At 45.0% G+C, this 68,928-nt stretch overlaps 15 protein-coding genes across 15 annotated transcripts; 8 read left to right on the forward strand and 7 right to left on the reverse strand.

Moving 5' to 3' along the window:
• Positions 1-928: 928 nt before the first annotated feature.
• LOC124372240 (histone H2B.1/H2B.2-like) lies at positions 929-2,278 on the reverse strand. The gene is made up of 3 exons (XM_046830617.1): positions 2,178-2,278; positions 1,906-2,116; positions 929-958 (listed from the first exon to the last, which is right to left on the reverse strand). The coding sequence occupies exons 1-3, from the start codon at positions 2,276-2,278 to the stop codon at positions 929-931; spliced, it is 342 nt and encodes a 113-aa protein (XP_046686573.1).
• Positions 2,279-7,304: 5,026 nt separating this feature from the next.
• On the forward strand, positions 7,305-7,779 carry LOC124372235 (histone H2A). Its single transcript, XM_046830611.1, has one exon. The coding sequence runs from the start codon at positions 7,336-7,338 to the stop codon at positions 7,708-7,710; it is 375 nt and encodes a 124-aa protein (XP_046686567.1). The 5' UTR covers positions 7,305-7,335; the 3' UTR covers positions 7,711-7,779.
• A 2,779-nt stretch (positions 7,780-10,558) lies between these two features.
• Positions 10,559-11,042, reverse strand: LOC124372234 (histone H2B). Its single transcript, XM_046830610.1, has one exon. The coding sequence runs from the start codon at positions 11,000-11,002 to the stop codon at positions 10,631-10,633; it is 372 nt and encodes a 123-aa protein (XP_046686566.1). The 5' UTR covers positions 11,003-11,042; the 3' UTR covers positions 10,559-10,630.
• A 5,928-nt stretch (positions 11,043-16,970) lies between these two features.
• Positions 16,971-17,434, forward strand: LOC124372249 (histone H2A). Its single transcript, XM_046830626.1, has one exon. The coding sequence runs from the start codon at positions 16,991-16,993 to the stop codon at positions 17,363-17,365; it is 375 nt and encodes a 124-aa protein (XP_046686582.1). The 5' UTR covers positions 16,971-16,990; the 3' UTR covers positions 17,366-17,434.
• Positions 17,435-20,278: 2,844 nt separating this feature from the next.
• Positions 20,279-20,678, reverse strand: LOC124372250 (histone H2B). Its single transcript, XM_046830627.1, has one exon. The coding sequence runs from the start codon at positions 20,653-20,655 to the stop codon at positions 20,284-20,286; it is 372 nt and encodes a 123-aa protein (XP_046686583.1). The 5' UTR covers positions 20,656-20,678; the 3' UTR covers positions 20,279-20,283.
• Positions 20,679-25,747: 5,069 nt separating this feature from the next.
• On the forward strand, positions 25,748-26,211 carry LOC124372237 (histone H2A). Its single transcript, XM_046830613.1, has one exon. The coding sequence runs from the start codon at positions 25,768-25,770 to the stop codon at positions 26,140-26,142; it is 375 nt and encodes a 124-aa protein (XP_046686569.1). The 5' UTR covers positions 25,748-25,767; the 3' UTR covers positions 26,143-26,211.
• A 2,818-nt stretch (positions 26,212-29,029) lies between these two features.
• LOC124372242 (histone H2B) lies at positions 29,030-29,401 on the reverse strand. The gene has a single exon (XM_046830619.1). The coding sequence runs from the start codon at positions 29,399-29,401 to the stop codon at positions 29,030-29,032; it is 372 nt and encodes a 123-aa protein (XP_046686575.1).
• A 5,830-nt stretch (positions 29,402-35,231) lies between these two features.
• Positions 35,232-35,649, forward strand: LOC124372239 (histone H2A). Its single transcript, XM_046830616.1, has one exon. It carries the CDS (start codon positions 35,274-35,276, stop codon positions 35,646-35,648), a length of 375 nt encoding a protein of 124 aa, XP_046686572.1. The 5' UTR covers positions 35,232-35,273; the 3' UTR covers position 35,649.
• A 2,907-nt stretch (positions 35,650-38,556) lies between these two features.
• LOC124372243 (histone H2B) lies at positions 38,557-38,928 on the reverse strand. The gene has a single exon (XM_046830620.1). It carries the CDS (start codon positions 38,926-38,928, stop codon positions 38,557-38,559), a length of 372 nt encoding a protein of 123 aa, XP_046686576.1.
• Positions 38,929-39,132: 204 nt separating this feature from the next.
• LOC124372244 (histone H2A) lies at positions 39,133-39,507 on the forward strand. Its single transcript, XM_046830621.1, has one exon. The coding sequence runs from the start codon at positions 39,133-39,135 to the stop codon at positions 39,505-39,507; it is 375 nt and encodes a 124-aa protein (XP_046686577.1).
• A 2,939-nt stretch (positions 39,508-42,446) lies between these two features.
• LOC124372245 (histone H2B) lies at positions 42,447-42,818 on the reverse strand. Its single transcript, XM_046830622.1, has one exon. The coding sequence runs from the start codon at positions 42,816-42,818 to the stop codon at positions 42,447-42,449; it is 372 nt and encodes a 123-aa protein (XP_046686578.1).
• A 1,807-nt stretch (positions 42,819-44,625) lies between these two features.
• LOC124372246 (sterile alpha motif domain-containing protein 1-like) lies at positions 44,626-45,255 on the forward strand. The gene is made up of 2 exons (XM_046830623.1): positions 44,626-44,816; positions 45,003-45,255. The coding sequence occupies exons 1-2, from the start codon at positions 44,626-44,628 to the stop codon at positions 45,253-45,255; spliced, it is 444 nt and encodes a 147-aa protein (XP_046686579.1).
• A 3,300-nt stretch (positions 45,256-48,555) lies between these two features.
• On the forward strand, positions 48,556-49,042 carry LOC124372238 (histone H2A). Its single transcript, XM_046830615.1, has one exon. The coding sequence runs from the start codon at positions 48,599-48,601 to the stop codon at positions 48,971-48,973; it is 375 nt and encodes a 124-aa protein (XP_046686571.1). The 5' UTR covers positions 48,556-48,598; the 3' UTR covers positions 48,974-49,042.
• A 2,786-nt stretch (positions 49,043-51,828) lies between these two features.
• LOC124372248 (histone H2B-like) lies at positions 51,829-52,263 on the reverse strand. Its single transcript, XM_046830624.1, has one exon. It carries the CDS (start codon positions 52,261-52,263, stop codon positions 51,829-51,831), a length of 435 nt encoding a protein of 144 aa, XP_046686580.1.
• A 4,863-nt stretch (positions 52,264-57,126) lies between these two features.
• Positions 57,127-57,601, forward strand: LOC124372236 (histone H2A). The gene has a single exon (XM_046830612.1). The coding sequence runs from the start codon at positions 57,158-57,160 to the stop codon at positions 57,530-57,532; it is 375 nt and encodes a 124-aa protein (XP_046686568.1). The 5' UTR covers positions 57,127-57,157; the 3' UTR covers positions 57,533-57,601.
• Positions 57,602-68,928: the final 11,327 nt, after the last annotated feature.

Here is a 68,928-nt window from a genome sequence, read left to right on the forward strand (position 1 = left end):
TTGGCCTTGTAAAAGGCCTTTTGGGCAGGACCAGCGCCGGGGCCCGCTTGGCAAGCCGCGCGGGGACCCAGTAGTGTCGCCAGCGGGTTCGGTAAACCGGCTCCGGCCATCTGAGACCTAAGCCGAGGCAGATCCCTCTTATCCAAATCCATCTCATCCGTGAGCTCGCTCTAGTAGGAGTTGTTGACTCGACCACGTCTCGGAGCAGAATGAGAAAGCCGTGGCCTGAAAATTCGGGGTTACCTCGAATTTGGGCGTCGCGCGAGCGCGGCTCAATCGCGTTCGAGCTGCCACCTGTCCTATTTGGTCTTGCGCTCGGCGCGACGCCAGATTATCCAGCTTAGAGGCTTTTTTAGAATTTTGGCCGTATACTCCCGGTACAAACCAGCGGATCAGGATGCACCGAAAGCGCGCGGAAAAGCCGTCAGCAAGGCCCGGCAAGGCCAGAAGGACATCACCAAGGGCGAATAAGAAGAGGAAGGCCGCAGGAGGAAGGAGAGTTATGCCATTATACATCTACAAGGTACTGAAAAACCAGGTCACACCCCGACACCGGGCGTCTCCTGCAAGGCCCATGTCCATCATGAACAGCTTCGTGAAACGACATATTCGAGCGGCACATAGCCGCCGAAGCTTCCCGCGCTGGTCCCACTACAACAAGGGTCGACCATCCACACGTCGCGGGGAGAATCCCAGACCGCCGTCAGGCTCCTGTTGCCGGGAGATTGGCCAAGCACGCCGTGAGCGAGGGTACCAAGGCCGTTGACCAAAAGTACAACCAGCTCCAAGTAAGCCGGCCAGTCGCCGCAAAACGAGCGAGCCGGCTCCGCACTAAACGGTCCTTTTAAAAGGCCGACCAATAATCTTTCGTTTTCGCTTATTTTACCACCGCTTATAAGTTGTTAAAAACCGATGTTAAAATGGTTGTTTACAGCAAGTCGCTCTCGACTATATTTATCTATCAAAACAGTTCACAGTTAACAGTTCACTCTATATATTCTATCTCCACGCACATGCGCACTGTACACTAGATGACTTTATCACACGATTTCACCTGTTAAATACCGTGTTTTAAACATAAAAAAAAACGGTATTTAACGTGTATCTTGTTGTTAATCTAAATCGACCTGTACTTATACAACTAGTGGTATTTCGATAAAATATAAATTTTCAAGTGTAACTTTCGGCTCTAATATTTAGATTGGAGTATATAAAACATTACGAATACTATGTATAACGAACGATCAGATCAATTTGGGCGATTACCGTATTTGTAAATTTAATGTTTAAAGTTTAAAAAGATTGTATTTAAACATAACTTAAATAGGTAATTTCAATATAAAACAAGTCGAGAGTTGTTTGTTTTTAGCCAACATAATAACAGAATTCCAATGTTTACAACAACTAAAAGCGGTTTAAAATAAGCGAAAATTACAACAAGTTATGTTTAATCAGAATTTCAAACGCGGTTCTTGGTTAATATTAGAAGTCATGTGTATAAAACATGACCGGAAACTATGGTTTTTCGATCGAATTGCAATTGACGGTAATTTTTTTTTTTTTTTTTTTATATTGTAAACTCAGTGTTTGTTTAAAATAAATAAATAAACAGAAAATTATACAATTTTACAGTGAAATCGGACTATGTTTAAGAAAAAAAAAAGGAATTGAAAAATTCCTGGAAATAAAAATATTTATGACGAGCACAAAGTCATAAATTGGGTATTTTCGATAGAAAATATAGTCGAGAGGCGACTTGAAACAAACCAGGTTTACATCGGGTTTTTACAACTATAAGCGGTAAAATAAGCGAAAACGAAAGAGTTATTGGTGGCCTTTAGAAAGGCCGTTTTGTGCGGAGCGGGCTCGCTCGTTGCGGGGCCGCTGGCCTGCCGGCCGGCTTACTTGGAGCTGGTGTACTTGGTCACGGCCATTTGTACCCTCGCTCACGGCGTGCTTGGCCAACCTCGCCGGGCAAACAGGAGCCTGACGGCGGTCTGGATCTCCCGGCGACGTGATGGTCGACCGCTTGTTGTAGTGGGCCAGGCGGGAAGCTTCGGCGGCTATGCGCTCGAATATGTCGTTCACGAAGCTGTTCATGATGGACATGGCCTTGCTGGAGACGCCGGTGTCGGGGTGGACCTGTTTCAGCACCTTGTAGATGTAGATGGCATAACTCTCCTTCCTCCTGCGCTTCTTCTTCTTGTCCGCCCTTGGTGATGTTCTTCTGGGCCTTGCCGGCCTTCTTGACGGCTTTTCCGCTCGCTTTCGGTGGCATCCTGAGTCGCTGGTGTACGCCGGGAGTATAGGCCGAAATTCTAAAAAAGGCTCTAAGCTGGATATCTGGCGTCGCGCGAGCGCGACCAATAGGGTGGCAGCTCGAACGCGATTTGGCCGCGCTCGCGCGACGCCCGGATTCGAGGTAACCCCGAATTTCAGGCCCAAGGCTTCATTTCTGCTCCCGAGACCGTGGACCCGACAAGACCTTCCAGCGAGACGAGTCGACCACGGATCAAGATGGAAGAAGAGGGATCTGCCTCGGCGGTCCCAGTTGGCGGAGCCGGTTTACCGGAGCCGCTGGCGACACTACTGGGGTCCCGCGCGGCTTGCCAAGCGGGCCCCCAGCGCTGTCTGCCCAAAAGGCCTTTTACAAGGCCAAACAACCGCTGGACGTCCCAGCAACACCATTCCACCCGGGACGGGAGATCAGGGCCCGGGTGAAGTCCGGTTTTTATTTACCGGAGCCCTGTAACGCGATGTGCCAGGTGAGCCCGCCCCGGTCAGCCGACCGGGCCGCGGGATCCCAGCACCGCACTGCTGCTCAGGCCAGCACACTTATTCCACCCGGGACTTGTCAGGGCCCGGGTGAAGTCCGGTTTTTACCGGAGTCCTGTCACGCGATGTGCCAGGTGAGCCCCGCCCCAGTCAGCCGACCGGGCCGCGGGATCCCAGCACCGCACTGCTGCTCAGGCCAGCATTTCCACCCGAGACTTTTCAGGGCCCGGGTGAAGTCCGGACTACCCCGGAAAGCTGCCAGGGTGCAGCGACTAAGTGCCAGGGGAACCTGCGCCGGTCTGAGGCCCAAAAAGGCCTTTCTAAAGGCCACTCTACAACACCGGGGATCTCAACCCCAGTGGCCCAGACCATGGTGTCAGCTACCCCTGGGGCCAATTCCGGCTCATCAGGCCGTCCTGCCGCGGGTCTGCGGAAGCGGCAAGCGGCCCCAGCTCCGTCTCTTCCGCCGAAGAATCGACGGACGGACACCGCTGCCGGGAGAAGACATGGAGGTTGAGCGGGGCCCCCGCATTCCTCCCATCATCATGGACGTCCCCAAAGGATGGGGCTCCCACGCGGTGACCCTCAGACAGCTGCTGGGAGGAGACTTAGAGGCCGTCCTGCACGGCCAAAACTCTCCGCCTCAAGACCTCCACCGTGGCCCACTTCAGGTCCCTGCAACGTTACCTTCAGGATCAGGGGCTGAAGTTTCACACCTTCGCCATGGCCAACGAGAAGCTGATGAAAGTGGTCATCAGGGGTCTCCCGGCCACCCTTACTCCTGAAGAAGTCTCAGAGGCCTTCAAGTGCGAAAACTACGGCATCGTCGAGGCAAAACTTCTTAAGACCAGGAGAGGCCACCTCACCAGCCTCTGGATTGTGACCCTGAGTGGAGGAGACGGACTCCGGCCACCATCCGATGTCTACAGTGTCCGCACTCTGTTCCACTGTAGACTGGAAGTGCGAAAATACACTAGGCCCGGGGGACCGGGTCCAGTGTCATCGATGCCAGGGCTTCGGGCATGGCTCAAACCACTGCCACCGAGAGCTCCGCTGCGTCCGCTGTGGAGAGGGACATCCGTCCAGCCTCTGCCCAAAGGAGTCATCCGCCCCGGCCAGATGCTGCAACTGCCTGCGGTGAAGGACACACCGCCAACTACCGAGGCTGCCAGTGCTTCAAGAGAGAGAAGCAACTCTCTTATGCCGCCGCAGCCAAGGCACCGCGGAGGGCCGCACCCGCCAAGGCCGAGCCTCCAAATCAGCGAGACGTCCCACGCCCTACATCTGAGGAGGACACAGACGAGGATGGGTTTTCAGCGAGTGAGAAGTCGCCGCCGCCACCGCCTCCCTCGAAACCCGGCGAATCGTGGACCCCACACTCCACCACAGACCCCGGCTCCGGAGCGCCAGAAACCCTCCACCAGCCAGACTACCAGGAAGGAAAGCGCTCCTGCACCTGCCACCCCAACTAGGCCGAGGCCCACGCCACGAGTCAGGCTGGAGATGCCAAAAGCGACACACCCACCGCAGACACCTCAGCCCCACTGCCACCCACGACTGAACCCGCGGCTAAGCAGCCCGCTGTTACCCTGCCCTCAGGATCTCAAGGCAGGGATCACGGAGATCCTCTCCCAACTCACCACCATGGTTGGAATAATGTCGAGACTACTCGACTTACTCAACACCACCCATGGGTAGACTCAGAATTGTAAGCTGGAACGCCGACGACGGGCAGCGGGAAAGCGGCAGGAACTCAGCCAACTACTGACTGACATGGACGTGGACGTGGCACTTCTCCAGGAGACACACTTCAGGCCGACGGACAAATTCAGCATCCCCAACTACCAGGTGCTCCGCACCGACAGGCAGCTTCAGGGCATCAGGGCAAGCGGCGGCACAGCGATTCTTGTCCACCGGCGAGTGGCTCACCGGCTCCTAGTCACACCTCCTGCTCTGGGGGCAGAGCTCACCCGGATCGCTGTCCACCACAACGGGTCGGAGCTAGAGCTGACTTCTCTCTACAACCCACCTGGGAGGAAGCTTCAACCTCGCTGCCTGGACGCCCTGCTTCGTCCTGACTCCCCCGCGCTCGTCGCCGGGGACTTCAATGCCAAGCACCCGGACTGGGGATGCCGGAGGCCCAACAACTCCGGAAATGACCTCAAACGTCTCCTGGAGAACCGTCACCACGTCCAACTACTGGCCCCTACGGAACCGACTCACTACCACCACAACGGACATTTTCAACCCGACATTCTTGACTTCGGCCTAGCTGGATCACTGAGTGGACACATCGAGGTATTTGCCGTATCCGACCTCTCGTCAGACCACGTGCCAGTTGTCTTCGACCTGCCTGACGATGGAGCTCCAGCCTACCCTCCAGCTCGCTCCACCAAGGTCAACTGGCACAGGTACGCAAACTACCTCGCCGACAGACCTCGGCCTCCACCAACTCCAGCCGAGTCATCAGACCAGCTAGACCGTCAAGTACTGGAACTTACAAACACCCTCCAGGAAGCAGTGACCGTCTCCTCATCACCTCTCTCACGGGTAAACTTCACTCCACCTCTACCTGAGGACTTGAGAGAGGAGATACGTCTGCGCCGTAGACTGCGAAGAGAGTATCAGCAGTCCCGTTGTCCCCACGCCAAGCACACCTTCAACCGCCAAGCCAGGAGATGCACACGCCTCCTGGCAGAACACCGAGCGGCCGCGTGGGATGACTACGTGGAACACCAGGCTGACGGTGGTGTCGGCGGCATATGGAAGATCTCCAAGGCTCTCCGAGGGGAAAAGAAGACCATTCGACCTCTCCACGGACAACGTGGAATCGTCTACTCCCCCGAGGACAGAGCAGAAGCCTTTGCCGACACCATGGAAGATCAATTCTCTCCACACGCAGACATCTACGACGAGGACACCTGCGAGGCGGTCGAAAACTTCCTCGAGGACTACTCTCCTGACTCCACAGACCCACTGCCACTCGTGACCACACTCGAGGTGAATGAACACATCCGACGACTACGCCCGAAGAAAGCTCCCGGCCCTGACTCCCTGGGAACACCAGCCCTGCAGAACCTGCCGGCTTGGGTGATCGTCACGATCACCTGTATTTTCAACACCTGCCTGCGCCTGGCACACACTTCCCCACCATCTGGAAGGACGCCAAGGTGATCATGATCCCCAAGCCTGGCAAGGACCCCCTCTTTCCGGAGAACCACAGGCCAATCTCCCTGTTGCCCGGTGCTCTCCAAGATCCTGGAGAGGATCATCCTGTCAAGGTTCCCCAGAGGAGTTTTTCAACTCTATCAGGACCGAACAGTTCGGCTTCCGGAGTGGACACTCCACCACCCAACAACTTCGCCGAGTCATCAACCACCTCTCAGGGGCGATCGAGAGGAAGCACCACTCCACTTCGGTCCTGATAGACGTCAGCAAAGCCTTTGACAGAGTGTGGCACGAGGGCCTACTTTTCAAACTCACCGAGTCTCCGCTGCCAGGAAAGATGTTCATGCTACTCCGGAGCTACCTCCACCGTCGGACTTTCTCCGTCCATGTTGCACGATCAGCCTCCACATCACGGCCAGTCTCCTCCGGTGTGCCACAGGGGTCGGTACTTGGGCCGATACTGTACCTGTGGTACACAAACGACTTCCCAGTCGCCCCGAGGGTACAGCTGTCTCTCTACGCAGATGACGCGTTGCTGACGGCCACCTCTGCCAACCTGAGGATGGCCAGAATATACCTCCAACGACAGCTGGATCTTCTGGAGCCCTGGCTGACCAAGTGGAGGATAAAAGTCAACGTGGACAAGTGCGAAGCTATAAACTTCACCCGACGACCGAGGCAAGCCGATGGACGACATCTGACTCTAGGCGGAGACAACATTCCATGGAAGACGAAAGTCAAGTACCTGGGGGTACTCCTGGACAGTCGACTGACACTGACACCCCACGTCACGAGAACCTGCAGCCTAGCAAGGAAGGGCTTTGCAAGCATCAGCCCACTGCTCTACTCCACGAAGCTACCGACCAGGACAAAGGTCCTCCTCTACACGGCCCTCACGCGACCAGTGCTCACGTACGCGGCCCCTGCCTGGTACCACCTCACCTCCAAGACCGCCAGGAGACAATTGCTCGCGGTCCAGAGCGTGTGTCTCCGGAAGGCAACTGGGTCGCCCTGGTTCGTGAGGAACACCGTGATCAGAGAGTCCGCCAACATCCCGACCATCAGGTGCTTCGTGGACCGCTTGACATCCACCTTCGAAGAGGCTGCAGAATCCTCGCCGTGGGAACACCTACGGACACTACGTGCCCAGGAGGTCCCCCAACTTCGTCTTCCTACGGACGACTGACGGACTACTACCAACACTACACTACTAGACCACTGACAGGCAGCGAGAGCTGCTAGGGCTATGACCCGAATAGTCATTGGGTAAAAGCCAGACAACGGCAGAAAGCCCAACTAGACGTGGAGGACACCCCTCCACAATCGTACAGACTTGGACTTGGACTTGGACCAAGCTTCCATCTGTATCCCCGCAACCGAGTACAGCGCAACATGTCAGGACGAGGCAAAGGCGGTAAAGTGAAGGGAAAGGCAAAGTCCCGCTCGTCCAGGGCCGGTCTACAGTTCCCGGTCGGCAGGATCCACCGTCTGCTCCGCAAGGGCAACTACGCCGAGCGAGTGGGTGCCGGAGCTCCGGTCTACCTGGCCGCCGTCATGGAGTATCTCGCCGCCGAGGTTCTCGAGTTGGCCGGTAACGCGGCCCGTGACAACAAGAAGACCAGGATCATTCCCCGTCACCTTCAGCTGGCCATCAGGAATGACGAGGAGCTGAACAAGCTCCTGTCCGGTGTCACCATCGCCCAGGGAGGTGTACTGCCAAACATCCAGGCCGTGCTCCTGCCCAAGAAGACCGAGAAGAAGGCCTAAGTCGCCCGCCAGCGCGCGACACAAAGCCGCCCGCCCGGCTCCCACAAACGGCCTTTTTAAAGGCCACCACAATATCACTCGTTTTCACACGTTTTACGACTTTAATAATCCTATTTCTCACTCTTGTCGTATATTTCCGACATGTATCTAGTAATTACTATGCTAATTAATAGTAAAACTGTCATTATTACCATCACAAATTACATAAAAATTTAATAATGTACACGAATATATAACACTTTTTTGCCAATTGATGTTATCGAATAATAACAGTTTATTCAAATACTAAACAGTGTGCGTCAATTTATATCTATTTATAACTAATTACTGGTCTTCAAAATATATATATATTTATTTATATTAATAATTAACACATTTTACTGTACACTTTAGTTAGTTGTTTTCACTCTAATTAACCGTATAAAATATCACTTCTCTTTATTGTCTATTATACAATCTTAACTTAAATTCACCGTCTTTGTCATTTTAAATTAGTTTTAAACACGAAATCTAAACCTTTTCTCTCTAATTTAGTCGTTTTAACAGCATATTTCTGTGGCTAGAAAACCAATCACTTGTACATTGATTTATTATTAAACTTTTTCTTTTATTTTGTTACAGTAATCGTTTACATTATCATCAATTTTATTTGCAAATATCATTTATATTTATATATTAATCCTACTTACTACAGCGAATTCACTGTGTTTACAAATTACAACTGTTTGCTATTGTTCTTTCGGTATTATTATAAAGAGCAGATTGATTTTCTATTCTTTTCCTGTATTACGAACTTCTGTCAACCTCCGACCGCGCGATTTTCACTGGAACTATGTTAACAGTTCATTTAACAGTGTAGTATTGTTTATATATTATAGCAGAAACACAACAATGATTCAGTTTACAATAATTATTATTTTATATTCAAAGTGTGATATAAATTCCAAATGTCGCATAGAATAGTAATTTGATAGATAAATTTTGTTAATTACAAGCACTGTCAACCCCACATATTGCGATATTCACTGGAATATGTTAACAGTTTACATTTAGTTTGTAGTCATAGTGATTTTGCAATTGCAACAAATAAAAATCACTTATTCAGTTATAAATATACTTTATACGTGTATAGTTCAATAATTTTAAAGGTCGTTTAGTAAATTTGAAAAATAGAAGAATCAGCGAATATTCGGTGATTGTAACGAAGTAAATATGTAAATTTGCTGTTATCCACGCTAATTAAATTTAACGTAATTAGTTGTAAACGGATAAAAACGTGGATTAAATATCAGTGATAAACGCGCGCCGCTTGATCTGGGCTTGGAGTTTGCAAGCTCGAGTAAATTTTTTTTCTAAAAGAGCAAGCAGCGCGAAGCGCTGCGCAGCGGGCAAGCATCGCGTGATCTGACCCATTCTGAAAATTTTGTTAAATTCAGAATAGTAGGCTATATTGTTTTAAACATGTTTCATTACTAATTTGTTTTTTTTTTCGTACGGAAATTAATAAACTCGTAAACTTAATCTAATAAACGTAATCTAACTTGTATAAATTAAAATAGAGAATGCGGGGACATACTGGAAAATACCCATTTTAAACTTAAAATACACTGACTTGGATCACATTACAGTGGTATGAATCAAGCAATCGCAATCAGGTTCGCTAGACCGAGCAGATTTACACTTGTTAACAGACACCTCTCTGGCGCTACAGCTACAGGACTCGGATCTGCAGTATATCCACTAACCTCACATAAATGTCTGTTTTATATGTATTTTCTACGTTATTCCTTTATTATTTTCAAATTTACAACCTGTCCAGGTATCGACAATTGTAAGTAAACCGTCGGTGACAACTCTATTTCACCGTAGTAACTAGAAACCGGGAGAATTATCAATGTTAACGGATACGTACACTCTGATTGGTCGAATAGTGACCGACCAATCAAGTCAAGCCACCTCCTACCTATATAAGCGTGTGTTAACAGTTCACTCTATATATTCTATCTCCACGCACATGCGCACTGTACACTAGATGACTTTATCACACGATTTCACCTGTTTTAATGTGTTTTAAAACTAAAAAACGGTATTTAACGTGTATCTTGTTGTAATCTAAATCGACCTGTACTTACAACTAGTGGTATTTCGATAAAATATAAATTTTCAAGTGTAACTTTCGGCTCTTATATTGAATTGTATATAAAACATTACGAATACTATGAATAACGAACGATCAGATCAATTGGGCGATTACCGTATTTGTAAATTTAATGTTTAAAGTTTAAAGATTGTATTTAAACATAACTTAAATAGGTAATTTCAATATAAAACAAGTCGAGAGTTGCTTGTTTTAGCCAACATAATAACAGAATTCCAATGTTTACACAACTAAAAGCGGTAAAATAAGCGAAAATTACAAGTTATGTTTAATCAGAGTTCAACGGTTCTTGGTTAATATTAGAAGTCATGTGTATAAAACATGACAGAAACTATGGTTTTCGATCGAATTGCAATTGACGTATTTTTTTTTTTTTTTTTTTTTTTTTTTTTTTTTTTTTTTTTTTTTTTTTTATTGTAAACTCAATGTTTGTTTGAGAAAAAAAAAAAAAATAAATAAATAAACAGAAAATTATACAATTTTACAGTGAAATCGGACTATGTTTAAAAAGAAAAAAGGAATTGTAAAAAAAAAAAAAAAAAAATTCCTGGAATAAAATATTTATGACAAGCACAAAGTCATAAATTGGGTATTTTCGATAGAAAATATAGTCGAGAGCGACTTGAAACAACCAGGTTTACATCGGTTTTACAACTATAAGCGGTAAAATAAGCGAAAACGAAAGAGTTATTGGTGGCCTTTAGAAAGGCCGTTTGTGCGGAGCGGGCTCGCTCGTTGCGGGGCGCTGGCCTGCCGGCCGGCTTACTTGGAGCTGGTGTACTTGGTCACGGCCTTGGTACCCTCGCTCACGGCGTGCTTGGCCAACTCGCCGGGCAACAGGAGCCTGACGGCGGTCTGGATCTCCCGCGACGTGATGGTCGACCGCTTGTTGTAGTGGGCCAGGCGGGAAGCTTCGGCGGCTATGCGCTCGAATATGTCGTTCACGAAGCTGTTCATGATGGACATGGCCTTGCTGGAGACGCCGGTGTCGGGGTGGACCTGTTTCAGCACCTTGTAGATGTAGATGGCATAACTCTCCTTCCTCCTGCGCTTCTTCTTCTTGTCGCCCTTGGTGATGTTCTTCTGGGCCTTGCCGGCCTTCTTGACGGCTTTTCCGCTCGCTTTCGGTGGCATCCTGAGTCGCTGGTTTGTACCGGGAGTATAGGCCAAAATTCTAAAAAAGGCTCTAAGCTGGATATCTGGCGTCGCGCGAGCGCGACCAATAGGGTGGCAGCTCGAACGCGATTGGCCGCGCTCGCGCGACGCCCGGATTCGAGGTAACCCCGAATTTCAGGCCACGGCTTCCATCATCTCTCACTCTCGTCTCACCCGCCGTACTGCTCGGACGTGCCGCGCTTTCGCTCCGCTCAGTTTGTGCCTTGTTTGTGGTTTACTCACAGTGTTGTTTAAAATTGTGCCTATTTCCTAGTGACACCATGTGTTAGTGTGGCGCTGTGCTGTTTTTGGATTAACCATTCATCGCTGCCCTGCTATTTGTGAGTTCTAACATTAGTACTTTACAAACTAACAATTTTTCCCAACTATTATATTTATTTTAGACTTTTGTTCTGCCCTTAACTATTCCCTTTTATAAGGAGAAGTTTAGTGTTTGTCCCACATGGAACTCTGTCGGAACTAAATCCTATTTGCACACTATAAACAATTATCAAATAGTGTTACTAAACTTGTTATTTACGTAGTGTAATAACACCAGACTTGCCTTTTGGCGGAACGCAACGTGTTTATTTATCATTCTCATTAATTAACATATTTATTATTGTAGTCTTGTTATTAATACACATATGAATTGTTAACAATGTTAGCTAAGTTTTTTGTACAGTGTAGTAGTTTGTAAGATAACCAATACACCAACTGTAAGTGTGCAAAACATTCTTGGTCGCCACGTGGTCCGGAGCCAGCGGAAGCTAACGGTACTTGTAACGGTACTCCCGCCCGCCCGCCCAACAACCGATCAATACTCGGCGCCTACACGCGCCGCTGCCCTGCCTGTGTGTTAGTTTAGTAAACTTGTTTTACAAATATCTCAACACAGTGAAACAGTTTGCCTGCATCCGAGACATTAGCCGAAATTAATCATGGACTAAATAATTTCCTAAATGCAGCAAGAAACTCTATTATCATAACATAATTGTTAATATAGAATTGTAATTATTATTAATATTATATTATTATAGTGTAATAGCATAGGACTTGTCCTTTGGCGAAGCGCCTCGTGTTTACTTATTGATATTCTTTATTTATTTATTACTCTTAATACTCAACATATTATATTATAGTATTCTAGTAATTTTATTCCGCTTAAGAATTGTTAACAGTGATGTTAAGTTTTGTGTATATACAATAGTTTGTAAGATCAACCATTATAACTGTTAGGTATTATATCAATTGTTAGTGTGTAAGCATTCTTGGTCGCCACGTGGTCCGTAGCTAGCGGAAGCTAACGGTACTTGTGGCGGGGCTCCCGCCCGCCCACCCACCCACCGATCAATAATCAGCGCCTACCAACACCGCTGCCCTGCCTGGCGGGACTAACTACACTACTCCGAGATGGAAGTAGAACCCCACCCCAGTGAAGACGCGCCGGCCACCTCCGATCCGCACAACGGTGAAGACGAACAATGGCAGGCCGTGCACACCAGGAAGAGAGGGAGACGCGCCTCAAACGCCTCCAGCTCATCAAACGCCTGCACAATTCCACAGGCACGAGAACCTGCTGTCGGCGAGCGCCGCAAACAAAGGATCCCTCCTTTAGTTGTCCAAGGCGTAACCGCGTGGACGCCGCTATTTCGCCGGCTAAGGGACGCTGGCTGCCAATTTGAAGCTAAATATGTAGGCACCCGCCTACATATCCTGTGCTCCAGCGAGCTATGCTTCAGGACCGCGCAGAGGGAACTGCTGGACTCCAAGCTGTCCTTCCACACCTTCAGTCTACGAGAGGAGCAGGAACTGAAGACAGTTGTCAGGGGGCTGCCTGCCTGGACCGCCACTGAGGACATTGCAGATGAGCTCCGCGACCTAGGTTTCACTCCAACCCACGTCGCTCCACTCCAGCGCCGTGACCAGGCTGGTCGCCACCAAACGAATAGTTTCTACATTCGTTTCAAGAAGACTGGCAGCTGGACTCAGATCTGGCAGCTGACTCAACTGTTGGGCGTCAGAATCACTGTGAGCCAATTCGCGCCAAGGCAAGGACTGCCGCAGTGTTTCAACTGCCAACAATTTAACCACAGTTCCAGGAACTGTCACCTACCAGCACGCTGCGTCAGGTGTGGAGGAGGCCATGAGGTCAAGTCCTGCACGCTGCCTAAGGAGAACCGGTGCAAATGTGCCAACTGTGGAGGCGACCACCCTGCGAGCTACAGGGGCTGCGCGGCGCACAAACGCGCCCTGGGCGCGCTACACCGCCGAGAGGCACCACAACGCCAACAGAGAGGTCCAGCTCCACGCCCGACCGCAGGAAAACCGCAGATCCGCCCTACAAACCACATCGCAGGCCGTAGGTACGCGGATGTGCTAGCCAGCCCGCGGCTCCGCCCTGACACGCCGGCACCTCAAAACCGAGGCAATGCAGCACCCGAATCTCGGGCAGAGCCATCAATCCCCGCCGCACAGAGCTCAACTGCCGCCAATCCCCCCCAAGCTACTGCAGCTCCTGAAGCCCCAGCTGCACCTGCAGCCCCAGCTGCACCTACAGCACCCCTGGATATGGCCATCCCCCAAGCTCCCAAACCGCAGAGGAGGAGAAATAGAGGTCGTTCCGGCCGCCGTAAGCCATCAAGCAGCCGTGTAAACCGCGATGAAGAGGAGAAGGCCGAAGAGGCAGAAGAGCGGACAAGGGAAACCCAGCCTGCACCTGCAGATAGACACCACACTGCATACCAACCTACTCAACGGAGCAGCACTGCTGATGAGACACCTAATCAGCCGGGATACTTGTCCCACGCGGCAGTGTTCAAGTGGATATCGACATTAGTCACAATCGTGACCGACACCAGCAAAACACCCAATGAGCTGCTTGCAGCCATTCTTGTCTCATTCCAGGAACTCCTGGTCCATGGATAGACACTTAAGACTGGTTGTCTGGAATGCGAATGGAGTGATGTCCCGAAAAAATGAACTCCACTTGTTTGCCACCGACCACGACGTGGATGTGCTGCTCCTAACGGAAACACACCTTCAGCCCGGCTCTGTGTTCAACGTTCCAGGCTACCAAACATACCGGACGGACAGGCCACCGCGTGGAAGAAGAAACCCTGGCGGAGGCACTGCCATCCTGGTCCACCGGAGAGTTGTGCACAGACCCATCACCGTCGCCACTACTGACCTCGAGTCCACAGGAATAGCGGTGAATGCAAGTGGAGCCGAGATATACATCTTCTCTGCTTACTGCGCTCCGAACGCAGTGCTTCGCCCGGCTGAGCTAGACGCCCTGTTTGGCTATGGAGACTCTGTCATCATTGGCGGGGACTTAAATGCCAAGCACGCGTCGTGGCACAGCAGAAGGCCAAACACCAAGGGACGACGCCTTCGAGACTACGTGGATCAGCGGGAGGATACGCAGGTGGTAGCACCTGTAGACCCCACGTATTACCCACCGCGACTCAACGCCCTCCCTGACGTGCTGGACCTCTTCCTGTTCAAGGAACTCCAACATCAGGTGGACTTAAGCGTAGCCAACGACCTGTCATCTGACCACCTACCCGTACTGGCGACAATAGCCACATCCCCAGTCTCGAAAACTCCACCCACTGGCTTGTCAGTTAGGACGGACTGGGAACGCTACAGTGGCCTCCTGAGCGAACGACTCCAGCCCCCACCCCCAGCAGCGACGCCCAACGAGCTTGACGTCTATGTTTCAGAATTGCACACCGCAATCTCGGACAGCTTGGTGGAAGCGTCTCGACCTGGTCGCCCCCCGCACACCAGATCAGCACTGCCTGCCATCATCCGAGCCGCGGTGGACAAACGAAGACGCCTGCGACGCATCTGGCAACTAACCCGGCAGCCAGTTGCTAAACGAGCCTTCAACGCCCAGTGTAACATCGTCAAGCGGATGCTGTTCGACTACAGGACCGAGACGTGGAACTCCTATCTCTCTGGCCTGGAGTTGGAGGACGGCAGCGCTTGGAAAACGGCGAAGATCTTGCGCAGCGAGAAACCGACCAACCAGCCCCTCCACGGACAGCGAGGCCTGGCCTATTCCGCCATGGACAAAGCAGAGGCCTTTGCTGACACCATGGAGGAACAGTTCAGGCCAAACGCAGACATCTACAATGAGGACCACTGCGAGCACGTGGAGGAAACTCTTGAACACTTCTTCAGTATGGAGCCTGAGGAGGAGCTGGAGCAGTTCACCCTGGAGGAAGTAGAGGCGTTCATCAAAAAATCCAAACCGAGGAAAGCTCCCGGACTGGATAGAATTGGTAACAGAGCCCTACTCGCTGCCCCTGCATCACTGCTGAATTGCCTGGTTAGTATGTTCAACAGCGCCGTCCGATTGCATCACTTCCCGGCTAGCTGGAAGGTGGCCAAAGTCATTCTCATTCCCAAACCTGGAAAATCCCGCCTGTTCCCACAGAACTTCCGCCCCATATCACTCCTCCCCACTATCTCTAAGCTCTTCGAGAAGCTTCTCCTTTCCAGATTAGTTCCCTACCTAAATGACTTCATCCGGCCAGAACAGTTCGGATTCAGGAGAGATCATTCGACGACTCAACAACTAGTTCGCGTTGTGAACATGCTGGCTGACAACATGAACTACAACCTGTGCTCAGTTGCAGTATTTCTAGATGTCAGCAGAGCGTTTGACAGAGTCTGGCACGAGGGGCTCCTGTACAAACTTGCAGATTCACCAGTTCCCCCCACCATGGTACATCTCCTCCGCTCCTACCTCACAGGAAGGACCTTCCGCATCGCCGTGGACGGCGAACTATCTACAGAAAGGACGATCGAGGCGGGCGTGCCACAGGGCAGCGTACTAGGACCAGTGCTTTATCTCGTTTACACCAACGACATGCCACTGGTACCTAGGGTAACGTTGTCCTTGTACGCAGACGACGCCATGTTCCTCTGCAGGAGCTTTCAGCCGACACGAGCCGCTGACGTCATGCAGCAGCAGATGGACCTTCTCTCTCCGTGGCTGGAAAAGTGGCGCATTTCCATCAACACTGAGAAGAGTTCAGCTGTCTGCTTCAGAAAGCGAAGGAAAATGCCGAAGAGACTCCCGCCACCCGTGACTCTGGATGACGATCCAATTGCATGGAAACCCCATGCCAAATACCTAGGAGTTATTCTAGACTCAAAATTAAATTTCGGACCCCACGCTAAGAAAAAAGCCGAGGAGGCGAAGAAAATTGCTGGGTCAATAGGCCCACTAACAAACCGTCGCTCGCCCCTCCCTATGAGCGTCAAGACCACAATTTTTTTCGCTGTGGTTAGATCGGTTATGATGTATGCCTCCACAGCTTGGTGGACCAACTGCAGCCGATCTAACCGCAAGTCACTTCAGACCATACAAAACAAGGCCCTCCGATCTATCACCCGGCAACCATGGTTTGTGCGGAACGAAACCATAAGGAAATCCCTAGAAGTCCCGACGTTGGAGGTGTTTGCGAGAGCATCGGCTGAGAAGTTCTTCCAGACAGCTGCAGCGTCGAATCATCAACATATTGCTGCAATCACAGCGCCGTACGATGGTCCGGACGACTACAGGCGGCGCCCCATCACCATCCTGGACGACCCACCGTAGCAAATTCATCTACAGGAGAGAGCCTGCGATCCCAACTTGAGACGCAGTTGTTAAAATTCAATATTTTTCTTTTAAATTATTAATTTGTTTTCGTAACAGTGATTTCTAATTAGGCGACTCTATAAAAATTTTAAGTTTCAGCGCTTCATTCTACAGCCAGTGAACCTAGAGTTCAGGTGCTGTACGGCCACGAAGGACGTGGCAGCAGAGTGGTTTAGTGCGGTAAGAATCCCACATAACCGGGACGCCGGTACCTTTTGAAGGTTCCCTCTGCTTAACAAAAAAAAAAAAAAAAAAAAAAAAAAAAAAAAAACGGCTTCTATCTGTATCCCCGCAACCGAGTACAGCGCAACATGTCAGGACGAGGCAAAGGCGGTAAAGTGAAGGGAAAGGCAAAGTCCCGCTCGTCCAGGGCCGGTCTACAGTTCCCGGTCGGCAGGATCCACCGTCTGCTCCGCAAGGGCAACTACGCCGAGCGAGTGGGTGCCGGAGCTCCGGTCTACCTGGCCGCCGTCATGGAGTATCTCGCCGCCGAGGTTCTCGAGTTGGCCGGTAACGCGGCCCGTGACAACAAGAAGACCAGGATCATTCCCCGTCACCTTCAGCTGGCCATCAGGAATGACGAGGAGCTGAACAAGCTCCTGTCCGGTGTCACCATCGCCCAGGGAGGTGTACTGCCAAACATCCAGGCCGTGCTCCTGCCCAAGAAGACCGAGAAGAAGGCCTAAGTCGCCCGCCAGCGCGCGACACAAAGCCGCCCGCCCGGCTCCCACAAACGGCCTTTTTAAAGGCCACCACAATATCACTCGTTTTCACGTTTTACGACTTTAATAATCCTATTTCTCACTCTTGTCGTATATTTCCGACATGTATCTAGTAATTACTATGCTAATTAATAGTAAAACTGTCATTTTATATGTCATCACAAATTACATAAAAATTTAATAATGTACACGAATATATAACACTTTTTTGCCAAATTGATTGATGTTATCGAATAATAACAGTTTATTCAAATACTAAACAGTGTGCGTCAATTTATATCTATTTATAACTAATTACTGGTCTTCAAAATATATATATATATATATATATATATATATTTATTTATATTAATAATTAACACATTTTACTGTACACTTTAGTTAGTTGTTTTCACTCTAATTAACTGTATAAAATAAAATATCACTTCTCTTTATTGTCTATTATACAATCTTAACTTAAATTCACCGTCTTTGTCATTTTAAATTAGTTTTAAACACGAAATCTAAACCTTTTCTCTCTAATTTAGTCGTTTTACAGCATATTTCTGTGGCTAGAAAACCAATCACTTGTACATTGATTTATTATTAAACTTTTTTTTTTATTTTGTTACAGTAATCGTTTACATTATCATCAATTTTATTTGCAAATATCATTTATATTTATATATTAATCCTACTTACTACAGCGAATTCACTGTGTTTACAAATTACAACTGTTTGCTATTGTTCTTTCGGTATTATTATAAAGAGCAGATTGATTTTCTATTCTTTTCCTGTATTACGAACTTCTGTCAACCTCCGACCGCGCGATTTTCACTGGAACTATGTTAACAGTTCATTTAACAGTGTAGTATTGTTTATATATTATAGCAGAACACAACAATGATTCAGTTTACAATAATTATTATTTTATATTCAAAGTGTGATATAAATTCCAAATGTCGCATAGAATAGTAATTTGATAGATAAATTTTGTTAATTACAAGCACTGTCAACCCCACATATTGCGATATTCACTGGAATATGTTAACAGTTTACATTTAGTTTGTAGTCATAGTGATTTGCAATTGCAACAAATAAAAATCACTTATTCAGTTATAAATATACTTTATACGTGTATAGTTCAATAATTTTAAAGGTCGTTTAGTAAATTTGAAAAATAGAAGAATCAGCGAATATTCGGTGATTGTAACGAAGTAAATATGTAAATTTGCTGTTATCCACGCTAATTAAATTTAACGTAATTAGTTGTAAACGGATAAAAACGTGGATTAAATATCAGTGATAAACGCGCGCCGCTTGATCTGGGCTTGGAGTTTGCAAGCTCGAGTAAATTTTTTTTCTAAAAGAGCAAGCAGCGCGAAGCGCTGCGCAGCGGGCAAGCATCGCGTGATCTGACCCATTCTGAAAATTTTGTTAAATTCAGAATAGTAGGCTATATTGTTTTAAACATGTTTCATTACTAATTTGTGTGTGTTTTTTTCGTACGGAAATTAATAAACTCGTAAACTTAATCTAATAAACGTAATCTAACTTATATAAATTAAAATAGAGAATGCGGGGACACACTGGAAAATACCCATTTTAAACTTAAAATACACTGACTTGGATCACATTACAGTGGTATGAATCAAGCAATCGCAATCAGGTTCGCTAGACCGAGCAGATTTACACTTGTTAACAGACAACTCTCTGGCGCTACAGCTACAGGACTCGGATCTGCAGTATATCCACTCACCTGTCTGTTTTATATGTATTTTCTACGTTATTCCTTTTTATTTTCAAATTTACAACCTGTCCAGGTATCGACAATTGTAAGTAAACCGTCGGTGACAACTCTATTTCACCGTATTAACTAGAAACCGGGAGAATTATCAATGTTAACGGATACGTACACTCTGATTGGTCGAATAGTGACCGACCAATCAAGTCAAGCCACCTCCTACCTATATAAGCGTGTTAACAGTTCACTCTATATATTCTATCTCCACGCACATGCGCACTGTACACTAGATGACTTTATCACACGATTTCACCTGTTTAAATACCGTTTTAAAACTAAAAAACGGTATTTAACGTGTATCTTGTTGTAATCTAAATCGACCTGTACTTACAACTAGTGGTATTTCGATAAAATATAAATTTTCAAGTGTAACTTTCGGCTCTTATATTGAATTGTATATAAAACATTACGAATACTATGAATAACGAACGATCAGATCAATTGGGCGATTACCGTATTTGTAAATTTAATGTTTGTTTAAAGATTGTATTTAAACATAACTTAAATAGGTAATTTCAATATAAAACAAGTCGAGAGTTGCTTGTTTTAGCCAACATAATAACAGAATTCCAATGTTTACACAACTAAAAGCGGTAAAATAAGCGAAAATTACAAGTTATGTTTAATCAGAGTTCAACGGTTCTTGGTTAATATTAGAAGTCATGTGTATAAAACATGACAGAAACTATGGTTTTCGATCGAATTGCAATTGACGTATTTTTTTTTTTTTTTTTTTTTTTTTTTTTTTATATTGTAAACTCAATGTTTGTTTGAGAAAAAAAAAAAAATAAATAAATAAATAAATAAACAGAAAATTATACAATTTTACAGTGAAATCGGACTATGTTTAAAAAGAAAAAAGGAATTGTAAAATTCCTGGAATAAAATTTTTTTTTTTTTTTGACAAGCACAAAGTCATAAATTTGGTATTTTCGATAGAAAATATAGTCGAGAGCGACTTGAAACAACCAGGTTTACATCGGTTTTACAACTATAAGCGGTAAAATAAGCGAAAACGAAAGAGTTATTGGTGGCCTTTAGAAAGGCCGTTTGTGCGGAGCGGGCTCGCTCGTTGCGGGGCGCTGGCCTGCTGGCCGGCTTACTTGGAGCTGGTGTACTTGGTCACGGCCTTGGTACCCTCGCTCACGGCGTGCTTGGCCAACTCGCCGGGCAACAGGAGCCTGACGGCGGTCTGGATCTCCCGCGACGTGATGGTCGACCGCTTGTTGTAGTGGGCCAGGCGGGAAGCTTCGGCGGCTATGCGCTCGAATATGTCGTTCACGAAGCTGTTCATGATGGACATGGCCTTGCTGGAGACGCCGGTGTCGGGGTGGACCTGTTTCAGCACCTTGTAGATGTAGATGGCATAACTCTCCTTCCTCCTGCGCTTCTTCTTCTTGTCGCCCTTGGTGATGTTCTTCTGGGCCTTGCCGGCCTTCTTGACGGCTTTTCCGCTCGCTTTCGGTGGCATCCTGAGTCGCTGGTTTGTACCGGGAGTATAGGTCACCAAAATCCAAGTCCAAGTCCAAGTCTGTACGATTTGTGGAGGGGTGATCCTCCACGTCTATTTTGGGCTTCTGCCTTGTCGTGGTCTGTTTTACCCAATGACTATTCGGGTCATAGCCCTAGCAGCTCTCGCTGCCTGTCAGTGGTCTAGTAGTGTAGTGTTGGTAGTAGTCCGTCCAGTCGATCCGTAGGAAGACGAAGTTGGGGGACCTCCTGGGCACGTAGTGTCCGTAGGTGTTCCCACGGCGAGGATTCTGCAGCCTCTTCGAATGTGGATGTCAAGCGGTCCACGAAGCAACCCTGGATGGTCGGAATGTTGGCGGACTCTCTGATCACGGTGTTCCTCACGAACCAGGGCGAACCCCAGTTGCCTATCCGGAGGAGACCACACGCTCTGGACCGCGAGCAATTGTCTCCTATGGCAGGTCTTGGAGGTGAGGTGGTACCAGGCAAGGGGCCCGCGTACGTGAGCACTGGTCGCGTGAGGGCCGTGTAGAGGAGGACCTTTGTCCTGGTCGGTAGCTTCGTGGAGTAGAGCAGTGTGGCTGATGCTTGCAAAGCCCTTTCTTGCTAGGCTGTCAGGTTCTCGTGACGTGGGGTGTCAGTGTCAGGTCGGACTGTCCAGGAGTACCCCAGGTATCTTGACTTTCGTCTTCCATGGAATGTTGTCTCCGCCTAGAGTCCAGATGTCGTCCATCGGCATTGGCCTCGTCGTCCGGGTGAAGTTTATAGCTTCGCACTTGTCCACGTTTGACTCTTTTAATCCTCCCAACTTGGTCAGCCAAGGCTCCAGGAAGATCCAGCTGTCGTTGGAGGTATATTTATGGCCATCCTCAGGTTGGCAGAGGTGGCCGTCAGCAACGCGTCATCTGCGTAGAGAGACAGCTGTACCCTCGGGGCGACTGGGGAAAGTCGTTTTGTGTACCACAGGTACAGTATCGGCCCAAGTACCGACCCCTGTGGCACACCGGAGGAGACTGGCCGTGACGTGGAGGCTGATCGTGCAAACATGGACGGAGAAAGTCCGACGGTGGAGGCTTAGCATCCGGAGTATGCATGAACATCTTCCTGGCAGCGGAGACTCGGTGAGTTTTTGAAAAAGTAGGCCCTCGTGCCACACTCCTGTCAAAGGCCTTGCTGACGACTATCAGGACCGAAGTGGAGTGGTGCTTCCTCTCGATCGCCCCTAGAGAGGTGGTTGATGACTCGGCGAAGTTGTTGGGTGGTGGAGTGTCCACTCCCGGAAGCCGAACTGTTCGGTCCTGATAGAGTTGAAAAAAAACTCCTCTTGGAACCTTGACAGGATGATCCTCTCCAGGATCTTGGAGAGCACGGGCAACAGGGAGATTGGCCTGTGGTTCTCCGGAAAGAGGGGGGTCCTTGCCAGGCTTGGGGATCATGTATCACCCTTGGCGTCCTTCCAGATGGTGGGGAAGTGTGCCAGGCGCAGGCAGGTGTTGAAAATACAAGGTGATCGTGAACGATCACCCAAGCCGTGCAGGTTCTGCAGGGCTGGTGTTCACCAGGGAGTCAGGGCCGGGAGCTTTCTTCGGGCGTAGTCGTCGACGGATGTGTTCATTCACACCTCGAGTTGTGGTCACGAGTGGCAGTGGGTCTGTGGAGTCAGGGAGTAGTCCTCGAGGAAGTTTTCGACCGCCTCGCAGGTGTCCCTCGTCGTAGATGTCCTGCGTGTGGAGAGAATTGATCTTCCATGGTGTCGGCAAAGGCTTCTGCTGCTGTCCCCTCGGGGGAGTAGACGATTCCACGTTGTCCGTGGAGAGGTCGAATGGTCTTCTTTTCCCCTCGAGAGCCTTGGAGATCTTCCATATGCCGCCGAGACACCACCGTCAGCCTGGTGTTCCACGTAGTCATCCCACGCGGCCGCTCGATGTTCTGCCAGGAGGCGTGTGCATCTCCTGGCGTGGCGGTTTGAAGGTGTGCTTGGCGTGGGGACAACGGGACTGCTGATACTCTCTTCGCAGTCTACGGCGCAGACGTATCTCCTCTCTCAAGTCCTCAGGTAGAGGCGGAGTGAAGTTTTACCCGTGAGGAGAGGTGATGAGGGAGACGGTCACTAGGGCTTCCTGGAGGGTGTTTGTTAAGTTCCAGTACTTGAGACGGTCTAGCTGGTCTGATGACTCGGCTGGAGTTGGTGGAGGGCCGTGGTCTGTCGGCGAGGTAGTTTGCGTACCTGTGCCAGTTGACCTTGGTGGAGCGAGCTGGAGGGTAGGCTGGAGCTCCATCGTCAGGCAGGTCGAAGACAACTGGCACGTGGTCTGACGAGAGGTCGGATACGACAAATACCTCGATGTGTCCAACTCAGTGATCCAGCTAGGCCGAAGTCAAGAATGTCAGGTTGAAAAAAGTCCGTTGTGGTGGTAGTGAGTCGGTTCCGTAGGGGCCAAGTAGTTGGACGTGGTGTCGGTTCTCCAGGAAGCGTTTGAGGTCATTTCCGGAGTTGTTGGGCCTCCGGCATCCCCAGTCCGGGTGCTATTGGCATTGAAGTCCCGGCGACGAGCGCGGGGGAGTCAGGACGAAGCAGGGCTTCCCCAGGCAGCGTGGTTGAAGCTTCCTCCCAAGGTGGGTTTGTAGAGAGAAGTCCAGCTCTAGCTCCGACCCGTTGTGGTGGACAGCGGATCCGGGTGTAGCTCTGCCCCCAGAGCAGGCAGGTGTGACTAGGAGCCGGTGAGCCACTCGCCGGTGGACAAGAATCGCTGTGCCGCCGCTTGCCCTGACTGCCCTGAAGCTGCCTGTCGGTGCGGAGCACCTGGTAGAGATTAGGGGATGCTGAATTTGTCCGTATTGGCCTGAAGTGTGTCTCCTGGGAGAAGGTGCCACGTCCACGTCCATGTCAGTCCAGTAGTTGGCTGAGTTTTCCTGCCGCTTTCCCGCTGCCCCGTCGGCGTTCCAGCTTACAATTCTGAGCTCCTACCCATGTGTGGTGTTGAGTAAGTCGAGTAGTGCTTCGACATTATTCCAACCATGGTGGTGAGTTGGGAGAGGATCTCCGTGATCCCTCGCCCCTTGAGATCCTGAGGCAGGGGTAACAGCGGGCTGCTTAGCCGCGGGTTCCAGTCGTGGGGTGGACAGTGGGGCTGAGGTGTCTGCGGTGGAGTGTCGCATTTGGCATCTCCAGCCTGACTTCGTGGCGTGGGCCTCGGCCTAGTTGGGGTGGGCAGGTGCAGGAGCGTTTTCCTTCCTGGTAGTCTGGCTGGTGGACGGGTTTCTGGGCGCTCCGGAGCCTGGTCTGTGGTTGGAGTGTGTGGGTCCACGATTCGAGCCGGTTTCGAGGGAGTGCGGGTGGCGGCGGCGACTTCTCACTCGCTGAAACCCATCCTCGTCTGTGTCCCTCCTCAGATGTTAAGGGCGTGGGACGTCTCGCTGATTTGGAGGCTCGGCCTTTGGCGGGGTGCGGGCCCCTCCGCGGTGCCTTGGCTGCGGCGGCATAAGAGAGTTGCTTCTCTCTCTTGAAGCACAGGCAAGCCTTCGGTAGTTGGCGGTGTGTCCCTTCACCGCAGTTGCAAGCATCTGGCCGGGGCGGATGAACTCCTTTGGGCAGAGGCTGGACGGATGTCACCCTCTCCACAGCGGACGCAGCGGAGCTCTCGGTGGCAGTGGTTTGAGCCATGCCCGAAGCCCTGGCATCGATTGGACACTGGACCGGTCCCCCGGGCCTAGTGGTATTTTCGCACTTCCAGTCTACAGTGGAAACACGAGTGCGGACACTGTAGACATCGGATGGTTGGCCGGAGGTCCGTCTCCTCCACTCAGGGTCCACAATCCAGAGCTGGTGAGGTGGCCTCTCCTGGTCTTAAGAAGTTTTGCCTCGACGATGCCGTAGTTTTTTCGCACTTGAAAGGCCTCTGAGACTTCTTCAGGAGTAAGGGTGGCCGGGAGACCCCTGATGACCACACTTTCCAATCAGCTTTCTCGTTGCGCCATGGCGAAGGTGTGAAACTTCAGCCCCTGATCTTGAAGGTACGTTGCAGGGACCTGAAGTGGGCCACGGTGGAGTCATGAGGGCGGAGAGTTTTGGCCGTGCAGACGGCCTCTAAGTCTCCTCCCAGCAGCTGTCTGAGTGGGTCACCGCGTGGGATGCCCCACCCTTTGGGGACCGTCCATGATGATGGAGGAATGCGGGGGCCCCGCTCCAACCTCTCATGTCTTTCTCCGCAGCGGTGTCCGTCCGTCGATTCTTCGGCGGAAGAGACGGAGCGCGGGGCCGCATGCCGCATCCGCAGGCCCGCGGCACGGGACGGCCCTGATGAGCCGGAATTGGCCCCAGGGGTAGCTGACACCATGGGTCTGGGCCACTGGGGGTTGAGATCCCCGGTGTTGTAGAGTGCCCTTTAGAAAGGCCTTTTTGGGCCTCAGACCGGCGCAGGTTCCCCAGGCACTTAGTCGCTGCGACACAACCCTGGCAGCTTTTCCGGGGTAGTTCCGGACTTCACCCGGGCCCTGACAAGTCCCGTGGGTGGAATAAGTTTGCTGGCCCTGAGCAGCAGTGCGGTGCTGGGAGAATCCCGCGGCCCGGTCCGGCTGACCGGGGCGGGCTCACGCTTGGCACATCGGCGTTACAGGTCTCCGTGTGACTATACATAACCCGGACTTCACCCTGGCCCTGTTCTCCCGTCCCTGGTTGGGGGGAATGGAATGTTGCTGATGGACGTCCAGGCGGTTGGTTGGCCTTGTAAAAGCCATTTTGGGCAGGGGACAGCGCCGGGCCCGCTTGGCAAGCCGCGCGGGACCCCAAGTAGTGTACGCCAGCGGCTCCGGTAAAAAAAACCGGCTCCGCATTCTGAGACCGCCGAGGCAGATCCCTCTTCTTCCATCCTTGATCAGTGGTCGACATTCGTCCTCGCTGGAAGGTCTTGTCGGGTCCACGTCTCGGAGCAGAATGAGGCCAAAATTCTAAAAAAAAGGCTCTAAGCTGGATATCTGGCGTCGCGCGAGCGCGACCAATAGGGTGGCAGCTCGAACGCGATTGGCCGCGCTCGCGCGACGCCCAAATTCGAGGTAACCCCGAATTTCAGGCCACGGCTTCTATCTGTATCCCCGCAACCGAGTACAGCGCAACATGTCAGGACGAGGCAAAGGCGGTAAAGTGAAGGGAAAGGCAAAGTCCCGCTCGTCCAGGGCCGGTCTACAGTTCCCGGTCGGCAGGATCCACCGTCTGCTCCGCAAGGGCAACTACGCCGAGCGAGTGGGTGCCGGAGCTCCGGTCTACCTGGCCGCCGTCATGGAGTATCTCGCCGCCGAGGTTCTCGAGTTGGCCGGTAACGCGGCCCGTGACAACAAGAAGACCAGGATCATTCCCCGTCACCTTCAGCTGGCCATCAGGAATGACGAGGAGCTGAACAAGCTCCTGTCCGGTGTCACCATCGCCCAGGGAGGTGTACTGCCAAACATCCAGGCCGTGCTCCTGCCCAAGAAGACCGAGAAGAAGGCCTAAGTCGCCCGCCAGCGCGCGACACAAAGCCGCCCGCCCGGCTCCCACAAACGGCCTTTTTAAAGGCCACCACAATATCACTCGTTTTCACAGTTTACGACTTTAATAATCCTATTTCTCACTCTTGTCGTATATTTCCGACATGTATCTAGTAATTACTATGCTAATTAATAGTAAAACTGTCATTATATGTCATCACAAATTACATAAAAATTTAATAATGTACACGAATATATAACACTTTTTGCCAATTGATGTTATCGAATAATAACAGTTTATTCAAATACTAAACAGTGTGCGTCAATTTATATCTATTTATAACTAATTACTGGTCTTCAAAATATATATATATATATATATATATATTTATTTATATTAATAATTAACACATTTTACTGTACACTTTAGTTAGTTGTTTTCACTCTAATTAACCGTATAAAATAAAATATCACTTCTCTTTATTGTCTATTATACAATCTTAACTTAAATTCACCGTCTTTGTCATTTTAAATTAGTTTTAAACACGAAATCTAAACCTTTTCTCTCTAATTTAGTCGTTTTACAGCATATTTCTGTGGCTAGAAAACCAATCACTTGTACATTGATTTATTATTAAACTTTTTCTTTTATTTTGTTACAGTAATCGTTTACATTATCATCAATTTTATTTGCAAATATCATTTATATTTATATATTAATCCTACTTACTACAGCGAATTCACTGTGTTTACAAATTACAACTGTTTGCTATTGTTCTTTCGGTATTATTATAAAGAGCAGATTGATTTTCTATTCTTTTCCTGTATTACGAACTTCTGTCAACCTCCGACCGCTCGCGATTTTCACTGGAACTATGTTAACAGTTCATTTAACAGTGTAGTATTGTTTATATATTATAGCAGAACACAACAATGATTCAGTTTACAATAATTATTATTTTATATTCAAAGTGTGATATAAATTCCAAATGTCGCATAGAATAGTAATTTGATAGATAAATTTTGTTAATTACAAGCACTGTCAACCCCACATATTGCGATATTCACTGGAATATGTTAACAGTTTACATTTAGTTTGTAGTCATAGTGATTTGCAATTGCAACAAATAAAAATCACTTATTCAGTTATAAATATACTTTATACGTGTATAGTTCAATAATTTTAAAGGTCGTTTAGTAAATTTGAAAAATAGAAGAATCAGCGAATATTCGGTGATTGTAACGAAGTAAATATGTAAATTTGCTGTTATCCACGCTAATTAAATTTAACGTAATTAGTTGTAAACGGATAAAAACGTGGATTAAATATCAGTGATAAACGCGCGCCGCTTGATCTGGGCTTGGAGTTTGCAAGCTCGAGTAAATTTTTTTTCTAAAAGAGCAAGCAGCGCGAAGCGCTGCGCAGCGGGCAAGCATCGCGTGATCTGACCCATTCTGAAAATTTTGTTAAATTCAGAATAGTAGGCTATATTGTTTTAAACATGTTTCATTACTAATTTGTGTGTGTTTTTTCGTACGGAAATTAATAAACTCGTAAACTTAATCTAATAAACGTAATCTAACTTATATAAATTAAAATAGAGAATGCGGGGACACACTGGAAAATACCCATTTTAAACTTAAAATACACTGACTTGGATCACATTACAGTGGTATGAATCAAGCAATCGCAATCAGGTTCGCTAGACCGAGCAGATTTACACTTGTTAACAGACAACTCTCTGGCGCTACAGCTACAGGACTCGGATCTGCAGTATATCCACTCACCTGTCTGTTTTATATGTATTTTCTACGTTATTCCTTATTATTTTCAAATTTACAACCTGTCCAGGTATCGACAATTGTAAGTAAACCGTCGGTGACAACTCTATTTCACCGTATTAACTAGAAACCGGGAGAATTATCAATGTTAACGGATACGTACACTCTGATTGGTCGAATAGTGACCGACCAATCAAGTCAAGCCACCTCCTACCTATATAAGCGTGTTAACAGTTCACTCTATATATTCTATCTCCACGCACATGCGCACTGTACACTAGATGACTTTATCACACGATTTCACCTGTTTAAATACCGTTTTAAAACTAAAAAACGGTATTTAACGTGTATCTTGTTGTAATCTAAATCGACCTGTACTTACAACTAGTGGTATTTCGATAAAATATAAATTTTCAAGTGTAACTTTCGGCTCTTATATTGAATTGTATATAAAACATTACGAATACTATGAATAACGAACGATCAGATCAATTGGGCGATTACCGTATTTGTAAATTTAATGTTTGTTTAAAGATTGTATTTAAACATAACTTAAATAGGTAATTTCAATATAAAACAAGTCGAGAGTTGCTTGTTTTAGCCAACATAATAACAGAATTCCAATGTTTACACAACTAAAAGCGGTAAAATAAGCGAAAATTACAAGTTATGTTTAATCAGAGTTCAACGGTTCTTGGTTAATATTAGAAGTCATGTGTATAAAACATGACAGAAACTATGGTTTTCGATCGAATTGCAATTGACGTATTTTTTTTTTTTTTTTTTTTTTTTTTTTTTTTTTAATTGTAAACTCAGTGTTTGTTTGAAAAATAAATAAATAAATAAACAGAAAATTATACAATTTTACAGTGAAATCGGACTATGTTTAAAAAGAAAAAAGGAATTGTAAAATTCCTGGAATAAAATATTTATGACAAGCACAAAGTCATAAATTGGGTATTTTCGATAGAAAATATAGTCGAGAGCGACTTGAAACAACCAGGTTTACATCGGTTTTACAACTATAAGCGGTAAAATAAGCGAAAACGAAAGAGTTATTGGTGGCCTTTAGAAAGGCCGTTTGTGCGGAGCGGGCTCGCTCGTTGCGGGGCGCTGGCCTGCCGGCCGGCTTACTTGGAGCTGGTGTACTTGGTCACGGCCTTGGTACCCTCGCTCACGGCGTGCTTGGCCAACTCGCCGGGCAACAGGAGCCTGACGGCGGTCTGGATCTCCCGCGACGTGATGGTCGACCGCTTGTTGTAGTGGGCCAGGCGGGAAGCTTCGGCGGCTATGCGCTCGAATATGTCGTTCACGAAGCTGTTCATGATGGACATGGCCTTGCTGGAGACGCCGGTGTCGGGGTGGACCTGTTTCAGCACCTTGTAGATGTAGATGGCATAACTCTCCTTCCTCCTGCGCTTCTTCTTCTTGTCGCCCTTGGTGATGTTCTTCTGGGCCTTGCCGGCCTTCTTGACGGCTTTTCCGCTCGCTTTCGGTGGCATCCTGAGTCGCTGGTTTGTACCGGGAGTATAGGCCAAAATTTTTTTTTTTTTTTTTTTTTTTTTTTTTTTTTTTTTTTTTGTTAAGCAGAGGGAACCTTCAAAAGGTACTGGCGTCCCAGTTATGTGGGATTTTTACCCACTAAACCACTCTGCTGCCACGTCCTGTCGTGGCCGTACAGCACCTGGACCCTAGGTCCACTGACTGTAGAGGAAGCTCTGAAACATAACTATTAATTTGGCCTAATTAGGATTGTTGTGTTCTGAAACAAAAATTTGGTTAGTGTGATTTGCTGGTTACGTCCCAGGATTGGGATCGCGGCTTCATCCTTGGGATGAGTATTCTTTACGGAGGGTCGTCCAGAATTGTGGCCGGTCGTCGTCTGTAGTCGTCTGGTCCGGCGTACGGCTCTGCGATGGCTGCGATGTGGGGATGTTCCGATGCTGCAACTGCCTCGAAGAATTTTTCTGAAGTTATCCTCGCGAAGACGTCTAGAGTTGGGATCTGTAACGAATTCCTTATTGTTTCGTTGCGGACGAACCATGGTTGGCGAGTGATGGAGCGGAGGGCCTTGGATTGGATGGTTTCCAGGGCTTTTCGGTTTGAGCGGCTGCAGTTTGACCACCAAGCTGTGCAAGCATACATCATTAGTGATCTGACAACAGCTAGAAAGATGGAGACTTTTGCACCCATTGGTAGGGGTGATCTACGGTTAATTAGAGGACCTATTGATCCTGCGATCCGCTTGGCCTCTACTGCTTTCCTTTTCGCGTGAGGACCGAAGTTTAATCTGGAATCAAGCGTAACACCAAGATATTTAGCTTGTTCCTTCCAAGCAATCGGCTCGTCATCAAGTGTCACAGGCGGCGGGAGTCTTCGCGGCATCCTACGGCGCTTTCTGAAACAAACAGCTGTGCTCTTGTCAGTGTTTATGCGGATACGCCATTTCTCTAGCCAGGGGGAGAGAAGATCCATTTGCTGTTGCATGACGTCAGCGGCACGCATCGGTTGAAAGCTCCTGCACAGAAACATGGCATCATCGGCATACAGAGATAGCGTTACTCTGGGGACCAGTGGCATGTCATTAGTGTAAACGAGGTACAGCACTGGTCCCAGGACGCTGCCCTGGGGGACGCCTGCTTCGATCGCTCTCTCTGAGGACAGCTCTCCATCTACACAAATGCGGAATGAGCGGCCAGTCAGATAGGACCGGATGAGGTGTGTTATGCAGGGGGGCACCGGTGAGTTTGCCAGCTTGTAGAGCAGGCCCTCATGCCAGACCTTGTCAAATGCTTTGCTGACGTCCAGGAACACTGCAACAGAGCACAGATTAAAATTGGCGTTGTCCACCAGCATGTTGACAACACGTACCAGCTGTTGGGTTGTCGAGTGGTCGCGCCTGAAGCCAAACTGTTCAGGTCGGATAAAGCCGTCCAGGAAAGGAGCAATGCGGGATAGGAGGAGTCTCTCAAAAATTTTTGAGATGGACGAAAGGAGTGAGATGGGGCGGAAGTTTTGTGGGAATAGTCTGGATTTCCCGGGCTTGGGAATAAGGATGACTTTAGCGACCTTCCAGCTGGTGGGAAAGTGTTGTAGTCGAATAGCGTCGTTGAACACTGTAACCAAGCACATTAACAGGGCTATAGGAGCTGCAAGGAGTGCCCTGGATCCAACTCCATCTAGTCCGGGGGCTTTGCGCGGTTTCGATTTCTTGATGGTGGCTTGTAGCTCATCAAGAGTAATCGGCTCTATCTCGATGTCGGGAGCTGTAACAAAAAAATTGTTTAGTGTGCTCTCGACGTGTTCGCAGTGGTCGTCGTCATATATATCCGCATTCGGGCTGAATTGCTCCTCCATCGTATCTGCAAAAGCTTCGGCCTTGTCAGTAGCAGAGTAAACAAGTCCTTGTTGACCGTGCAGGGGCTGGTGCGTGGATTTCTCGCTCCTCAGGATTTTTGCAGTCTTCCAGGCACTGCCATCCTCTAGCTCAAGACTAGAAAGGTATGAGTTCCAGGTCTCTGTCCTGTAATCATACAACATCTGTTTGACAATGCTGCACTGCACGTTGAAGGCCCGTTTGGTAGCCGGATGTCGCGTTCTCTGCCATATTCGACGAAGACGCCTCCTTTTGTCTACAGCCATCCTAATGATGGCAGGCAAGGCCGACCTGGTGTTTTTTGGACGTCCAGGTCGTGAGGCCGCCGCCAGAGCATCCGTGACTGCTGAGTTCAAGTCTGAAACATATGAGTCTAGGGCATTTGGATTAGTGGCTGTCGCTGGGGGCTGCAGTTGCTCGCTCAGGATACGGCTGTACACCTCCCAGTTAGTTCTGATTGAGGTGCCCATTGAAGGAATCCTTGAAGCTGGAGTCGTCGCTAGAACTGCTATGACGGGTACGTGGTCAGACGATAAGTCATCTGCCACTCGCACTTCCACATGATGCTGTAGTTCCTTAAACAGAAACACATCTATGACATCAGGAAGTGCGTTGAGCCTCGTCGGATAGTGCGTAGGGTCCACAGGCGCGGCTACAATCGTGTCACCTCTATCTAAAACATAGTTGTGAAGTCTTCGGCCCTTGGTGTTCATCCGCCTGCTATGCCATGACTGGTGCTTGGCATTGAGGTCACCACCTATTATTACAGTGTTCCCGCTGCCGAGCAAGATGTCAAGCTCGTCAGGGCGGAGGACAGCAGACGGCGCGGAGTAAGCTGCGAACACACATACCTCGGAGCCACCAGCATTGACGGCAATGCCGGTGGACTCGAGGTCATTAGTAGCGGCGTGGACTTGGCGGTGCACAACTCTCCTGTGAACCAAGATAGCTGTTCCTCCCCCGGGATTCCTTTGGCCACGTGGCGGTCTATCGGTCCGGTAGGTTTGGTAACCTGGAACATTGAATACAGTGGCGGGTTGCAGGTGTGTTTCCGTTAGAAGTAATAAGTCGACGTCGTGATCAGCTGCAAATAGATGGAGTTCGTTCCTCCGCGTCGCTACGCCGTTCGCGTTCCAGGTGACAATTTTTAGGCGTCTATCCATTGGAGAGGAGTTCCTGGAATGACATTAATATGGCAGCAAGCAACTCGCTAGGAGTTTTTTTGCTGTCGGATACTATTGAAATTAGGGAGGTTATCCACTTAAGGACAGCGTCGTGGGACAGGAAGCCCTTTGGCTGTGAGGTAGGCTCGCAGTTGGGATTCCTGTCCTTTGATTCCGCCGAGGTGTTGGTTGTGGTTGCCGCTGGGGTTTGTTCCTCCATTGGTTCCACCACTTTCTCTTTCTCCTGCGAGTGAACTGTAACAGAGACTTGCTTGTTAGTTATGCTACGGCGGTTTGAGCGGGCCCTCGGCCTTCTCTGCTGAGTAGCGGTGGTTGAGGCTGAGGCAGCTGAGGCAGGTGGGGCTGCGGCTTCCGGCTCTGTGGCTGCTGCCTTTGCGGCTCTCTGCTTTCTGGGAGCAGGAGCAGGAGCAATTGTAGTGTTTGTGTGGGCCGGAGCTACGGGTGCTGCAGCTGGTGTCTGTTGTGGAATGGGTTGGTCCGGACGGAGCCTGGGGGCGGCTAGTACATCGGCATATCTGCGGGCAGAAACATTAACAGGTGGTGGGGCACGTGCTTGCCCAGTGACCGGTCGCGCAGTGGCGGTGCCCGAGCGCCGCTGTGGCGCCTCGCGGCGGTGCAGCGCGCCCAGGGCCCGTTTATGCGCTCCGCAGCCCCTGTAGCTCGCGGGGTGCTCTCCACCACAATTAGTGCATTTGCACCTGCTGTCTTTTGGCAAGGTGCAATTTGTTACGTTGTGGTCTCCTCCACATCTTACACAGCGAGCTGGGAGGTGGCAGTTCCTCGAGCTGTGATTGAACTGCTGGCAGTTGTAGCACTGCGGCAGTCCTCTCCTCGGCGTGAACTGGTCCACCGATACTCTTACTCCCAGTAGTGCTGTGAGCTGCCATATTTTCGCCCAGCTACCTGTTTTCCTGAAACGCACATAGAAGCTGTTGGTTTGATGGCGACCAGCCTGGTCGCGGCGTTGGAGGGGTGCGACATGTGTAGGAGTGTACCCCTGGTCGCGGAGATCCTCCGCTATGTCCTCAGGTGACGTCCATGCCGGAAGTCCCCTGATAACTGTCTTCAGCTCTTGTTCTTCCTTCAGACTGAAGGTGTGGAAGGCGAGCTTGGCGTCCAGAAGCTCGCGTTGTGCCGTTCTAAAACAGAACTCGCTTTTACATAAAATGTGCAGTCGGGTGCCCACATATTTCGCCTCAAAATTGCAGCCAGCACTTTTAAGGCGGCGTAAGAGGGATGTCCAGGCAGTCACTCCTTGAATGATGATCGGCGGTATGCGCGGCTGGCGGCGCTCTCCAACAGTATTTCCAGGAATGTTTTGCGCTGGGGCAAAATTTCTTGTTGAAGATTCAGATGACGTGGAGGCCCGTCTCCCTCGTTTTCTTGGTTGGACGGACTGCCACGATTCATCTCCGTTGGACGGGTCGGCGGTAGTTAGCTCGGTGGCGGCATGTGGCTCGGATTCCACTTCCATCCTGCAACAATACAACAAAGGGGCCCGACTGGCTGGGGAAGTCCCGCCAGGCAGGGCGGCGGCGTTACAAAGGCTCTATTGAGAGCGCGGGTCGCAGGCGCGCTGGTTATTGATCGGTGTCGGGCGGGCCGGGAGTACCGTTAGGCCCTGTACCGTTAGTTTCCGGCCACGCCGGAGCACGTGGTCGTCTGAGCACGTGGTCACCTAATCTATTTTGGTTAACAAGTACCTAGGAACTTATCTAATATGATAGTTTATGTATGACAGGTACACAGTTAAATAACAAACATTATCAGTACATTGCAAACAAAGTTACAGTGCTTTGAGAAATAAAATAAGTCAAAGAGGGCTCTACATTAAAATTGACTTGTACAGCGACCAAATCAAAAAGCTGTTGAAAACTAGTTTGTTATATAAATTCAGTAACTCTAGTGGAAACTGTATAAAGTTTCCTAAAAGGGATTAATAAATTTACTGAGGTGCAAAACAATAATATTCTATTAAAACTATTAAAAACTAATTTGTATGAAATTCAGATTATTGTTACGTATCAAAAATGCAAATAATGCACTAAGATTTATTACAAATGTATTGATTATTTTACTATTAATTTGCTAAAACAGCAGAATGCAAAGACACAAATTCCTAGTTAATACACCTGAAATTGTAGAGAACAAAGTCAAAACAATACAAACATTCAAAAGTGTAAAATGTAATTATTCTGCACTAGAAAATATTACAAATGAAGCTGTTTATTTTACTATGATTTTTGGTTTAACTGCGGAAGTTGATTCCTGCATAGACACAAGTTTTCAAATAATTGGGATTGACTTGTGTAGAACAAATCAACACCTTAATGGTCAGTACAGGTGATGTGTTAATTAAAAGTAACTAATACTATTAGATCTCACCACCCGAAGAACGGCAAAATGAGGTATCCAATATCAAATAGGCACTTCACTAACACAGTTAATTAGTGTCACTAGAGAAAACTAGGCACGCACAAAACAACACAAAACAAATTGAGCGAAGCGACTAACGCACTAACACATGGTGTCACTAAGAAATAGGCACAACACTGTGAGTAAATCACAAACAAAGCACAGACTGAGCGGAGCGACAGCGCGGCACGTCCGAGCAGTACGGCGGGTGAAACGGCACTGATAGGCCAAAATTCTAAAAAAGGCTCTAAGCTGGATATCTGGCGTCGCGCGAGCGCGACCAATAGGGTGGCAGCTCGAACGCGATTGGCCGCGCTCGCGCGACGCCCAAATTCGAGGTAACCCCGAATTTCAGGCCACGGCTTCTATCTGTATCCCCGCAACCGAGTACAGCGCAACATGTCAGGACGAGGCAAAGGCGGTAAAGTGAAGGGAAAGGCAAAGTCCCGCTCGTCCAGGGCCGGTCTTCAGTTCCCGGTCGGCAGGATCCACCGTCTGCTCCGCAAGGGCAACTACGCCGAGCGAGTGGGTGCCGGAGCTCCGGTCTACCTGGCCGCCGTCATGGAGTATCTCGCCGCCGAGGTTCTCGAGTTGGCCGGTAACGCGGCCCGTGACAACAAGAAGACCAGGATCATTCCCCGTCACCTTCAGCTGGCCATCAGGAATGACGAGGAGCTGAACAAGCTCCTGTCCGGTGTCACCATCGCCCAGGGAGGTGTACTGCCAAACATCCAGGCCGTGCTCCTGCCCAAGAAGACCGAGAAGAAGGCCTAAGTCGCCCCGCCAGCGCGCGACACAAAGCCGCCCGCCCGGCTCCCACAAACGGCCTTTTTAAAGGCCACCACAATATCACTCGTTTTCACGTTTTACGACTTTAATAATCCTATTTCTCACTCTTGTCGTATATTTCCGACATGTATCTAGTAATTACTATGCTAATTAATAGTAAAACTGTCATTATTATATGTCATCACAAATTACATAAAAATTTAATAATGTACACGAATATATAACACTTTTTGCCAATTGATGTTATCGAATAATAACAGTTTATTCAAATACTAAACAGTGTGCGTCAATTTATATCTATTTATAACTAATTACTGGTCTTCAAAATATATATATATATATATATATATATATTTATTTATATTAATAATTAACACATTTAACTGTACACTTTAGTTAGTTGTTTTCACTCTAATTAACCGTATAAAATATCACTTCTCTTTATTGTCTATTATACAATCTTAACTTAAATTCACCGTCTTTGTCATTTTAAATTAGTTTTAAACACGAAATCTAAACCTTTTCTCTCTAATTTAGTCGTTTTACAGCATATTTCTGTGGCTAGAAAACCAATCACTTGTACATTGATTTATTATTAAACTTTTTCTTTTATTTTGTTACAGTAATCGTTTACATTATCATCAATTTTATTTGCAAATATCATTTATATTTATATATTAATCCTACTTACTACAGCGAATTCACTGTGTTTACAAATTACAACTGTTTGCTATTGTTCTTTCGGTATTATTATAAAGAGCAGATTGATTTTCTATTCTTTTCCTGTATTACGAACTTCTGTCAACCTCCGACTTGTTCGCGATTTTCACTGGAACTATGTTAACAGTTCATTTAACAGTGTGTAGTATTGTTTATATATTATAGCAGAACACAACAATGATTCAGTTTACAATAATTATTATTTTATATTCAAAGTGTGATATAAATTCCAAATGTCGCATAGAATAGTAATTTGATAGATAAATTTTGTTAATTACAAGCACTGTCAACCCCACATATTGCGATATTCACTGGAATATGTTAACAGTTTACATTTAGTTTGTAGTCATAGTGATTTGCAATTGCAACAAATAAAAATCACTTATTCAGTTATAAATATACTTTATACGTGTATAGTTCAATAATTTTAAAGGTCGTTTAGTAAATTTGAAAAATAGAAGAATCAGCGAATATTCGGTGATTGTAACGAAGTAAATATGTAAATTTGCTGTTATCCACGCTAATTAAATTTAACGTAATTAGTTGTAAACGGATAAAAACGTGGATTAAATATCAGTGATAAACGCGCGCCGCTTGATCTGGGCTTGGAGTTTGCAAGCTCGAGTAAATTTTTTTTCTAAAAGAGCAAGCAGCGCGAAGCGCTGCGCAGCGGGCAAGCATCGCGTGATCTGACCCATTCTGAAAATTTTGTTAAATTCAGAATAGTAGGCTATATTGTTTTAAACATGTTTCATTACTAATTTGTGTGTGTTTTTTCGTACGGAAATTAATAAACTCGTAAACTTAATCTAATAAACGTAATCTAACTTATATAAATTAAAATAGAGAATGCGGGGACACACTGGAAAATACCCATTTTAAACTTAAAATACACTGACTTGGATCACATTACAGTGGTATGAATCAAGCAATCGCAATCAGGTTCGCTAGACCGAGCAGATTTACACTTGTTAACAGACAACTCTCTGGCGCTACAGCTACAGGACTCGGATCTGCAGTATATCCACTCACCTGTCTGTTTTATATGTATTTTCTACGTTATTCCTTATTATTTTCAAATTTACAACCTGTCCAGGTATCGACAATTGTAAGTAAACCGTCGGTGACAACTCTATTTCACCGTATTAACTAGAAACCGGGAGAATTATCAATGTTAACGGATACGTACACTCTGATTGGTCGAATAGTGACCGACCAATCAAGTCAAGCCACCTCCTACCTATATAAGCGTGTGTTAACAGTTCACTCTATATATATTCTATCTCCACGCACATGCGCACTGTACACTAGATGACTTTATCACACGATTTCACCTGTTAAATACCGTTTTAAAACTAAAAAACGGTATTTAACGTGTATCTTGTTGTAATCTAAATCGACCTGTACTTACAACTAGTGGTATTTCGATAAAATATAAATTTTCAAGTGTAACTTTCGGCTCTTATATTGAAATTGTATATAAAACATTACGAATACTATGAATAACGAACGATCAGATCAATTGGGCGATTACCGTATTTGTAAATTTAATGTTTGTTTAAAGATTGTATTTAAACATAACTTAAATAGGTAATTTCAATATAAAACAAGTCGAGAGTTGCTTGTTTTAGCCAACATAATAACAGAATTCCAATGTTTACACAACTAAAAGCGGTAAAATAAGCGAAAATTACAAGTTATGTTTAATCAGAGTTCAACGGTTCTTGGTTAATATTAGAAGTCATGTGTATAAAACATGACAGAAACTATGGTTTTCGATCGAATTGCAATTGACGTATTTTTTTTTTTTTTTTTTTTTTTTTTTTTTTTTTTTTTTTTTTTTATATTGTAAACTCAATGTTTGTTTGAAAAATAAATAAATAAACAGAAAATTATACAATTTTACAGTGAAATCGGACTATGTTTAAAAAAAGAAAAAAGGAATTGTAAAATTCCTGGAATAATAAAATATTTATGACAAGCACAAAGTCATAAATTGGGTATTTTCGATAGAAAATATAGTCGAGAGCGACTTGAAACAACCAGGTTTACATCGGTTTTACAACTATAAGCGGTAAAATAAGCGAAAACGAAAGAGTTATTGGTGGCCTTTAGAAAGGCCGTTTGTGCGGAGCGGGCTCGCTCGTTGCGGGGCGCTGGCCTGCCGGCCGGCTTACTTGGAGCTGGTGTACTTGGTCACGGCCTTGGTACCCTCGCTCACGGCGTGCTTGGCCAACTCGCCGGGCAACAGGAGCCTGACGGCGGTCTGGATCTCCCGCGACGTGATGGTCGACCGCTTGTTGTAGTGGGCCAGGCGGGAAGCTTCGGCGGCTATGCGCTCGAATATGTCGTTCACGAAGCTGTTCATGATGGACATGGCCTTGCTGGAGACGCCGGTGTCGGGGTGGACCTGTTTCAGCACCTTGTAGATGTAGATGGCATAACTCTCCTTCCTCCTGCGCTTCTTCTTCTTGTCGCCCTTGGTGATGTTCTTCTGGGCCTTGCCGGCCTTCTTGACGGCTTTTCCGCTCGCTTTCGGTGGCATCCTGAGTCGCTGGTTTGTACCGGGAGTATAGGCCAAAATTCTAAAAAAGGCTCTAAGCTGGATATCTGGCGTCGCGCGAGCGCGACCAATAGGGTGGCAGCTCGAACGCGATTGGCCGCGCTCGCGCGACGCCCAAATTCGAGGTAACCCCGAATTTCAGGCCACGGCTTCTATCTGTATCCCCGCAACCGAGTACAGCGCAACATGTCAGGACGAGGCAAAGGCGGTAAAGTGAAGGGAAAGGCAAAGTCCCGCTCGTCCAGGGCCGGTCTACAGTTCCCGGTCGGCAGGATCCACCGTCTGCTCCGCAAGGGCAACTACGCCGAGCGAGTGGGTGCCGGAGCTCCGGTCTACCTGGCCGCCGTCATGGAGTATCTCGCCGCCGAGGTTCTCGAGTTGGCCGGTAACGCGGCCCGTGACAACAAGAAGACCAGGATCATTCCCCGTCACCTTCAGCTGGCCATCAGGAATGACGAGGAGCTGAACAAGCTCCTGTCCGGTGTCACCATCGCCCAGGGAGGTGTACTGCCAAACATCCAGGCCGTGCTCCTGCCCAAGAAGACCGAGAAGAAGGCCTAAGTCGCCCGCCAGCGCGCGACACAAAGCCGCCCGCCCGGCTCCCACAAACGGCCTTTTTAAAGGCCACCACAATATCACTCGTTTTCACGTTTTACGACTTTAATAATCCTATTTCTCACTCTTGTCGTATATTTCCGACATGTATCTAGTAATTACTATGCTAATTAATAGTAAAACTGTCATTATATGTCATCACAAATTACATAAAAATTTAATAATGTACACGAATATATAACACTTTTTGCCAATTGATGTTATCGAATAATAACAGTTTATTCAAATACTAAACAGTGTGCGTCAATTTATATCTATTTATAACTAATTACTGGTCTTCAAAATATATATATATATATATATATATATATTTATTTATTATATTAATAATTAACACATTTTACTGTACACTTTAGTTAGTTGTTTTCACTCTAATTAACCGTATAAAATAAAATATCACTTCTCTTTATTGTCTATTATACAATCTTAACTTAAATTCACCGTCTTTGTCATTTTAAATTAGTTTTTAAACACGAAATCTAAACCTTTTCTCTCTAATTTAGTCGTTTTACAGCATATTTCTGTGGCTAGAAAACCAATCACTTGTACATTGATTTATTATTAAACTTTTTCTTTTATTTTGTTACAGTAATCGTTTACATTATCATCAATTTTATTTGCAAATATCATTTATATTTATATATTAATCCTACTTACTACAGCGAATTCACTGTGTTTACAAATTACAACTGTTTGCTATTGTTCTTTCGGTATTATTATAAAGAGCAGATTGATTTTCTATTCTTTTCCTGTATTACGAACTTCTGTCAACCTCCGACCGCGCGATTTTCACTGGAACTATGTTAACAGTTCATTTAACAGTGTAGTATTGTTTATATATTATAGCAGAACACAACAATGATTCAGTTTACAATAATTATTATTTTATATTCAAAGTGTGATATAAATTCCAAATGTCGCATAGAATAGTAATTTGATAGATAAATTTTGTTAATTACAAGCACTGTCAACCCCACATATTGCGATATTCACTGGAATATGTTAACAGTTTACATTTAGTTTGTAGTCATAGTGATTTGCAATTGCAACAAATAAAAATCACTTATTCAGTTATAAATATACTTTATACGTGTATAGTTCAATAATTTTAAAGGTCGTTTAGTAAATTTGAAAAATAGAAGAATCAGCGAATATTCGGTGATTGTAACGAAGTAAATATGTAAATTTGCTGTTATCCACGCTAATTAAATTTAACGTAATTAGTTGTAAACGGATAAAAACGTGGATTAAATATCAGTGATAAACGCGCGCCGCTTGATCTGGGCTTGGAGTTTGCAAGCTCGAGTAAATTTTTTTTCTAAAAGAGCAAGCAGCGCGAAGCGCTGCGCAGCGGGCAAGCATCGCGTGATCTGACCCATTCTGAAAATTTTGTTAAATTCAGAATAGTAGGCTATATTGTTTTAAACATGTTTCATTACTAATTTGTGTGTGTTTTTTTTTTTTTTTCGTACGGAAATTAATAAACTCGTAAACTTAATCTAATAAACGTAATCTAACTTATATAAATTAAAATAGAGAATGCGGGGACACACTGGAAAATACCCATTTTAAACTTAAAATACACTGACTTGGATCACATTACAGTGGTATGAATCAAGCAATCGCAATCAGGTTCGCTAGACCGAGCAGATTTACACTTGTTAACAGACAACTCTCTGGCGCTACAGCTACAGGACTCGGATCTGCAGTATATCCACTCACCTGTCTGTTTTATATGTATTTTCTACGTTATTCCTTATTATTTTCAAATTTACAACCTGTCCAGGTATCGACAATTGTAAGTAAACCGTCGGTGACAACTCTATTTCACCGTATTAACTAGAAACCGGGAGAATTATCAATGTTAACGGATACGTACACTCTGATTGGTCGAATAGTGACCGACCAATCAAGTCAAGCCACCTCCTACCTATATAAGCGTGTGTTAACAGTTCACTCTATATATTCTATCTCCACGCACATGCGCACTGTACACTAGATGACTTTATCACACGATTTCACCTGTTTAAATACCGTTTTAAAACTAAAAAACGGTATTTAACGTGTATCTTGTTGTAATCTAAATCGACCTGTACTTACAACTAGTGGTATTTCGATAAAATATAAATTTTCAAGTGTAACTTTCGGCTCTTATATTGAATTGTATATAAAACATTACGAATACTATGAATAACGAACGATCAGATCAATTGGGCGATTACCGTATTTGTAAATTTAATGTTTGTTTAAAGATTGTATTTAAACATAACTTAAATAGGTAATTTCAATATAAAACAAGTCGAGAGTTGCTTGTTTTAGCCAACATAATAACAGAATTCCAATGTTTACACAACTAAAAGCGGTAAAATAAGCGAAAATTACAAGTTATGTTTAATCAGAGTTCAACGGTTCTTGGTTAATATTAGAAGTCATGTGTATAAAACATGACAGAAACTATGGTTTTCGATCGAATTGCAATTGACGTATTTTTTTTTTTTTTTTTTTTTTTTTTTTTTTTTTTTTTATATTGTAAACTCAATGTTTGTTTGAGAAAAAAAAAAAAAAAAAATAAATAAATAAACAGAAAATTATACAATTTTACAGTGAAATCGGACTATGTTTAAAAAAGAAAAAAGGAATTGAAAAAAAATAAAAAAAAAAATTCCTGGAATAAAATATTTTTTTTTTGACGAGCACAAAGTCATAAATTTGGTATTTTCGATAGAAAATATAGTCGAGAGCGACTTGAAACAACCAGGTTTACATCGGTTTTACAACTATAAGCGGTAAAATAAGCGAAAACGAAAGAGTTATTGGTGGCCTTTAGAAAGGCCGTTTGTGCGGAGCGGGCTCGCTCGTTGCGGGGCGCTGGCCTGCCGGCCGGCTTACTTGGAGCTGGTGTACTTGGTCACGGCCTTGGTACCCTCGCTCACGGCGTGCTTGGCCAACTCGCCGGGCAACAGGAGCCTGACGGCGGTCTGGATCTCCCGCGACGTGATGGTCGACCGCTTGTTGTAGTGGGCCAGGCGGGAAGCTTCGGCGGCTATGCGCTCGAATATGTCGTTCACGAAGCTGTTCATGATGGACATGGCCTTGCTGGAGACGCCGGTGTCGGGGTGGACCTGTTTCAGCACCTTGTAGATGTAGATGGCATAACTCTCCTTCCTCCTGCGCTTCTTCTTCTTGTCGCCCTTGGTGATGTTCTTCTGGGCCTTGCCGGCCTTCTTGACGGCTTTTCCGCTCGCTTTCGGTGGCATCCTGAGTCGCTGGTTTGTACCGGGAGTATAGGCCAAAATTCTAAAAAAGGCTCTAAGCTGGATATCTGGCGTCGCGCGAGCGCGACCAATAGGGTGGCAGCTCGAACGCGATTGGCCGCGCTCGCGCGACGCCCAAATTCGAGGTAACCCCGAATTTCAGGCCAAGGCTTCCCAGTGCCGTTTCACCCGCCGTACTGCTCGGACGTGCCGCGCTGTCGCCTCCGCTCAGTCTGTGCTTTGTTTGTGATTTACTCACAGTGTGTGCCTATTTCTTAGCGACACCATGTGTTAGTGCGTTAGTCGCTTTGCTCAATTTGTTTTGTGTTGTTTTGTGCGTGCCTAGTTGTTCTAGTGACACTAATTAAACTATTTTATTCTGTGTTGTGAAGTGCCCTAGTGGATATTGGATTACCACATGCTGCCGTTCTTCGGGTGGTGAGATCTAATAGTAGCATAATTTCAATTAACACTTCACCATTGTACTGATCATTTGTTTTGATTTTGCTTAATACAGGGTCAATCCACATTAAATTAAACTTGTGTTTATGCAGGAATAACTCCGCAGTAAACAAAAAATCATAGTAAAACAAACAATACATTTGTAATATTTTCTGGTGCAGAATAATTACATTTTGATACTTTTGCATACTAGTTTTGTTTTCATTTGTTCTCTACAATTCAGGTGTAACTAGGAATTTGTGATTTGCAGATGTAAGTCTGCAGTTTTTAAAACAAATTCTAAACAAAATAATCAAACTAAACATCATTTTTGATAGTTATAATTTTTGTTCTGATTTACTACAAATTAGTAATAGTTTATATACACTCAGTTTTTTATTTTGATTTGTTCCATACAAGTCAGTTTTAATTACTCTTTGACTTATTTTATTTCTCAAAGCACTGTAAACTGTTGCTATGTACTGATAATTGTTTGTTATTTAACTGTGTACCTGTCTCATAAACAAAATAGTTAAAGTAAGATTCCTAGGTATTTGCATCCAAAATAGCTTAGGCGACCACGTGCTCAGGCGACCACGTGCTCCGGCGAGGCCGGAAACTAACGGTCCGGGCCTAACGGTACTCCCGGCCCGCCCGACACCGATCAATAACCAGCGCGCCTACGACCCCTGCTTTCAATAGAGCCTTTGTAACGCCGCCGCCCTACCTGGCGGGACTTCCCCAGCCAGTCGGGCCCCTTTGTGTATGTTACAGGATGGAAGTGGAATCCGTGTCGCATGCCGCCCCCCCGAGCTAACTACCGATGACCCGTCCAACGGAGAGGAATCCATGGCAGTCCCGTCCAACCAAGAAAACGGGGGGAGACGCGCCTCTACGTCATCAGAGTCTTCAACTAGAAATTTTGTCCCAGCTCAAAACATTCCTGGAAATACTGTTGGAGAGCGCCGCCAGCCGCGCATACCGCCGATCATCATTCAAGGAGTGACTGCCTGGACATCCCTCTTACGCCGCCTTAAAAGTGCTGGCTGCAATTTTGAGGCGAAATATGTGGGCACCCGACTGCACATTTTATGCAAAAGCGAGCTCTGTTTTAGAACGGCACAACGCGAACTTCTGGACGCCAAGCTCGCCTTCCACACCTTCAGTCTGAAGGAAGAACAAGAGCTGGAAGACAGTTATCAGGGGACTTCCGGCATGGACGTCACCTGAGGACATAGCGGAGGATCTCCGCGACCAGGGGTACAACTCCTACACATGTCGCACCCCTCCAACGCCGCGACCAGGCTGGTCGCCATCAAACCAACAGCTTCTATGTGCGTTTCAGGAAAACAGGTAGCTGGGCGAAAATATGGCAGCTCACAGCACTACTGGGAGTAAGAGTATCGGTGGACCAGTTCACGCCGAGGAGAGGACTGCCGCAGTGTGCTACAACTGCCAGCAGTTCAATCACAGCTCGAGGAACTGCCACCTCCCAGCACGCTGTGTCAGATGTGGAGGAGACCACAACGTAACAAATTGCACCTTGCCAAAAGACAGCAGGTGCAAATGCACTAATTGTGGTGGAGAGCACCCCGCGAGCTACAGGGGCTGCGGAGCGCATAAACGGGCCCTGGGCGCGCTGCACCGCCGCGAGGCGCCGCAGCGGCGCTCGGGCCACCGCCACTGCGCGACCGGTCACTGGGCAAGCACGTGCCCCACCACCTGTTAATGTTTTTCTGCCCGCAGATATGCCGATGTACTAGCCGCCCCCAGGCTCCGTCCGGACCAACCCATTCCACAACAGACATCAGCTGCAGCACCCGTAGCTCCGGCCCACACAAACACTACAATTGCTCCTGCTCCTGCTCCCAGAAAGCAGAGAGCCGCAAAGGCAGCAGCCACAGAGCCGGAAGCCGCAGCCCCACCTGCCTCAGCTGCCTCAGCCTCAAACCACCGCTACTCAGCAGAGAAGGCCGAGGGCCCGCTCAAACCGCCGTAGCATAACTAACAAGCAAGTCTCTGTTACAGTTCACTCGCAGGAGAAAGAGAAAAGTGGTGGAACCAATGGAGGAAACAAACCCCAGCGGCAACCACAACCAACACCTCGGCGGAATCAAAGGACAGGAATCCCAACTGCGAGCCTACCTCACAGCCAAAGGGCCTTCCTGTCCCACGACGCTGTCCCTTAAGTGGATAACCTCCCTAATTTCAATAGTATCCGACAGTAAAAAAAACTCCTAGCGAGTTGCTTGCTGCCATATTAATGTCATTCAGGAAACTCCTCTCCAATGGATAGACGCCTAAAAATTGTCACCTGGAACGCGAACGGCGTAGCGACGCGGAGGAACGAACTCCATCTATTTGCAGCTGATCACGACGTCGACTTATTACTTCTAACGGAAACACACCTGCAACCCGCCACTGTATTCAATGTTCCAGGATACCAAACCTACCGGACCGATTAGACCGCCACGTGGCCAAAGGAATCCCGGGGGAGGAACAGCTATCTTGGTTCACAGGAGAGTTGTGCACCGCCAAGTCCACGCTGCTACTAATGACCTCGAGTCCACACGGCATTGCCGTCAATGCTGGTGGCTCCGAGGTATGTGTGTTCGCAGCTTACTCCGCGCCGTCTGCTGTCCTCCGCCCTGACGAGCTTGACATCTTGCTCGGTAGCGGGAACACTGTAATAATAGGTGGTGACCCTCAATGCCAAGCACCAGTCATGGCCATAGCAGGCGGATGAACACCAAGGGCCGAAGACTACACAACTATGTTTTAGATAGAGGTGACACGATTGTAGCCGCGCCTGTGGACCCTACGCACTATCCGACGAGGCTCAACGCACTTCCTGATGTCATAGATGTGTTTCTGTTTAAGGAACTACAGCATCATGTGGAAGTGCGAGTGGCAGATGACTTATCGTCTGACCATGGTACCCGTCATAGCAGTTCTAGCGACGACTCCAGCTTCAAGGATTCCTTCAATGGGCACCTCAATCAGAACTAACTGGGAGGTGTACAGCCGTATCCTGAGCGAGCAACTGCAAGCCCCCAGCGACAGCCACTAATCCAAATGTCCTAGACTCATATGTTTCAGACTTGAACTCAGCAGTCACGAATGCTCTGGCGGCGGCCTCACGACCTGGACGTCCAAAAAAACACCAGGTCGGCCTTGGCTGCCATCATTAGGATGGCTGTAGACAAAAGGAGGCGTCTTCGTCGAATATGGCAGAGAACGCGACATCCGGCTACCAAACGGGCCTTCAACGTGCAGTGCAGCATTGTCAAACAGATGTTGTATGATTACAGGACAGAGACCTGGAACTCATACCTTTCTAGTCTTGAGCTAGAGGATGGCAGTGCCTGGAAGACTGCAAAAATCCTGAGGAGCGAGAAATCCACGCACCAGCCCCTGCACGGTCAACAAGGACTTGTTTACTCTGCTACTGACAAGGCCGAAGCTTTTGCAGATACGATGGAGGAGCAATTCAGCCCGAAATGCGGATATTTATGACGACGACCACTGCGAACACGTCGAGAGCACACTAAACAATTTTTTTGTTACAGCTCCCGACATCGAGATAGAGCCGATTTACTCTTGATGAGCTACAAGCCACCATCAAGAAATCGAAACCGCGCAAAGCCCCCGGACTAGATGGAGTTGGATCCAGGGCACTCCTTGCAAGCTCCTATAGCCCTGTTTAATGTGCTTGGTTACAGTGTTCAACGACGCTATTCGACTACAACACTTTCCCACCAGCTGGAAGGTCGCTAAAAGTCATCCTTATTCCCAAGCCCGGGAAATCCAGACTATTCCCACAAAACTTCCGCCCCATCTCACTCCTTTCGTCCATCTCAAAAATTTTTGAGAGACTCCTACTATCCCGCATTGCTCCTTTCCTGGACGGCTTTTATCCGACCTGAACAGTTTTGGCTTCAGGCGCGACCACTCGACAACCCAACAGCTGGTACGTGTTGTCAACATGCTGGTGGACAACGCCAATTTTAATCTGTGCTCTGTTGCAGTGTTCCTGGACGTCAGCAAAGCATTTGACAAGGTTTGGCATGAGGGCCTGCTCTACAAGCTGGCAAACTCACCGGTGCCCCCCTGCATAACACACCTCATCCGGTCCTATCTGACTGGCCGCTCATTCCGCATTTGTGTAGATGGAGAGCTGTCCTCAGAGAGAGCGATCGAAGCAGGCGTCCCCCAGGGCAGCGTCCTGGGACCAGTGCTGTACCTCGTTTACACTAATGACATGCCACTGGGTCCCCAGAGTAACGCTATCTCTGTATGCCGATGATGCCATGTTTCTGTGCAGGAGCTTTCAACCGATGCGTGCCGCTGACGTCATGCAACAGCAAATGGATCTTCTCTCCCCCTGGCTAGAGAAATGGCGTATCCGCATAAACACTGACAAGAGCACAGCTGTTTGTTTCAGAAAGCGCCGTAGGATGCCGCGAAGACTCCCGCCGCCTGTGACACTTGATGACGAGCCGATTGCATGGAAGGAACAAGCTAAATATCTTGGTGTTACGCTTGATTCCAGATTAAACTTCGGTCCTCACGCGAAAAGGAAAGCAGTAGAGGCCAAGCGGATCGCAGGATCAATAGGTCCTCTAATTAACCGTAGATCACCCCTACCAATGGGTGCAAAAGTCTCCATCTTTCTAGCTGTTGTCAGATCACTAATGATGTATGCTTGCACAGCTTGGTGGTCAAACTGCAGCCGCTCAAAACCGAAAAGCCCTGGAAAACCATCCAATCCAAGGCCCTCCGCTCCATCACTCGCCAACCATGGTTCGTCCGCAACGAAACAATAAGGAATTCGTTACAGATCCCAACTCTAGACGTCTTCGCGAGGATAACTTCAGAAAAATTCTTCGAGGCAGTTGCAGCATTCGGAACATCCCCACATCGCAGCCATCGCAGAGCCGTACGCCGGACCAGACGACTACAGACGGACGACCGGCCACAATTCTGGACGACCCTCCGTTAAAGAATACTCATCCCAAGGATGAAGCCGCGATCCCAATCCTGGGACGTAACCAGCAAAATCACACTAACAAATTTTTGTTTCAGAAACACAACAATCTTAATTAGGCCAAATTAATAGTTATGTTTCAGAGCTTCCTCTACAGTCAGTGGACCTAGGGTCCAGGTGCTGTACGGCCACGACAGGACGTGGCAGCAGAGTGGTTTAGTGGGTAAAAAATCCCACATAACTGGGACGCCAGTACCTTTGAAGGTTCCCTCTGCTTAACAAAAAAAAAAAAAAAAAAAAAAAAAAAAAAAACCAAGGCTTCCATCTGTATCCCCGCAACCGAGTACAGCGCAACATGTCAGGACGAGGCAAAGGCGGTAAAGTGAAGGGAAAGGCAAAGTCCCGCTCGTCCAGGGCCGGTCTACAGTTCCCGGTCGGCAGGATCCACCGTCTGCTCCGCAAGGGCAACTACGCCGAGCGAGTGGGTGCCGGAGCTCCGGTCTACCTGGCCGCCGTCATGGAGTATCTCGCCGCCGAGGTTCTCGAGTTGGCCGGTAACGCGGCCCGTGACAACAAGAAGACCAGGATCATTCCCCGTCACCTTCAGCTGGCCATCAGGAATGACGAGGAGCTGAACAAGCTCCTGTCCGGTGTCACCATCGCCCAGGGAGGTGTACTGCCAAACATCCAGGCCGTGCTCCTGCCCAAGAAGACCGAGAAGAAGGCCTAAGTCGCCCGCCAGCGCGCGACACAAAGCCGCCCGCCCGGCTCCCACAAACGGCCTTTTTAAAGGCCACCACAATATCACTCGTTTTCACGTTTTACGACTTTAATAATCCTATTTCTCACTCTTGTCGTATATTTCCGACATGTATCTAGTAATTACTATGCTAATTAATAGTAAAACTGTCATTATATGTCATCACAAATTACATAAAAATTTAATAATGTACACGAATATATAACACTTTTTGCCAATTGATGTTATCGAATAATAACAGTTTATTCAAATACTAAACAGTGTGCGTCAATTTATATCTATTTATAACTAATTACTGGTCTTCAAATATATATATATATATATTTATTTATATTAATAATTAACACATTTTACTGTACACTTTAGTTAGTTGTTTTCACTCTAATTAACCGTATAAAATAAAATATCACTTCTCTTTATTGTCTATTATACAATCTTAACTTAAATTCACCGTCTTTGTCATTTTAAATTAGTTTTAAACACGAAATCTAAACCTTTTCTCTCTAATTTAGTCGTTTTACAGCATATTTCTGTGGCTAGAAAACCAATCACTTGTACATTGATTTATTATTAAACTTTTTCTTTTATTTTGTTACAGTAATCGTTTACATTATCATCAATTTTATTTGCAAATATCATTTATATTTATATATTAATCCTACTTACTACAGCGAATTCACTGTGTTTACAAATTACAACTGTTTGCTATTGTTCTTTCGGTATTATTATAAAGAGCAGATTGATTTTCTATTCTTTTCCTGTATTACGAACTTCTGTCAACCTCCGACCGCTCGCGATTTTCACTGGAACTATGTTAACAGTTCATTTAACAGTGTAGTATTGTTTATATATTATAGCAGAACACAACAATGATTCAGTTTACAATAATTATTATTTTATATTCAAAGTGTGATATAAATTCCAAATGTCGCATAGAATAGTAATTTGATAGATAAATTTTGTTAATTACAAGCACTGTCAACCCCACATATTGCGATATTCACTGGAATATGTTAACAGTTTACATTTAGTTTGTAGTCATAGTGATTTGCAATTGCAACAAATAAAAATCACTTATTCAGTTATAAATATACTTTATACGTGTATAGTTCAATAATTTTAAAGGTCGTTTAGTAAATTTGAAAAATAGAAGAATCAGCGAATATTCGGTGATTGTAACGAAGTAAATATGTAAATTTGCTGTTATCCACGCTAATTAAATTTAACGTAATTAGTTGTAAACGGATAAAAACGTGGATTAAATATCAGTGATAAACGCGCGCCGCTTGATCTGGGCTTGGAGTTTGCAAGCTCGAGTAAATTTTTTTTCTAAAAGAGCAAGCAGCGCGAAGCGCTGCGCAGCGGGCAAGCATCGCGTGATCTGACCCATTCTGAAAATTTTGTTAAATTCAGAATAGTAGGCTATATTGTTTTAAACATGTTTCATTACTAATTTGTGTTTTTTTTTTTTTTTTCGTACGGAAATTAATAAACTCGTAAACTTAATCTAATAAACGTAATCTAACTTATATAAATTAAAATAGAGAATGCGGGGACACACTGGAAAATACCCATTTTAAACTTAAAATACACTGACTTGGATCACATTACAGTGGTATGAATCAAGCAATCGCAATCAGGTTCGCTAGACCGAGCAGATTTACACTTGTTAACAGACAACTCTCTGGCGCTACAGCTACAGGACTCGGATCTGCAGTATATCCACTCACCTGTCTGTTTTATATGTATTTTCTACGTTATTCCTTATTATTTTCAAATTTACAACCTGTCCAGGTATCGACAATTGTAAGTAAACCGTCGGTGACAACTCTATTTCACCGTATTAACTAGAAACCGGGAGAATTATCAATGTTAACGGATACGTACACTCTGATTGGTCGAATAGTGACCGACCAATCAAGTCAAGCCACCTCCTACCTATATAAGCGTGTGTTAACAGTTCACTCTATATATTCTATCTCCACGCACATGCGCACTGTACACTAGATGACTTTATCACACGATTTCACCTGTTTAAATACCGTTTTAAAACTAAAAAACGGTATTTAACGTGTATCTTGTTGTAATCTAAATCGACCTGTACTTACAACTAGTGGTATTTCGATAAAATATAAATTTTCAAGTGTAACTTTCGGCTCTTATATTGAATTGTATATAAAACATTACGAATACTATGAATAACGAACGATCAGATCAATTGGGCGATTACCGTATTTGTAAATTTAATGTTTAAAGTTTAAAGATTGTATTTAAACATAACTTAAATAGGTAATTTCAATATAAAACAAGTCGAGAGTTGCTTGTTTTAGCCAACATAATAACAGAATTCCAATGTTTACACAACTAAAAGCGGTAAAATAAGCGAAAATTACAAGTTATGTTTAATCAGAGTTCAACGCGGTTCTTGGTTAATATTAGAAGTCATGTGTATAAAACATGACCGAAACTATGGTTTTCGATCGAATTGCAATTGACGTATTTTTTTTTTTTTTTTTTTTTTTTTTTTTTTTTTTTTATTGTAAACTCAATGTTTGTTTGAAAAATAAATAAATAAATAAACAGAAAATTATACAATTTTACAGTGAAATCGGACTATGTTTAAAAAGAAAAAAAGGAATTGTAAAAAAAAAAAAAAAAAAAATTCCTGGAATAAAATATTTTTTTTTTTTGACAAGCACAAAGTCATAAATTTGGTATTTTCGATAGAAAATATAGTCGAGAGCGACTTGAAACAACCAGGTTTACATCGGTTTTACAACTATAAGCGGTAAAATAAGCGAAAACGAAAGAGTTATTGGTGGCCTTTAGAAAGGCCGTTTGTGCGGAGCGGGCTCGCTCGTTGCGGGGCGCTGGCCTGCCGGCCGGCTTACTTGGAGCTGGTGTACTTGGTCACGGCCTTTGGTACCCTCGCTCACGGCGTGCTTGGCCAACTCGCCGGGCAACAGGAGCCTGACGGCGGTCTGGATCTCCCGCGACGTGATGGTCGACCGCTTGTTGTAGTGGGCCAGGCGGGAAGCTTCGGCGGCTATGCGCTCGAATATGTCGTTCACGAAGCTGTTCATGATGGACATGGCCTTGCTGGAGACGCCGGTGTCGGGGTGGACCTGTTTCAGCACCTTGTAGATGTAGATGGCATAACTCTCCTTCCTCCTGCGCTTCTTCTTCTTGTCGCCCTTGGTGATGTTCTTCTGGGCCTTGCCGGCCTTCTTGACGGCTTTTCCGCTCGCTTTCGGTGGCATCCTGAGTCGCTGGTTTGTACCGGGAGTATAGGCCAAAATTCTAAAAAAGGCTCTAAGCTGGATATCTGGCGTCGCGCGAGCGCGACCAATAGGGTGGCAGCTCGAACGCGATTGGCCGCGCTCGCGCGACGCCCGGATTCGAGGTAACCCCGAATTTCAGGCCACGGCTTCTCCATTCTGCTCCGAGACGTGGACCCGACAAGACCTTCCAGCGAGACGAGTCGACCACTGATCAAGATGGAAGAAGAGGGATCTGCCTCGGCGGTCTCAGATGGCGGAGCCGGTTTACCGGAGCCGCTGGCGACACTACTGGGGTCCCGCGCGGCTTGCCAAGCGGGCCCCGGCGCTGTCTGCCCAAATGGCCTTTTACAAGGCCAAACCAACCGCTGGACGTCCCAGCAACACCATTCCACCCGGGACGGGAGAACAGGGCCCGGGTGAAGTCCGGTTTTTACCGGAGACCTGTAACGCGATGTGCCAGGTGAGCCCGCCCCGGTCAGCCGACCGGGCCGCGGGATCCCAGCACCGCACTGCTGCTCAGGCCAGCAAACTTATTCCACCCGGGACTTGTCAGGGCCCGGGTGAAGTCCGGACTACCCCGGAAAGCTGCCAGGGTGCAGCGACTAAGTGCCAGGGGAACCTGCGCCGGTCTGAGGCCCAAAAAGGCCTTTCTAAAGGCCACTCTACAACACCGGGGATCTCAACCCCAGTGGCCCAGACCATGGTGTCAGCTACCCCTGGGGCCAATTCCGGCTCATCAGGCCGTCCTGCCGCGGGCCTGCGGAAGCGGCAAGCGGCCCCAGCTCCGTCTCTTCCGCCGAAGAATCGACGGACGGACACCGCTGCCGGAGAAGACATGGAGGTTGAGCGGGGCCCCCGCATTCCTCCCATCATCATGGACGTCCCCAAAGGGTGGGGCTCCCACGCGGTGACCCTCAGACAGCTGCTGGGAGGAGACTTAGAGGCCGTCTGCACGGCCAAAACTCTCCGCCTCAAGACCTCCACCGTGGCCCACTTCAGGTCCCTGCAACGTTACCTTCAGGATCAGGGGCTGAAGTTTCACACCTTCGCCATGGCCAACGAGAAGCTGATGAAAGTGGTCATCAGGGGTCTCCCGGCCACCCTTACTCCTGAAGAAGTCTCAGAGGCCTTCAAGTGCGAAAACTACGGCATCGTCGAGGCAAAACTTCTTAAGACCAGGAGAGGCCACCTCACCAGCCTCTGGATTGTGACCCTGAGTGGAGGAGACGGACTCCGGCCACCATCCGATGTCTACAGTGTCCGCACTCTGTTCCACTGTAGACTGGAAGTGCGAAAATACACTAGGCCCGGGGGACCGGTCCAGTGTCATCGATGCCAGGGCTTCGGGCATGGCTCAAACCACTGCCACCGAGAGCTCCGCTGCGTCCGCTGTGGAGAGGGACATCCGTCCAGCCTCTGCCCAAAGGAGTCATCCGCCCCGGCCAGATGCTGCAACTGCGGTGAAGGACACACCGCCAACTACCGAGGCTGCCAGTGCTTCAAGAGAGAGAAGCAACTCTCTTATGCCGCCGCAGCCAAGGCACCGCGGAGGGCCGCACCCGCCAAGGCCGAGCCTCCAAATCAGCGAGACGTCCCACGCCCTACATCTGAGGAGGACACAGACGAGGATGGGTTTCAGCGAGTGAGAAGTCGCCGCCGCCACCGCCTCCCTCGAAACCCGGCGAATCGTGGACCCCACACTCCACCACAGACCCCGGCTCCGGAGCGCCAGAAACCCTCCACCAGCCAGACTACCAGGAAGGAAAGCGCTCCTGCACCTGCCACCCCAACTAGGCCGAGGCCCACGCCACGAGTCAGGCTGGAGATGCCAAAAGCGACACCCACCGCAGACACCTCAGCCCCACTGCCACCCACGACTGAACCCGCGGCTAAGCAGCCCGCTGTTACCCTGCCTCAGGATCTCAAGGCAGGGATCACGGAGATCCTCTCCCAACTCACCACCATGGTTGGAATAATGTCGAGACTACTCGACTTACTCAACACCACCCATGGGTAGACTCAGAATTGTAAGCTGGAACGCCGACGGGGCAGCGGGAAAGCGGCAGGAACTCAGCCAACTACTGACTGACATGGACGTGGACGTGGCACTTCTCCAGGAGACACACTTCAGGCCGACGGACAAATTCAGCATCCCCAACTACCAGGTGCTCCGCACCGACAGGCAGCTTCAGGGCATCAGGGCAAGCGGCGGCACAGCGATTCTTGTCCACCGGCGAGTGGCTCACCGGCTCCTAGTCACACCTCCTGCTCTGGGGGCAGAGCTCACCCGGATCGCTGTCCACCACAACGGGTCGGAGCTAGAGCTGACTTCTCTCTACAACCCACCTGGGAGGAAGCTTCAACCTCGCTGCCTGGACGCCCTGCTTCGTCCTGACTCCCCCGCGCTCGTCGCCGGGGACTTCAATGCCAAGCACCCGGACTGGGGATGCCGGAGGCCCAACAACTCCGGAAATGACCTCAAACGTCTCCTGGAGAACCGTCACCACGTCCAACTACTGGCCCCTACGGAACCGACTCACTACCACCACAACGGACATTTTCAACCCGACATTCTTGACTTCGGCCTAGCTGGATCACTGAGTGGACACATCGAGGTATTTGCCGTATCCGACCTCTCGTCAGACCACGTGCCAGTTGTCTTCGACCTGCCTGACGATGGAGCTCCAGCCTACCCTCCAGCTCGCTCCACCAAGGTCAACTGGCACAGGTACGCAAACTACCTCGCCGACAGACCTCGGCCTCCACCAACTCCAGCCGAGTCATCAGACCAGCTAGACCGTCAAGTACTGGAACTTACAAACACCCTCCAGGAAGCAGTGACCGTCTCCTCATCACCTCTCTCACGGGTAAACTTCACTCCACCTCTACCTGAGGACTTGAGAGAGGAGATACGTCTGCGCCGTAGACTGCGAAGAGAGTATCAGCAGTCCCGTTGTCCCCACGCCAAGCACACCTTCAACCGCCAAGCCAGGAGATGCACACGCCTCCTGGCAGAACACCGAGCGGCCGCGTGGGATGACTACGTGGAACACCAGGCTGACGGTGGTGTCGGCGGCATATGGAAGATCTCCAAGGCTCTCCGAGGGGAAAAGAAGACCATTCGACCTCTCCACGGACAACGTGGAATCGTCTACTCCCCCGAGGACAGAGCAGAAGCCTTTGCCGACACCATGGAAGATCAATTCTCTCCACACGCAGACATCTACGACGAGGACACCTGCGAGGCGGTCGAAAACTTCCTCGAGGACTACTCTCCTGACTCCACAGACCCACTGCCACTCGTGACCACACTCGAGGTGAATGAACACATCCGACGACTACGCCCGAAGAAAGCTCCCGGCCCTGACTCCCTGGGAACACCAGCCCTGCAGAACCTGCCGGCTTGGGTGATCGTCACGATCACCTGTATTTTCAACACCTGCCTGCGCCTGGCACACTTCCCCACCATCTGGAAGGACGCCAAGGTGATCATGATCCCCAAGCCTGGCAAGGACCCCCTCTTTCCGGAGAACCACAGGCCAATCTCCCTGTTGCCCGTGCTCTCCAAGATCCTGGAGAGGATCATCCTGTCAAGGTTCCCAGAGGAGTTTTTCAACTCTATCAGGACCGAACAGTTCGGCTTCCGGAGTGGACACTCCACCACCCAACAACTTCGCCGAGTCATCAACCACCTCTCAGGGGCGATCGAGAGGAAGCACCACTCCACTTCGGTCCTGATAGACGTCAGCAAGGCCTTTGACAGAGTGTGGCACGAGGGCCTACTTTTCAAACTCACCGAGTCTCCGCTGCCAGGAAAGATGTTCATGCTACTCCGGAGCTACCTCCACCGTCGGACTTTCTCCGTCCATGTTGCACGATCAGCCTCCACGTCACGGCCAGTCTCCTCCGGTGTGCCACAGGGGTCGGTACTTGGGCCGATACTGTACCTGTGGTACACAAACGACTTCCCAGTCGCCCCGAGGGTACAGCTGTCTCTCTACGCAGATGACGCGTTGCTGACGGCCACCTCTGCCAACCTGAGGATGGCCAGAATATACCTCCAACGACAGCTGGATCTTCTGGAGCCCTGGCTGACCAAGTGGAGGATAAAAGTCAACGTGGACAAGTGCGAAGCTATAAACTTCACCCGACGACCGAGGCAAGCCGATGGACGACATCTGACTCTAGGCGGAGACAACATTCCATGGAAGACGAAAGTCAAGTACCTGGGGGTACTCCTGGACAGTCGACTGACACTGACACCCCACGTCACGAGAACCTGCAGCCTAGCAAGGAAGGGCTTTGCAAGCATCAGCCCACTGCTCTACTCCACGAAGCTACCGACCAGGACAAAGGTCCTCCTCTACACGGCCCTCACGCGACCAGTGCTCACGTACGCGGCCCCTGCCTGGTACCACCTCACCTCCAAGACCGCCAGGAGACAATTGCTCGCGGTCCAGAGCGTGTGTCTCCGGAAGGCAACTGGGTCGCCCTGGTTCGTGAGGAACACCGTGATCAGAGAGTCCGCCAACATCCCGACCATCAGGTGCTTCGTGGACCGCTTGACATCCACCTTCGAAGAGGCTGCAGAATCCTCGCCGTGGGAACACCTACGGACACTACGTGCCCAGGAGGTCCCCCAACTTCGTCTTCCTACGGACGACTGACGGACTACTACCAACACTACACTACTAGACCACTGACAGGCAGCGAGAGCTGCTAGGGCTATGACCCGAATAGTCATTGGGTAAAAGCCAGACAACGGCAGAAGCCCAACTAGACGTGGAGGACACCCCTCCACAATCGTACAGACTTGGACTTGGACTTGGACCAAGGCTTCCATCTGTATCCCCGCAACCGAGTACAGCGCAACATGTCAGGACGAGGCAAAGGCGGTAAAGTGAAGGGAAAGGCAAAGTCCCGCTCGTCCAGGGCCGGTCTACAGTTCCCGGTCGGCAGGATCCACCGTCTGCTCCGCAAGGGCAACTACGCCGAGCGAGTGGGTGCCGGAGCTCCGGTCTACCTGGCCGCCGTCATGGAGTATCTCGCCGCCGAGGTTCTCGAGTTGGCCGGTAACGCGGCCCGTGACAACAAGAAGACCAGGATCATTCCCCGTCACCTTCAGCTGGCCATCAGGAATGACGAGGAGCTGAACAAGCTCCTGTCCGGTGTCACCATCGCCCAGGGAGGTGTACTGCCAAACATCCAGGCCGTGCTCCTGCCCAAGAAGACCGAGAAGAAGGCCTAAGTCGCCCGCCAGCGCGCGACACAAAGCCGCCCGCCCGGCTCCCACAAACGGCCTTTTTAAAGGCCACCACAATATCACTCGTTTTCACAGTTTACGACTTTAATAATCCTATTTCTCACTCTTGTCGTATATTTCCGACATGTATCTAGTAATTACTATGCTAATTAATAGTAAAACTGTCATTATTACCATCACAAATTACATAAAAATTTAATAATGTACACGAATATATAACACTTTTTGCCAATTGATGTTATCGAATAATAACAGTTTATTCAAATACTAAACAGTGTGCGTCAATTTATATCTATTTATAACTAATTACTGGTCTTCAAAATAATATATATATATATATATATATTTATTTATTTATATTAATAATTAACACATTTTACTGTACACTTTAGTTAGTTGTTTTCACTCTAATTAACTGTATAAAATAAAATATCACTTCTCTTTATTGTCTATTATACAATCTTAACTTAAATTCACCGTCTTTGTCATTTTAAATTAGTTTTAAACACGAAATCTAAACCTTTTCTCTCTAATTTAGTCGTTTTACAGCATATTTCTGTGGCTAGAAAACCAATCACTTGTACATTGATTTATTATTAAACTTTTTCTTTTATTTTGTTACAGTAATCGTTTACATTATCATCAATTTTATTTGCAAATATCATTTATATTTATATATTAATCCTACTTACTACAGCGAATTCACTGTGTTTACAAATTACAACTGTTTGCTATTGTTCTTTCGGTATTATTATAAAGAGCAGATTGATTTTCTATTCTTTTCCTGTATTACGAACTTCTGTCAACCTCCGACCGCTCGCGATTTTCACTGGAACTATGTTAACAGTTCATTTAACAGTGTAGTATTGTTTATATATTATAGCAAAACACAACAATGATTCAGTTTACAATAATTATTATTTTATATTCAAAGTGTGATATAAATTCCAAATGTCGCATAGAATAGTAATTTGATAGTGATAAATTTTGTTAATTACAAGCACTGTCAACCCCACATATTGCGATATTCACTGGAATATGTTAACAGTTTACATTTAGTTTGTAGTCATAGTGATTTGCAATTGCAACAAATAAAAATCACTTATTCAGTTATAAATATACTTTATACGTGTATAGTTCAATAATTTTAAAGGTCGTTTAGTAAATTTGAAAAATAGAAGAATCAGCGAATATTCGGTGATTGTAACGAAGTAAATATGTAAATTTGCTGTTATCCACGCTAATTAAATTTAACGTAATTAGTTGTAAACGGATAAAAACGTGGATTAAATATCAGTGATAAACGCGCGCCGCTTGATCTGGGCTTGGAGTTTGCAAGCTCGAGTAAATTTTTTTTCTAAAAGAGCAAGCAGCGCGAAGCGCTGCGCAGCGGGCAAGCATCGCGTGATCTGACCCATTCTGAAAATTTTGTTAAATTCAGAATAGTAGGCTATATTGTTTTAAACATGTTTCATTACTAATTTGTGTGTGTTTTTTCGTACGGAAATTAATAAACTCGTAAACTTAATCTAATAAACGTAATCTAACTTATATAAATTAAAATAGAGAATGCGGGGACATACTGGAAAATACCCATTTTAAACTTAAAATACACTGACTTGGATCACATTACAGTGGTATGAATCAAGCAATCGCAATCAGGTTCGCTAGACCGAGCAGATTTACACTTGTTAACAGACACCTCTCTGGCGCTACAGCTACAGGACTCGGATCTGCAGTATATCCACTCACCTGTCTGTTTTATATGTATTTTCTACGTTATTCCTTTATTATTTTCAAATTTACAACCTGTCCAGGTATCGACAATTGTAAGTAAACCGTCGGTGACAACTCTATTTCACCGTAGTAACTAGAAACCGGGAGAATTATCAATGTTAACGGATACGTACACTCTGATTGGTCGAATAGTGACCGACCAATCAAGTCAAGCCACCTCCTACCTATATAAGCGTGTGTTAACAGTTCACTCTATATATTCTATCTCCACGCACATGCGCACTGTACACTAGATGACTTTATCACACGATTTCACCTGTTAAATACCGTTTTTAAAACTAAAAAAAACGGTATTTAACGTGTATCTTGTTGTAATCTAAATCGACCTGTACTTACAACTAGTGGTATTTCGATAAAATATAAATTTTCAAGTGTAACTTTCGGCTCTTATATTGAAGTGTATATAAAACACATTACGAATACTATGAATAACGAACGATCAGATCAATTGGGCGATTACCGTATTTGTAAATTTAATGTTTAAAGTTTAAAGATTGTATTTAAACATAACTTAAATAGGTAATTTCAATATAAAACAAGTCGAGAGTTGCTTGTTTTAGCCAACATAATAACAGAATTCCAATGTTTACACAAGAAAAAGCGGTAAAATAAGCGAAAATTACAAGTTATGTTTAATCAGAGTTCAACGGTTCTTGGTTAATATTAGAAGTCATGTGTATAAAACATGACCGAAACTAACATACTTTGTGAGTTTTGCAACACACGTGAGAAAGTGTTAGCTGACAGTGTGACAGAGGGGAAGTCGGGTCATCGCAGCGGCGAAGCTACTGGCAAATAATCAGAACAAAACTATCGAATTACAAATATGACACCAATTAGTTGGCTGTATCATTCCTAGTAACTTAAAAGATAATATTTGAACAAGCTGGAAGGTTTAAATAAAACAGTAGTTTCAGAATGGCATTAAAACTTACAGTTAACATTTCCCAAATACTTACGTTACTCGTATTGAGGATAAGTAATATTTTAGCCTGAAACATAAATCCAAGTTGATAATCAGAACATAATAATTAAAGTATGTACTTGCGCATGTAATTTATAATGTAGTAATGTAAGTAATGTATATAGTATATAGAGAGTAGCTATATATATATATATATATATATATATATATATATATAGCTTTTTGAGGTAAGAAGCAAGCTACAATTGGGCACCGAACGCCATATTTTCCAACTTGTGCAACAATGTTTATTGCTCAACAGAGTCAAATACCTTCGAAAATTCTAATAATATAATTAAGACAAGTTTCCAACTTAAAAGCTATAAACGACAAATTCTACAACGTTGATCACTTAGTAACGTTATTTAGTTGTTTTTTTTATATACTATACATATTTTCGCAACCCTGTTACTCGTTACTGGTGGCTGACAAGCAAGGGCTCGCGCGCCTTGTCTATAAGTAAAATTTATATATTCATATTGTAAACCAGCTCTTTCATACGAGATATCTAATATGAATTCAATATAAAGTAAAATTGTAAATAGTAAAGTAACTACCTTTAATGTTGTTTTATTTTAAAGATTAATAATAAAAAGATAATAGTTGTGATGATGTCCTTCTGAGGAGACCACGTTGTCGTAATTATGAGTTGTGTCGATAAATAGCAAATACCGTCACGATTTTTTCTTAGTCGAGTTTACGAGTGCTCTTGAACTCTGAGTAAAACTTCGAATACTTCCAGTATTCATGTTCTACACTTCTAGTCTTCCTTTTTTTCCGACAACAGTTGCAATGTCAAGCCAAGATTCTGACACTGCGCGTGTCAGTCGACATCGACGTGAAGGGAAGTCAATTTTAAATTTATAGTAAATGATTAAGTTCACAGCAAAAGTACAAAGAACATTTGAAGCATTAGGGTAACCCCCAAGATATAATTTAAGTGTATTATTACTCTATTGGCAGACATTAGTTTATTTTTACATCTAGAAATTGAACTTGAAGGTTTTAATGGGCACAATTAAATTTATAAGTACATTTTTCAAATCGAATATATATTACTACGACCTCAGTGATATCCAAACCCGTGTTTCCTCCATTCGGTACAACATGAATTTAATTTTTCGGAAATCCACTGTGATATGGCTTAAAGCATATAGGTATTTTCAAGAAGCACTTAAGTACTTTGTAGATAATCTTTTAAAAATTTTATTAAAAAACTAGTAGAATTAAAGAAAAAGACTATAGTTTCTGTTTAACCATATTTGCAATTTTAATAAATTTTGACATATTGAAAAGAGCCATGAAATTCTGGTTTCCAATAACAAATTTATTTATTTATTAAGTGCTTAAATACTTGTCAATACTGTACCTTATTTAATTTACCTGTATATACTTTCCTGCAGCAACATTTGCTACTACACTGACATTTTATTGATGTCAGAAGTTTTCTTAGGTTCAACTGACTGTGTGACACGGTTTATTTCCTCATTGGGGAGGGAGTCAGATCCTTCGGTGTCATAGTAATTATAGTATTCTTAAATCGTTCTTTTAGATCTAACATGACAAATTCTTGAGTTTCTTCAGTCTATACTCAAGGCTTAATTGCAGAATATGTAAATTCAGACTGCATCTGTGTGGGTTGTATTCAATGTAAGGTTTTGACTTACTCGTTGTAGAATATTAGCGACAAATCGCCAGAGGCTCAGCCATGGTGTCAGGCCATAGTACCAAATAATTGCGAACACTGCTAACATTGTCCGTATCAACCGGTATCAGATTGAATTGATGCTGCCGCGTTAAAACTTGTTTAATATAATGAATTTAAATGGTGTTTTCGTGGAAACGAGGATTGATTGTTGTGAGTTTGAAAGTATATTAATACTATGATATTATTATTAACAGTAAAAAATTTGAATTAATTAAAGATACAAGCATACAGGCTTAGTTCACAGTAACTTGGCGTTTTTCTGGAAGACCATAACATAACATCAATTTTTAACCAAATGTTATTACATACTTTAGGCATTTTTATATAATGCTTTGGGGATTTAAATAAAAAATATTACTTACCTAAGCTTAGCCAATTGAAACATAATTACAATTTTCTTATTTTGTTTTAATAATAAGAAAGTTTACACATTATGTGGAAATAACTTTTTTGTGCTTTTAGATATGGTGAGTAAATAAACTGGTTTGCAACCAAAGAAGTTTTAATTTTTTAACACATGTTTAACTAGAATGCCTAATCAGTCTGTATAAGGTGGTTATAAATGAGTTTACTTTTCATGAACATTCTCAGTGGAAACCTTCTAAGATTTTTCAACATAAAGGTGAATTTAAACAGGCTTAAATGGGAAATATTTGAATATTGAATAAGTAAATTCTAAAATACAAATACAATAATAAGACATAACAAATATCTAAGGATGATTATATTTTTAATCGATTGTATTGGTATATTTTAATTTGTTCGTTTTACAAACAACCTTTAACGGGGATGTCCATACTTTTCAAAATAAAAAATAACTTGGTAATATTTTCGAATATAATGGTTATCTTAAATTTGTATTTTATGATACATTCGAATGAAAGTTTTATTAAAAGATTGTTTATTTGTGGGTAATTTGTATAACTGTACTCTTTTTTAAAGTTGTACTCATTTAAAAAGTTGTTAATGCATTTTGAATTAAAACTGCATTATATTCTACTTTGTGGTTTCTTACGTAATCATGGTTATCACAACTGGTTAATATTCATCTAAAGTTTTACAGTTTGATTTCTAAAATAAACCAAAAAGTAAGTGCTGCCCTTGTTTAAATATCGTCACTACTTACTTTAAATTATACAATGCTAATTATTTTAGAAAAATTTACTTGTGAACTAGGTTAATATTTTTAATTATTTTTATTTAATTAAACTTCTCGTTGTTTTAAACTAAAATAAAATACTTGGAAATAAACTGAATAAAATGCTTATATTGTACTGAGTTTATACAAAATGATGAAACTAGAAAGGAATCTTTGAAGGAAATAATTTCAATTTAATAAGAAAGAGGTAACAAAAGTTTTAACAATGTAATAACTAATATATTCCAGACACGCAGCTACGAGATCAGCCTCAGCCGAGCTTTATCATACCGGACATGAGTTCTAGTTCTAGTTACCGTGGGGCGACTGACCCAAACAATTCTTAGTAACTAAAGCGATATTTTAATGTCGCTACGAATAATGAATAAATTATATGTACAATTACTACAGTTAAGGGGAGTGCGAAAACCACAATGCTAAATGTATATCATGCAGCACAAAAACTATTAGACATAAGGCTTTTGAATTAATTTTTTAAAGAGGCGGTTATTATTTATTTCCCTCGCTAAGATTTTAGTATTAGAACGAAAATAAACATCTCTATAATATTTTTTAACAAAATAAATTTATATACTTACATTTTATCATACATATTTTCCTCATATATAATGAAAAATCAGTTAAAAAAAACTTTCGTAGGGAGTTCCATTACATTAGTATGACATAATCTGAAAATATAGTGATTCTACCATTATTTTGTACTGATAAATACGAAGAAAAATACCATTTTAGGGAATTATAATTTATGGTATGTGGAAATGCTTGGTATTATCCTACGTTTTTTATTTTAAATTATAGCGAATCAGAATTTGTACCCGGATGTCGGTTCCGTACGAGATAGTCCATGTCTGTGTTTATACTTGCTGGGCTTAACATAATAATATATGGGTGTGTGTTTTATATTTGATATATGTTCATCATTAGAAAAGGGAAGAATAGTAGAATATAGTTAAATAAGATTATGAATTTGTAAACATAATTTCGTGGTTTGACTCCACTTCATTGCCAGGGACTTACCTGCTTCATGTCAACTCAATGGTTCTAATCAAACTTAATGAAGAACGTCGCGTATACGGCAATCCAGAGCTCCAAGGAGAAACAGATGGACGTAAGACTACCATACCTGTTGGAGGCTAAACACCAATATTTACATTTAATGCCTGTTCATCAACGATGTTTTCAGTCGTAGTAATTTAATTACGATTGCAAATCGTAAATTTTCCCCTTGTATAATACCAAACGTGTACTATCAATTAGTGGATTTTCATGAAAGCGTTCCTTGTAAATGTCACTTCGTATTCATGGTAACTTATTTAGTATATTTGACTGTTGTTCATCTGTGTCCTTTATAATGTTTACTATTGTTTACTAACCTGGAAATAAAATATTAAGAATGTCAAAGTAATAAAACTTTTTTAGAAATAGTAAGAATTCAAAAATTTCTTTGGCAACAAACTTAAGCTAACACACAAACATTACGCTCTTGAACTTCTAACAAAGTCAATTCCATTGACTGAAGGCTCTGCTTTTGGTAACATCCACATGGCTTGAGGACAAGTAGCTATGAGCTATCTTGAAAAAACTCTTCAGTATAAGAACAAACCACAAACACATTCTTTCTGGCGCTCCACGTGTTGTCTGCACATAGACAGGCGCTGAAGTGTGCTCGTTATGTTGCGGGAGAACGTCGAGCGGTGAGCGACTACAGGCTGAACTGTCGTGCTGTCGCTGACTAGTTATTGACAAGTTATAAATAGTTTATAGCTATCTTTTCCTTTCCAGTACTCCAATCCATTTTCGATCTTACTCGATACCTGCAGGTAGAGGTCGATCACAGATTTCTGTGACTAAACATAGGCCTACAACACTGCTTTCAAATTGCAGGAAGCTTGGCAATGGTGTGAAGGCATAATAAATTATTCGTCACAAGAAACAACACATTATTTTAAATAGCAGATAAGAGAGAACTTAAAGTAAAGCGTAAAGATTTGTAAAGGGATTGTTACAGCAGCACAAGTAGTATTGATGTTTTATTGCTCAACCTTCATTTTTAGTAGCTGTAACACCAAACATACTCTTGTTGGTAAATCGTTACCGAGAGACAAAATATATATTAACTATGATTTCAGAATTAATATAGTATATATTTATTGGTCATCTAATTTTTCCATTTTACAAGAAATCCATTTTCTAAATAATAATAGTTAATTTGACCCGTCACCAACTAAGTAATTTAAGGTTTGAGCCCAAGAACTGGAATCGAATATTATTGCAATAGAAATAGAACAAAGTTTATGGAGCTGGAATTGTGCAGCTAGCCCCGTGCACTGCTGATACAAATTGCTGACTCCAGGGCTAGCTAGCCTCTCACACAGGCCCTAGTCCTTTTTGATTGGCCACGGCCGCTGAGGCGATGACCGCGACTTGACCTGCTGAGCCGGTGATCGTCAGTCGCGTTCAAAATTATATGTAGTTAACATCTCGGTCCGCGTCCTCTCTATCTATGTAGTTAATGTAACATTGGTTAAACTCATCTTCTAAATTTAATTTGTTTCTAAAGTATTACTTGTATTATTTTGTAGCATGAATTTAAAAACCGATTGTACTAGTGAGTAAAGATTCGAAATTAAACTTATTTAATCAAATCCAATCGCCACGTGAGTAGTTCTTTTACCTGAGTCAAAGCATCGGAAGTTCTGATTAATTCTTTAAGCGGGTTCAGTGGAGTTACACTCTAACCATGAGAAAATAATTAAAAGAAACAACGGTGCATGGTTTACAATAAGTATAAAGTACAAATTCCAATTTATATTGTGTTACGAAGATATATTAAAATTTTTCATTAAAAGTATTATATCCGTATGAAGTTAGTGTTAATGTCGACTGGACGGTTCTTACTTAGTTCGGTATATGTCCTAAATTATCAATTTAAAAATTGTAGAAAAATTTTGAAGAATTTGTAAAAAATCATAGAGATTTTTTATTTACATTAAACTCATATTTGGGTATTTGATACCGACGTGTATGATACCTCTCAATGCAATGCATGAGAGATTTGGTATAAGTGTAAACAGTTAATTCGGACCCGATACCTCGATAAAATTTAGATACATTAGCATCTTTATCTTTATACTTTAAATAGCCACTGAGAATCAAAAAGTTATCGCTTATATTTCAGTCGGCTCGTATAAGGCATATATTTATTACCTTGTAAAATGTACACTGACCACGTTTGTAGATAATTAAATTGTAATCAGGACCCTGTTATAAAGTATTCAGACCATGTATTTCCGGAAGTTTCAATTATAATATAATAATAAAATTATATTATCTTGTCGTGTAGATGCTTACTGACTACAATAGATGGCAGCACCCATCTGACAACCAGGTTTCACATTATTACACAAACATTACACAAACCTAACCTAATAAAGATAAGAGTATTATACAGTAGAAGGGCGACCATCTGCCAAGGGGCTGACCTTATTAACATGCGTTGCTCTACGTGGGTGCGGATAACGATGTTATTGTTAGGTATATTATCTGTTATAAATGCACAGCAACAGTTTCAATCACTTTCGAGGTTAATAAGTTAATAAATAATAGTTTAAAAAACTAAAAACACGCTTTTATAGCAAACCAAACTAAAAAATAGAAAATAATTTTTCATTACAAAGAGTTTATATATTATGGTAGTAGAAGGCAAGACAATCATTGATATTCAATCACCTCGAAATTAAATTATAATACAATTTTTTAGTTATTAACAGAATAAATTAATTCACAGTCAAAAGCGTGGGGTGCTTGATATATTAAAATATTACAATCATTCTATCGGTAATTATCTTTGGAGAGGAGACTTATAAAATGTAGTAAAATGCACCCCACGATTTTTACTATACGTCTCTAGCCTACGCACAGGCTGCTTGCCCATGTAGGCTAATTTACAATAAAATAATATTTAGAAATTAAAATGTTTTTAATTTCTTTGTTAACTAATAATTATTAACAAAGTTATTTAAAAACAAATTATTAAAAAACACATCTTTAATCTTTGTACCAATATAAATATTGTGGACATAAACTTATATTTCATTTCATTTCATACAAATTATAGAAAGTGACGAATGTAAAAAATAAAATTTGCCGGGCCAGTGACATGCAAGCTCGGCACACTAGAATTTCTTTAAAGAAATCGTATCATGAAAAAGGTCTTATGTTTCTAGTTTTTAGCACGATTAGAATTACACACAACATAGGAAATACTTGATAAAAAAAAGTAGTGGCCAAGGCAAGCGATGTGATGTTCAGTCATGTTGGACTTACACAGAAAAAGTAACTTTGTTGCTAGTTAGTATTTTATCCTCATAACGTTATGATTGGTGAAAATTACAATAAACTTCCTGATAATATGTTACAAAGAAAATTTCCGTGTAATCTAATAAAATTTTACTTTAAAAATTTTAAATACCGAACCTTGGCAGGGATTGGGACTGCCTGTGCTTAAAACAGTTGCCGTTCATTCACCATTGTTCCTAGAAGCTGCAATGACACTGTTATACGCACCCAGGTTAGAGGCCGCATTACATGGTACTAGGGCCAGTTCTTGGGCAGGTCGTCACCCTTCTACCATAAAACACTCCCCTCCCTTATTATGTTCGTTAAGTAGGATATATCGGTTCACATCACGCGTGCTGCGATCTACCGGAGACAATGTGCGTATTTACTACAAGAGAATAATGTAGAAAGGTAAATTGTTATATTTTGGACTAGACAGTATAAATAACGTATAACAGCATTTTGGATTTTGTAGTTATATATTTTTGTTTCTTAGATTATTTCGAGTAAATTTATTCAAGTAATGATTATCTGGACAAAAAGAACTGGTACTAATAAAAACAAAACTGATTTAAATCTCGGTTGCAATTTAAATAAGATAAATAACACCACAACATCATATGATTTCACGCTACGCGAAATAATTACTCCCCTCACTTAATAGATTGGATAATTGGGATATATGTTTTACGTCACATTTCCTGCTATATGTCGCAGAAAATGTGCATCCATACAAGAGTGTAATGTAGAATCTTAATTAATTTTTGTGAATTATTGAACTATATGGCATAAATACTTTATAAAAACTTTTTTTATAAATCAAATATTTCATAAATATTAAGTAGTACAAGTAAATTAATGCAAGAAATGAGTATTTGTAAAAAATAACCAGTTGAGATAAATAAAAAACGTTTCTTATTCTCGGTTGCCATTTATATATTATAAATAAATGCACTTTGCGATGATTGTCTAATCTGAGTGTAGAAAACAATCTTGCAAATTCTTTAAAGTGCAGTAGGTGCTTATTAATATATTTTACTGTAGATAAGTTAGCCGCTATATTAGGATTTTTAAATGATGAAAATTCCACGTTCTAGAGATATGAAAACATCAAGACCACCGCTAAATACTGTACCGACGTATAATTAAAAAAATTAGTTCATAACCAAATTCCTAAATAAATATAACATTAGTTCCATAGAAAATTTCTAACAATGCAAATCAGAGATTTATGAAATCGATACTTCTATAATTACAATTTAAAATAAAAAAATAGTGGTAAATACTATATTTAGCGTCATAGAGTAATTGTCTAACTTTAGTATGAACAAATAATAATTTAAATATTTGATTTAACTTTAACATTTTGTAACGTCACGTCTTTTTATGCATAAATATCAAGTTTTTACTATTTT

The sequence above is a fragment of the Homalodisca vitripennis genome, unplaced genomic scaffold (assembly GCF_021130785.1).
Source record: "Homalodisca vitripennis isolate AUS2020 unplaced genomic scaffold, UT_GWSS_2.1 ScUCBcl_2715;HRSCAF=7750, whole genome shotgun sequence".
Lineage (NCBI taxonomy): Eukaryota > Metazoa > Arthropoda > Insecta > Hemiptera > Cicadellidae > Homalodisca > Homalodisca vitripennis.

What these genes read in the sequence shown, in the direction of transcription:
- LOC124372240 (XM_046830617.1), bottom strand. Translation starts at nt 2,278, where the DNA reads ATGCCACCGAAAGCGAGCGGAAAAGCCGTCAAGAAGGCCGGCAAGGCC. An exon ending in GAAGCGCAGGAGGAAGGAGA is followed by an intron (nt 2,117 to 2,177) that starts GTTATGCCATCT and finishes CGGCGTCTCCAG; the next exon opens with CAAGGCCATGTCCATCATGA. An exon ending in ACCAAGTACACCAGCTCCAA is followed by an intron (nt 959 to 1,905) that starts GTAAGCCGGCCG and finishes CTGTTTTGATAG; the next exon opens with ATAAATATAGTCGAGAGCGA.
- LOC124372243 (XM_046830620.1), bottom strand. Translation starts at nt 38,928, where the DNA reads ATGCCACCGAAAGCGAGCGGAAAAGCCGTCAAGAAGGCCGGCAAGGCC.
- LOC124372239 (XM_046830616.1), top strand. Translation starts at nt 35,274, where the DNA reads ATGTCAGGACGAGGCAAAGGCGGTAAAGTGAAGGGAAAGGCAAAGTCC.
- LOC124372244 (XM_046830621.1), top strand. Translation starts at nt 39,133, where the DNA reads ATGTCAGGACGAGGCAAAGGCGGTAAAGTGAAGGGAAAGGCAAAGTCC.
- LOC124372235 (XM_046830611.1), top strand. Translation starts at nt 7,336, where the DNA reads ATGTCAGGACGAGGCAAAGGCGGTAAAGTGAAGGGAAAGGCAAAGTCC.
- LOC124372248 (XM_046830624.1), bottom strand. Translation starts at nt 52,263, where the DNA reads ATGCCACCGAAAGCGAGCGGAAAAGCCGTCAAGAAGGCCGGCAAGGCC.
- LOC124372234 (XM_046830610.1), bottom strand. Translation starts at nt 11,002, where the DNA reads ATGCCACCGAAAGCGAGCGGAAAAGCCGTCAAGAAGGCCGGCAAGGCC.
- LOC124372238 (XM_046830615.1), top strand. Translation starts at nt 48,599, where the DNA reads ATGTCAGGACGAGGCAAAGGCGGTAAAGTGAAGGGAAAGGCAAAGTCC.
- LOC124372249 (XM_046830626.1), top strand. Translation starts at nt 16,991, where the DNA reads ATGTCAGGACGAGGCAAAGGCGGTAAAGTGAAGGGAAAGGCAAAGTCC.
- LOC124372236 (XM_046830612.1), top strand. Translation starts at nt 57,158, where the DNA reads ATGTCAGGACGAGGCAAAGGCGGTAAAGTGAAGGGAAAGGCAAAGTCC.
- LOC124372245 (XM_046830622.1), bottom strand. Translation starts at nt 42,818, where the DNA reads ATGCCACCGAAAGCGAGCGGAAAAGCCGTCAAGAAGGCCGGCAAGGCC.
- LOC124372250 (XM_046830627.1), bottom strand. Translation starts at nt 20,655, where the DNA reads ATGCCACCGAAAGCGAGCGGAAAAGCCGTCAAGAAGGCCGGCAAGGCC.
- LOC124372246 (XM_046830623.1), top strand. Translation starts at nt 44,626, where the DNA reads ATGGCAGCTCACAGCACTACTGGGAGTAAGAGTATCGGTGGACCAGTT. An exon ending in ACCTTGCCAAAAGACAGCAG is followed by an intron (nt 44,817 to 45,002) that starts GTGCAAATGCAC and finishes TTCTGCCCGCAG; the next exon opens with ATATGCCGATGTACTAGCCG.
- LOC124372237 (XM_046830613.1), top strand. Translation starts at nt 25,768, where the DNA reads ATGTCAGGACGAGGCAAAGGCGGTAAAGTGAAGGGAAAGGCAAAGTCC.
- LOC124372242 (XM_046830619.1), bottom strand. Translation starts at nt 29,401, where the DNA reads ATGCCACCGAAAGCGAGCGGAAAAGCCGTCAAGAAGGCCGGCAAGGCC.